The sequence below is a fragment of the Cherax quadricarinatus genome, unplaced genomic scaffold, assembly GCF_038502225.1.
Source record: "Cherax quadricarinatus isolate ZL_2023a unplaced genomic scaffold, ASM3850222v1 Contig1723, whole genome shotgun sequence".
Lineage (NCBI taxonomy): Eukaryota > Metazoa > Arthropoda > Malacostraca > Decapoda > Parastacidae > Cherax > Cherax quadricarinatus.
The window spans coordinates 9850-79825 of record NW_027196749.1 but is presented as its reverse complement, the minus strand read 5'-3'; the positions used below and the strand labels follow the sequence as shown (position 1 = coordinate 79825).

Here is a 69976-nt window from a genome sequence, read left to right as displayed (position 1 = left end):
CCCCTATTTTGAGCTCCATTTCCAGGTTCTTTTTATAGTAAAACCAATTAAAATCACCTCCATTTCTATAATATGTTTTCCATTCTATCAAATGAGACCAAGAAAACGAGAATACAATCATAAATACTATACGAAAATAGACAACAAAGTCGGCATTTTAATTAAAAAAATGGTCGGAGTTTTTTCTTCTCTTTATGCACTGCGTGCTTCAGGATTTTTTATATGGTGCACACTGACCACACAGACTCATTCTCTCACATGTGGGCCTACCAGCTTTCTCCTGCTTGATTTGAAGCCGCTAGAATTTATGAGTGTATATATGTCAGAAACAATGGCGCGTAAGACGTATATGTATGACCGAAACAGTCAAATGGTTAAAATTAATATTAAAGCTAAAAGTGCACAAGGCACAGGGTATAAGATTCAATGAGAAGTTTAATGCACTTGGTAGTAAAATAGTAAAATTAGGGGTTTTAAAAATACGAGTTGAGCAATAAATGTGAACACTATAAAGGGTAGTGGCCTGCAGTTGGTGGTTAGGAAGCCAGGCTGCGAGGTATAATATTTATGTTACTAGTGAATAATTGTACAAGGCAATTTCTGGAATGATTACACAAAAATGAGTGAAATCCTAAAAGAACAGTATGAGTCGGTGTTCAGCAACCCACTAAATGACAGCAAGGTAGAAAATGCAGAAATATTTTTCACTCCAAAAGAAGGCCGCGCATACCAACTAACTGACATTAGTATAAATCCCACAGTTTTCGAAAAAGAGATGGACAACATGCCCACCCACTCAGCACCTGGACCAGATTCATGGAATGCTCTGTTTATAAAGAAGTGCAAAGTACCACTAGCACGAGCCCTCAGTGTTCTTTGGAGAAAGAGCTTAGATCTAGGTGAAATACCGGAGGCCTTAAAGAGTGCAGACATAGCTCCTTTGCATAAGGGAGGTAGCAGAGCACTAGCTAAAAATTACAGACCAGTAGCCCTAACGTCTCACATCATAAAGATACCCAGATGTTGCACATGTGTCTTAATTTCATCTTGTCAGTATTGTATACCATTCTTGTACAACATAAAAATCTTTGAAAGAGTGATGAGATGGCCAATTACAAATTTCATGGAGCAGCACAACCAACGTAACCCAAACCAGCATGGTTTTAGAGCAGGATGATCATGCCTGTCACAGCTGCTAAACCATTATGACAGAATTACAGAGGCATTGGAAGACGACCAAAACGCAAATGTGATTTGTACAGATTTTGCAAAGGCGTTTGATAAATGCGATCATGGAGTGATAGCGCACAAAATGAAGGCCACAGGCATTATGGAGAAGGTAAGCAGATGGATTTTCGGGTTCCTAACACATAGAACACAAAAAGTAGTAGTGAACAGGGCAAGATCCAGCATCAGCGAGGTCAAAAGCTCAGTGCCCCAAGGCACTGTCCTGGCATCTCTGCTGTTTCTCATCCTCATAGCAGATTTAGACAAAAATGCCCAGCACACTTTTATATCATCATTTGCAGATGACACTAAAATAAGCATGAAAGTCACTACGGTAGAGGACACTGAAAAAGTACAGGAAGACATAAACAGGGTTTTCCAGTGGGCAGTGGAGAACAACATGACGTTCAGTGGTGATAAGTTCCAGTTGCTTAGGTATGGAAAGAATGAAGAACTCAAAAGGAACACTGTATACAATTTAACCCTTTGACTGTTTACATCGTATATATACGTCTTACGTGCCACTGTTTCTGATGTATTTATATGCGTAAATTCTAGCAGCTTCAAATCAAGCAGGAGAAAGCTGGTAGGCCCACATGTGAGAGAATGGGTCTGTGTGGTCAGTGTGCACCACATAAAAAAATCCTGCAGCATGCAGTGCATAATGAGGAAAAAAAAACTGACCGTTTTTTTGGATTAAAATGCCGACTTTGAGGTGTATTTTCGTGTATTATTTATGGTTGTATTCTTGTTTTCATGGTCTCAGGTGATAAAATGGAAAACATATTACACAAATAAAGATGATTTTCATTACTTTCATGATGAAAACGACCTTGAAACTGAGCTCCAAGTAGTGGAAATGTTCGATTTTTACCAATGTTCAGGAGTAAGCAAATTACACCACACGTCCAATACACGTCAACTGGGGAGTCTAATATTCTTTCACTAGTGCACTGATATTATTTATACCATTTTTACAATAATGCAGTAGTCTGCATAACAGTAAATTTTGTATTTTTTTGTATGAATAAAAAATCAAAATAGAAAGCAATAGTAATATAAGAGGGGCCTAGAGACATGACTAATGAACAGAGGATATGTTATTTTAGTGCCAAGAATGTCTACATTGTTTATTCTGGACCCTATTTTGAAATTGGCATCTTTTTTAATTTGCATGAAATTGGCCAAATTGCCAATTTCTGACCACTTTATTGGGTAGTTCAAATCGGTAAATGGGCAGTTTCTTGTACTCAACTGATAGAAAAAATGGAGTTCTAAAGAAATAGCTATGAGTTTGGTCAACTGGAACAACGGAATTGGCCAAAAACAGGGCTCAAAGTCGGGGATATTGCCGATGCGTATATGTTGCCGAGACCGCTAACTTCGCAGGAGCATAATTCCGTGAGTTTTCGACCAAATTTCGTACTTTTGGTGCCATTAACATCGGGAAAAGATTCTCTATCATTTCACAAGAAAAACAGGGTGGGTATTGAGAACTTTTTTTTTTCTTCAAATTGCAAAAATTTTGCGACATAGAATGACAGTTTCAGAAAGGGGCATTGCATGACAGTCAAAGGGTTAAAAGTGTATGGGTGCTGGTGTTTGTGGATGATTGTGGAGAGTTGTGCTGTGGCTCTACTGGGTTGAAGTGGATGATAGAGGTTCTAGTGCTGAAGTCAATGGTTGTACTGGAGTGTGCATAAATTCTGTAATGGATTTCTGTTTCTGTTTTACCCTGCAGTACATTATACAGCTGACATTAAAGCACCAGCTGCTTTAGATACTGTTTCAGACCACTGTCAGGGTCCTCATCAGTGAAAAAGTCTAACTTTAAGTCAGTAAATCAGTCAAGTCAGTAAGTCAGTCAAGTCAGTTAAGTCAGTCAGTCAAGTCAGTCAGTGAAGTCAGTCAAGACAGTCAGTGAAGTCACTCAAGTAAGTCAGTCAAGTAAGTTAGTCAAGTCAATCAGTCAGTAAGTCAGTCATTAAGTAAAGTTAGTAAGTCAGTCAGGTAAGTCTGTAAGTCAAGTCAGTCAGTTATTCATCACACAAACTCCTATATTTTCCTCATTCTTTTTAACTGTATAAACTAACGCTTCATTACAGTCAGGCAAACTCTTGTATAATACAGTGGAATCCCGAGTTTTGGCCGCCCTGAGTATCGGCCGCTTCGAGTTTCGACTGCTTTTTTCAGCTAAATTTTGTCCCGAGTTTCAGCCTGTGCCCTGTGTTTTGGCCAGCATACCAGACCTGTCCGCCTGCCTGCGCAGGTGTCACGAGCCAGTCTAACTTTGTTTATCCTTAAGTGAACATTACCCTGCGTGCTCATCCAAACATTTCAAAATAAATTAATTGTGTTTAGTGCTTGTTTATTGATTGTGACTGTGAAATAAGCCACCATGGGCCCAAAGAAACTTCCTAGTGGCAGCCCTTTGGTAAAGAAAATGAGAAACACCATAGATGTGAAGGAGATAGTTCAAAAATACGAGAGTGGCGTACGGGTAGGTGAGCTTGCCAGGATGTACAGCAAAAACAAATCAGCAATCACTTCTATTCTGGCAAAGAGAAAAGAACTCAAAGAAGCTGATGTTGCGAAAGGTGTTGACATGTTAACCAGAAATAGATTTGTGAAAATGCAAGGTAGTTGCATGCCAATCTTGTAAAGAAAATTCCTGGAACCAGTGCTGATGCTAGTGAATTTAAGACCAGCAGAGGCTGGTTTGACAGATTTAAGAAGTGTAGTGGCATACACAGTGTGTAAGGCATGGTGAGGCAGCTAGTTCAGACAAACATGTGGCTGAGAAATTCGTGACTGAATTAAGGGTACATAGAGGCTGAAAAATTGCAACCCCAACAAGTGTTCAGTTGTGATGAAACAGGCGCCTGGTTTGGAAGAAAATGCCAAAGAGGACCTACATTACTCAGGAGGAAAAGGCACTGCCAGGACACAATCCTGTGAAAGACAGGCTAACTCTTTTGTTCTGTGCTAATGCTAGTGGGGATTTCAGAGTGAAGCCTTTGCTGGTGTATCGCTCTGAAAATCCCAATGTTCAAGAAAAACAATGTCATAATGAACAAGTTGTGTGTCTTGTGGAAAGCAAATAATAAGGCATGGGTCACAAGGCAAATTTTCAAAGAGTGGGTCCATGAAGTGTTTGGCCCCAGTGTGAAAAAATACCTCCTGGAAAATAAATTGCCACTCAAGTGCCTCCTGGTACTGGACAATGCTCCTGCTCATCCTCCAAAATTGGTAGACCAATTGTCTGTGGAGTTAAGTTTTAAAAAAGTGAAGTTCTTGCCTCCTAACACCACTCCTCTCATCCAACCCATGGACCAGCAGGTCATTTCTAACTTCAGAAAACTCTACACCGAAGTAGTGTTTCAAAAGTGCTTTGAAGTGACCTCGGACACTGACTTGACCCTAAGAGAGTTCTGGAGGAATCACTTCAATATCCTCCACTGCATAAGCCTTATAGGTAAGGCTTGGCAGGGACTTCCAGGACTTTGAACTCTGCTTGGAGAAAATTGTGGCATTAACCCTTTGAGGGTTTCGGCCGTACTAGTACGGCTTACGACCCAGGGTTTTTGACGTACTAGTACGCCTAAATTCTAGCGCCCTCAAATCTAGTGGGAGAAAGCTGGTAGGCCTACATATGAAAGAATGGGTCTATGTGGTCAGTGTGCACAGTATAAAAAAAATCCTGCAGCACACAGTGCATAATGAGAAAAAAAAACTTTGACCGTGTTTTTGGAATAAAACAGCGACTTTGCACTGTATTTTCGTATGGTATTTATTGTTGTATTCTAGTTTTCTTGGTCTCATTTTATAGAATGGAAGACATATTACAGAAATTGAGATGATTTTGACTGGTTTTACAATGAAAAGTACCTTGAAATTGAGCTCAAAGTAGCAGAAATGTTCGATTTTTACCAAAGTTCAAAAGTAAACAAATCATGCCAAGCGTCCAATACACGTCAACTGGTGAGTCTAATATTCTTTCACAAGTGCGCCAATATTATTTATACCATTTTTTACACTAATGCAGTAGTCTGCATAACAGTAAATCTTCTATTTTTTGTGAGAATAAAAATTCAAAGTGGAAAGCAAAAGAATGTAAGAGGGGCCTTGAGACGTGACTAATGAACAGAGGAAATGTCATTTTAGTGCCAGGAATGTCTTTCTTGTTTATTCTGGACCCTATTTGGAAATTGGCATCTTTTGAAATTTGTGTGAAATTGGCAAAATTGCTAAATTCTGACCACTGTACTGGATAGTTGAAATTGGTAAATGGGTGGTTTCTTGCACTCATTCGATAGAAAAAATGGAGTTCTAGCGAAATATTCATGTTTTTTGTCGACTAGTACAGTGGAATTGGCCGAAAATAGGGCTCAAAGTGGGCAAAATCGCCGATGCATAAACATCGCCGAGACCACTAACTTCGCGAGAGCATAATTCCCTAAGTTTTCCATCAAATTTCATACTTTTGGTGTCGTTATGATCGGGAAAAGATTCTCTATCTTTTCATAAGAAAAAAATTATTATTTTTTTTTTGAAATTTGGCCGACCCTGAGAACGAGTCTCGGAGAGGCCCTGTCGACCCTCAAAGAGGGCCTGTCGACCCTCAAAGGGTTAAACTCTTTGGGGTTGCTTAGGATCCTCTCAGAGACTTTTCCCAGATCATAAAACTTACACCAAAAAAAAAAAATTATTTTTCTTATGAAAAGCTAGAGAATCTTTTTCCAGTCATAATGATACCAAAAGTATGAAATTTGATGGAAAACTTACGGAATTATGCTCTCGCGAAGTTACCGGTTTCGACGATGTTTACGCATTGGCGATTTTGCCCACTTTGAGCCCTATTTTCGGCCAATTCCAGTGTACTAGTTGACAAAAATCATAACTATTTCGCTAGAACTCCATTTTTTCTATCGAATGAGTACAAGAAACCACCCATTTACCGATTTCAACTATCCAATAAAGTGGTCAGAATTTAGCAATTTTGCCAATTTCACACAAATTTCAAAAGATGCCAATTTCCAAATAGGGTCCAGAATAAACAAGAAAGACATTCCTGGCACTAAAATAACATTTCCTCTGTTCATTAGTCACATCCCCAGGCCCCTCTTACATTTCTTTTGCTTTCCACTTTGAATTTTTATTCTCACAAAAAGTAGGTGATTTACTGTTATGCAGACTACTGCATTAGTGTAGAAATGGTATAAATAATATCAGCGCACTTGTGAAAGAATATTAGACTCACCAGTTGACGTGTATTGGACGCTTGGCATGATTTGTTTACTTTTGAACTTTGGTAAAAATCGAACATTTCTGCTACTTTGAGCTCAATTTCAAGGTACTTTTCATTGTAAAACCAGTCAAAATCATCTCAATTTCTGTAATATGTCTTCCATTCTATAAAATGAGACCAGGAAAACTAGAATACAACCATAAATACCATACGAAAATACAGTGCAAAGTCGCTGTTTTAATCCAAAAACACGGTCAAAGTTTTTTTTTTCTCATTACTCACTGTATGCTGCAGGATTTTTTTTATACTGCACACACTGACCACATAGACCCATTCTTTCATATGTAGGCCTACCAGCTTTCTCTCACTAGATTTGAGGGGACTATAATTTAGGCGTACTAGTACGTCAAGGACCCTGGCGCGTAAGCATATAACTGTGCATTGTATTGTTATTCATCATCTGGAACTGATTAATTTTATTTACATTATTTTTTATGTGATAAATTGGTTTGGTTGTTGACCATTTTGGTTGTTGAACCAACATCTGGAACGAATTAAGTTCAATGACTGTTTGGGCCCTGGCCACCTACTGTAGGTACTACACAATTCTGTTCATCCCTTTATTGTACAGTGGTCCCTCAATAATCATCCGGCCTGAAAGTCATCCATTTCGGAAATAGTCTCATTATTTCGTCTAAACATTGGCTCGCAAATGATCCGTTAACTCGCTAATCGTCCTTTGCCCGGGACGCGTACTCACGCTCTGAGCCGCCTGGGCCTGCCTTCCCAGCCAGTGTGCCATTGTTTGCCAGTGAGCGACGGTCCCCTCACATGCTCCTATGAAATATTTCATAATATTCCATTGATTTTAGTGCTTGCAAGTGCTAATTAAGCTACCATGGCTCCAAAAAAAGCTTCTAGTGCCAGCCCTTTGGTAAAGAATGTGAGAAACACATATAATTTATGAAAAAGTTTGTAGAAAAATACAAAGGTGGTGGTGGTAGAGTGGAAGCAGTTGTGATAGTGGTTGATGGTGGTAGTGATGGTGGTAGAAGGTAGTAGTGATGGTGGTAACATTTGTAATAGTGGTAGAAGGTCGTGGTGATGGTGGTAGAGGGTTCCTTCTTTAGTGATTCTGCGATTCTACCAACTCCTCCAATGTTGTTGGAGTTATATAGGGCTACAGAAAACATCGCCGCCTCAGCTGCTGCTTCACCACCATTATAGATGGCTTAGGCTCAGTGGCCCTTATATACCCAACAACAACACAACACAACACCTCTCGTGACATACGTAATGACTTATTTTATTCATTCTAGAGTATATTCCATGTTTCTATGTTATTAATATTGTTTATTATGTCATATTAGTTGAATTGGGATAGATAAATAAGCCATAGAGTTGATATTAGTGTCATATTCTCCAACAATAAACTTACCATCTCTCTTCCTTCTCTCCTCCTCCCTGAAAATAAATGGTATAAAATACCGACACAATGGAAACATAAACACATATGCAGTTTAATGTGATCCTTTATTGACAACGTTTCGCCCACACAGTGGGCTTTTTCAAGTCACAAACAGATCTACCTGGGGTGGAAGGTACGTGAGTATTTATAGTCAGGTTCAGAATGTTGAGGTCAGGTGGAGAATGCTGCATCTGATGATCTACCGGGTGGGGTTATAGAGTCTAAAATCTTGGGTAGCTTGGAAGGGGTATTGGATAAGTTGTGAGCAGACCTTCTGCAGTGTTCTATGTTCTTATGTGTGGGTGTCTGGAACGAATTAATTGGATTTACATTATTTCTTATGGGGAAAATTGATTCGAAAATCGTCTGTTTTGATAATAGTCCCACTTCCAGGAACGGATTTAGGACGATAATTGAGGGACCACTGTATACTGGTTTTGGTTCCTAACCTAACTTTGTGGTAGTGTGTTGGTGCTTGTGATAGATTGTTGGTGCTTGTGGTAGTGTGTTGGTGCTTGTGGTGGTGTGTTGGTGCTTGTGAGAGTGTGTTGGTGCTTGTGGTAGTGTGTTGGTGCTTGTGGTAGTGTGTTGGTGTTTGTGGTAGTGTGCTGGTGCTTGTGAGAGTGTGTTGGTACTTGGGGTAGTGTGTTGGTGCATGTGGTAGTGTGTTGGTGCATGTGGTAGTGTGTTGGTGCATGTGGTAGTGTGTTGGTGCATGTGGTAGTGTGTTGGTGCATGTGGTAGTGTGTTGGTGCATGTGGTAGTGTGTTGGTGCATGTGGTAGTGTGTTGGTGCTTGTGGTAGTGTGTTGGTGCTTGTGGTAGTGTGTTGGTGCTTGTGGTAGTGTGTTGGTGCTTGTGGTAGTGTGTTGGTGCTTGTGGTAGTGTGTTGGTGCTTGTGGTAGTGTGTTGGTGCTTGTGGTAGTGTGTTGGTGCTTGTGGTAGTGTGTTGGTGCTTGTGGTAGTGTGTTGGTGCTTGTGAGAGTGTGTTGGTGCTTGTGGTAGTGTGTTGGTGCTTGTGGTAGTGTGTTGGTGCTTGTGGTAGTGTGTTGGTGCTTGTGGTAGTGTGTTGGTGCTTGTGGTAGTTTGTTGGTGCTTGTGGTAGTGTATTAGTAAGTTCATTCAGGTATACCTGGAGTTTACCTGGAGAGAGTTTCGGGGGTCAACGCCCCCGCGGCCCGGTCTGTGACCAGGCCTCCTGGTGGATCAGCGCCTGATCAACCAGGCTGTTGCTGCTGGCTGCACGCAAACCAACGTACGAGCCACAGCCCGGCTGATCAGGAACTGACTTTAGGTGCTTGTCCAGTGCCAGCTTGAAGACTGCCAGGGGTCTGTTGGTAATCCCCCTTATGTGTGCTGGGAGGCAGTTGAACAGTCTCGGGCCCCTGACACTTATTGTATGGTCTCTTAACGTGCTAGTGACACCCCTGCTTTTCATTAGGGGGATGGTGCATCGTCTGCCAAGTCTTTTGCTTTCGTAGTGAGTGATTTTCGTGTGCAAGTTCGGTACTAGTCCCTCTAGGATTTTCCAGGTGTATATAATCATGTATCTCTCCCTCCTGCGTTCCAGGGAATACAGGTTTAGAAACCTCAAGCGCTCCCAGTAATTGAGGTGTTTTATCTCCGTTATGCGCGCCGTGAAAGTTCTCTGTACATTTTCTAGGTCGGCAATTTCACCTGCCTTGAAAGGTGCTGTTAGAGTGCAGCAATATTCCAGCCTAGATAGAACAAGTGACCTGAAGAGTGTCATCATGGGCTTGGCCTCCCTAGTTTTGAAGGTTCTCATTATCCATCCTGTCATTTTTCTAGCAGATGCGATTGATACAATGTTATGGTCCTTGAAGGTGAGATCCTCCGACATAATCACTCCCAGGTCTTTGACGTTGGTGTTTCGCTCTATTTTGTGGCCAGAATTTGTTTTGTACTCTGATGAAGATTTAATTTCCTCATGTTTACCATATCTGAGTAATTGAAATTTCTCATCGTTGAACTTCATATTGTTTTCTGCAGCCCACTGAAAGATTTGGTTGATGTCCGCCTGGAGCCTTGCAGTGTCTGCAATGGAAGACACTGTCATGCAGATTCGGGTGTCATCTGCAAAGGAAGACACGGTGCTGTGGCTGACATCCTTGTCTATGTCGGATATGAGGATGAGGAACAAGATGGGAGCTAGTACTGTGCCTTGTGGAACAGAGCTTTTCACCGTAGCTGCCTCGGACTTTACTCTGTTGACGACTACTCTCTGTGTTACATAGATTACCATACATAGCAGCATATGTGTAGAGAACCTATGATAACCCAAAAAGAACCTATGATAACCCAAAAAGAACCTATGATAACCCAAAAAGAACCTATGATAACCCAAAAAGAACCTATGGTAACCGAAAAAGTAAGACAAGTTGACTTATTTCCATTGGGATCCTTGTGATAATTTTTATTTATAATATAAAAGTTAAAAACAGGTAAATATCTTAAAAAAGATAACCCAAAAAGAACCTATGATAACCCAAAAAGAACCTATGATAACCCAAAAAGAACCTATGATAACCCAAAAAGAACCTATGATAACCCAAAAAGAACCTATGATAACCCAAAAAGAACCTATGATCACCCAAAAAGAACCTATGATAACCCAAAAAGAACCTATGATAACCTAAAAAGAGCCTATGATAACCCAAAAACAACCTATGATAACCCAAAAAGAACCTATGATAACCCAAAAAGAACCTATGGTAACCGAAAAAGTAAGACAAGTTGACTTATTTCCATTGGGATCCTTGTGATAATTTTTATTTATAATATAAAAGTTAAAAACAGGTAAATATCTTAAATATGTAAAAGCAGTTACAATAAAAGAAGATATATTAGGGCAGAAGTAAAATTAGTTACTTTCATGCATGAAAGAAATCACTCTCCTCCCTTTCTGTAGCCTTATTCATGAGGTACATTTTGGCTGTCTTCTTGAACTGGCTCATGTTATGACTGGCTTTGACATGTACAGGTAGCCTGTTCCACTCTTTTATTGCTGTACCATGGAACCCCGAGATTTGAACACATCGACTATCGAATGCTTCGAGTTTCGACCACTTTTTTTCACACTAATTTTGTCTCGAGTATCGAACGTGCCAGGTGTTTCGAACCATATACCAAACCTGTCTGCTTGCCCGAGCCTGCTTGCGTCCCCCACGCAGGCATCGTGAGCCAGTCTGGCTTTGTTTATGCTTGAGTGAACACTAACTTGCATGCTCATTTAAACATTTCACAATTAATTCATTGTGTTTGGTGCTTGTTTATTAAGTGTGACTGTGAAATAAGCTACCATGGTGGTGATGGTGGATGGTGGTGGTGGTGGATAGTATTGGTGGATGTTGGTGGTGATGGATGGTGGTGGATGGTGGTTGTGGTGGATGGTATTGGTGGATAGAGGTGGTGGTGGATGGTGGTGGATGGTGCCTTCTTCAGAGATTAAGGAGATTTGTGCAATATGGAATAGGGTGCAGGCATTTGCTGAAAAATATCACCCTGAGCAAGCTGAAACAAGCCATCTCTGCAGCAAGTTCATTGACAGAACCATTTTCCATTTTAGGGAAATCTTGAAGAAGAGAAGTAACCCCAGATAAGGACTTGTTATCTAAAGTCTCTATGGAAAAGGATTTCCCTTCCAGACAATAAGTGCTCCCTCACTCCTCACTATTTTCCAGGTGCCATCAACAATCTTCAAGAAAGGTAAGTAAAAATGTTATTTTATATGTTTATTTAAATGTTTATTTATCTATTACTAATTGTATTATGTATGTTTGTTGTGTGTATGTAAAACTGTAATTAATCTCTATACAGGAGGGCCCCAATTATACGGCTGGTTAGGTTCCAGGCTACCGCCGTAAAGCGGAAACCGCCGTAAAGTGGAACACCCTTTTTTTCCACGTACAAATGCATACAAACACTAGATAACAAGTTTACACTAACATATATTAAGTTAGCAATAGAACCAGGCATCAAAAAACAATAAAAAAGTACAATAGACACATAGTGCACTCATTACTTACCTTAAAATATTTATAGTCTTAATCTAGGGTGAGACAAGTAGTATTTATTGTAAGAAATCAAGTGTGGTATGTATGGTAGTCAGCCAGGCTACCATACCAGGCCACCCCACCCACACATACAATTCTATGATATTTAAGCATGATGAGAGTAAGACACATGTGCAACATCTGGGTATCTTTATTGTAGACGTTTCGCCATCCAGTGGCTTTATCAATACAAATTCTAGGACATAACTTGAAGACAGTAGAACTATATATTTAAGCATCCCAGAGCGATAAAATGTATATACAGTTCACTCTTACTTACTTACCTTAAAATATAGGGTGAGATGAGTAGTATTTATTGTAAAAAATCAAGTGTGGTATGTATGGTAGTCAGCCGGGCTACCATACCAGGCCAACCCACCTACACATAATATTCTATTACATTTAAGCATCCCAGAGCAATAAAATGTATATACAGTTCACTCATTACTTACCTTAAAATATTTGTAGTCTTAATGTAGGGTCAGGAGTAAGTAAATGAGATAAAACGAATAAATGAGAGAGAGAAAGAATGAGTGCATGAGAGAGGACAGGCGCAGAGTTATGTAAACAAACCAGGCGAAGGTAAGTTTTGTAAACAAAGTGTACACGTCTGGTTTGTGTACAAGTTACATTGTGTACAGGTTGTCTCTACATTGATACGGTAGAATAAATAAAGAAGAACACTCCCATTCTCATGTAACATCATTTTGAGAAGAAATGATGCTCTGAGTGAAGGCAATGGAAATAAGTCACTCTGACTTTTTTGGGTTATCCTAGGTTCTCTACACATATGTTGTTATGTATGATAATCTATGTAACTGTATTTGTGTATACCTGAATAAACTTACTTACATACATACGAAAGGAATAATTTTCTACAGTTACCCCCAGTAACACATTTTCTCTTATGTTAGATTAGAGAAAATGTTATTCTTGGCATCACTTGTACAAGTTATCTGGCTACCACATCTCATATTTATGTTTATTTATTCTATTGTGGGGTGTATTTATCATCTTTTTATGTTATGTATCGTGTTTATTATATAATTTTGAAAAAAATATCATGGATGGATTAATGAAAATGTGTATATTAACGTAATATACAACATTTAATGAGACTCGGTGATTATTATTATTATTATTTCTAATATTCAAATTCAAATTCAAATTCAAAGTTTATTCTCTATAAGGATTACAATGCTGAGTTTACAGAAATTTGGTTATTGTTTGGTTTACATGTAGTAAAATTGTGATTACAGAGTGTACCACTAGAACGCTTAGCATGGCTAGGCATTTCGGGCATACTTAGTTTTATTCTTAATTGTAAAATATTACAAATTATGAGGTAAGTTGGTATTATGGCTAAGTGACTAAATACTAGTTTGTGAGTTTAGCAATGTGAATGCTTTTGTTTTGGCACAGTATATAGTTTCAGTATTGGAGTATCACAGGATTCATTATTTTAAGACTGAGATTAATATTTCTGTTTATGGTCAAATGAGTGAGCGAGTGTAAGTGTGAACCACCAGGTGGTATTCGTGTAGTTAGTTGACGGGGTGTATCAGGGAGATAAGATGTTTTCTAATGGTAGTTTTGAAGGTGATGAATGTGTCTGCAGTTCTAGAGTTCTCAGGTAGGGTATTCCAGATTTTAGGGCCTTTGACATACATTGAATTTTTGTAAAGGTTTAGTCGGACACGGGGAATGTCGTAGAGATGTTTGTGTCTGGTGTTATGCCTGTGGGTTCTGTCACAACTATCAAGAAAGCGTTTTAGGTCAAGGTTGATATTAGAGTTTAAGGCCCTGTAGATATAGATTGCACAGTAGTAAGTGTGGATGTACTGAACTGGGAGTAAGTTTAGATCTTTGAAGAGTGGGGGGGTGTGCTGCCAGGGATGGGATTTAGTGATTATTCTTACTGCAGCTTTTTGTTGGGTTATTATTGGCTTTAGGTGTGTTGCTGCAGTTGATCCCCAAGCACAAATAGCATAGGTGAGGTATGGATAAATAAGTGAGTGGTATAGTGTGAGAAGGGCATTTTGCGGCACGTAGTATCGTATCTTGGAGAGGATCCCAACCGTTTTGGATACTTTTTTGGCTATATGCTGGATATGGGTGCTGAAATTCAGGTTGTTGTCAAGGTATAAGCCTAGGAATTTTCCCCCATTATTTCTGGTAATTAGAGTGTTGTCAATCTTAATGTTAATTTGTGCATCTCCTGCTCTGCTACCAAACATAATATAGTAAGTTTTGTCAGTGTTAAGCGTAAGTTTATTGGCTGTCATCCAAGTCGATATTTTAATCAGCTCCTCATTCACAATGGTGTTGAGGGTGGCAAGATTAGGGTGAGAGATGACATAAGTCGTGTCATCAGCAAAGAGAATGGGTTTCAGGTGTTGGGATACGTTTGGAAGGTCCTTGATGTATATGAGGAAGAGCAGGGGACCATGCTGATGCTGTGTCTTTAATGGTGACGTACTGATACCTATTAGTAATGTAAGATTTGAAATAAGCAAGCGCATGGCCTCTTATACCGTAGTGGTCAAGTTTGTGGAGTAGGATTTGGTGGTTTACTGTGTCAAAAGCTTTTCTTAGGTCAATAAAAATTCCTAGTGGATATTCCTTATTTTCCAATGCTGTGTAAAGCAGATCTAGCATTTTTATGATTGCATCATTAGTGCTTTTATTTTTCCTGAATCCAAACTGGCAGGGGTTGAGTATGTTTTGAGCCGTTATAAATGAATACAGTCTCCTGTGCACGAGTTTCTCAAAGATTTTGGATAGCAATGGTAAGTTAGATATTGGCCTATAGTTGTTTAAGTCTGTAGGGTCACCACCTTTATGTATTGGTGTAACCCTTGCCATCTTGAGTAGTTTCGGGAAGGTGCTAGTCTCTATTGACTTGTTAAAAAGTAATGAAATAGCATGCGAAAGGACATGGGCCGCTTGCTTGTACAGTAATGGTGGGACATGAGACAGATTCCCCGAGTTATTTTTAAGTGACTTTATGATCTCAATGACTTCCGTGGGCTCAGTTGGTGCAAGATAGAAGGAATTAGGGAAATTTCCATCTAGGTAGTCCCCGGCATGGGCATTGGTATGTGGGATTTTACTGGCGAGATTAGATCCTATGTTTGAGAAGAAGTCGTTTATCTTGTTAGCTGTGTCAGTGGGATGTAGTGGTGTTTCATTAGGTTTAGTTAGGACAATATTCTTGGTTTTTCTCAGTTTGTGGGTCCCTAGAATCTGAGAGAGTGTTTTCCAGGTCTTTTTTATATCTCCTCTAGTGTCTGTGAATCTACTGGAGTAGTATAGTTGTTTGGCTTTTTTTATTACTTTGGTGAGAGCTGATGAATGTGTATATTAACGTAATATACAACATTTAATGAGACTCGGTGATTATTATTATTATTATTAGCATTTCTAATATGGCGTCACTTGTGCAAGTCGTCTGCTACCAAATCTCATATTTATGTTTATTTATTCTATTGTGGGGTGTATTTATCATCTTTTTATGTTATGTATCGTGTTTATTATATAATTTTGAAAAAATATCATAGATGGATTAATGAAAATGTGTATTTAACGTAATATACGACATTTAAATGAGACTCAATGATTATTATTATCATTACTAATATGACATCTGGAGACATAAGACACTCTTACTGATTTTAATGTGTACCTGCATGCCAGCACAGTATGTAAGTTTATTTAAGTACAGGTATACATAAGTATAATTATCAGAGTATATATAAAATATGAAATAACTTTTAAAAACATTTGAAATTTTGGAGTTTCCAGACAAAATGGAGAGACTTAGTGCTTACTGAGCTCACGAAGAATGTAAACAAACAGGGTGGGGCGCGGTGACCGTATTAGAAAGTCAGGTGGGGGGAGCCGTATAGCGAGTTTTGGTCATAATTTGAAATGACCGTATTAGCGGAATGCCGTAAAGTGAAACGCCGTAAAGCGGGGCCCTGCTGTAATTAGTTTTTTGTGAATATTTTTGGGTTTCTGAAACGGATTAATTGTATTTACATTATTTCTTATGGGAAATGTTGCTTTGAGTTTCGAACGTTTCAACTTCAGAACTAGCTCCTGGAACGGATTAAGTTCGAAACTCGGGGTTCCACCATATAGAAAAATATCTTTGAAGTCTGACTACTGACTCTAGGTAATGCAAAGTTCTTCTCCTTTCCCCTAGTTCTATAATTGCACTGGTTCCCAGCCTTAACAAAATTAGCATTAAGATACTGGGGTCACTGGTTCTGAGTAATTTTATAAACGTAATTCAGTTTTAGTTGATTTACTCTGTCTTAAACATTTAGCATATCCAGTTGTAATTCATTCTGGCTTACAAGCTCTCTTGGACTCAGGTCCAGAATGAATCTCACCATTTTCTTTTGGGTGATTTGTAGCCTATCTTTCAGCTTTTTTTGTAAGGCAGAGTATCATTAAGAACAAGAGTAGTCAATAATACATTGTATGAGAGCTAGATATAGGGTCCTGTGAGCCTCAGGAGGTAGACACTGCCCTTGTCTGTAGAGGAACTTTAGTCTGGCATTTGCTTTTTATACTACACTGTTCCCTGTTAGTTTTCCTGACATGCTTGGGTTAAAGGGGATTCCCAGATATTTACTGAATTTACTGTATTAATAGGTTCCCCCATTACACTGGATATTAAAATTATTTACCCTTTTCAATTTATGTTTCGTGCCAAAGAGTATGGCTTCTGTCTTCCTGAGGTGTATACCTGGAGTATACCTGGAAAGAGTTTTGGGGGTCAATGCCCCCACGGCCCAGTCTGAGACCAGGCCTCGTGGGGCCTGATCAACCAGGCTGTTACTTCTGGCTGCACATAAACTGACGTATGAACCACAGCCTGGCTGGTCCAGCCTGGCCTGTCCAGCGCCTTCTTGAAGACAGACAGGGGTCTATTGGTAATCCCCCTTATGTATGCTGGGAGGCAGTTGAACAGTCTTGGGCCCCTGACACTTATTGTGTTGTCTCTCAGTGTGCTTGTGGTGCCTCTGCTTTTCATTAGAGGAATGTTGCATCTCCTGCCAAGTCTTTTGCTTTCATAGGGAGTGATTTTTGTGTGCAAGTTTGGTACAAATCCCTCTAGGATTTTCCAAGTGTATATTATCATGTATCTTTCTCACCTGCATTCCGGGGAATACAAATCAAGGGACTTCAGTTGTTCCCAGTAATTTAAGTGCTTTATCCTACTTATGTGTGCTGTGAAAGTTCTTTGTAAACTCTCCAGGTCAGCAATTTTGCCTGCTTTGAAGGGAGCAGTTAGTGTACAGCAGTATTCCAACCTAGAGAGCAGTATTCCAACCTAGAGAGAACAAGCAGTTTGAAGAGAATTACCATGGGTTTGGCATCCCTAGTTGTGAAAGTTCTCATTATCCATCCTATCATTTTTCTAGCAGATGTGGTAGATACAATGTTGTGGTCTTTGAAGGTGAGATCCTCTGACATTATCGCTCCTAGATCCTTCACGTTACTTTTTCACTCTATTGTATGGTTAGAACTTCATATTGTTTTGAGTGGCCTATTTGAAAATTTGGTTGATGTCCACTTGGAGTCTTTTGGTGTCTTTGATGGAGGACACTGTCATGGCAATTCGGGTGTCATCTGCAAAGGAAGACATGGAGCTATCTGTGGCTCACATCTCTGTCAGATATGAGGATGAGGAATAGAATGGGAGAGAGTACTGTGCCTTATGGAACATAGGACATAGGACATAGGAAAGTATTGGTTTGGAAATAGGGTAGTTGATGAGTGGAACAGTCTACCTAGTTGGGTTATTGAGGCTAGGACTTTGGGTAGTTTCAAATTTAGGTTGGATGAGTACATGAGTGAGAGGGGTTGGATTTGAGAGGGACTTGCACATCGGAGCTTGTTTCTTGGGTGGCATTGAAAATTGGGTTGGTCAAATGTTTGTTAGTGGGATGAATTGTAAAGGACCTGCCTAGTATGGGCCAACAGGCCTGCTGCAGTGTTCCTCCTTTCTTATGTTCTTATGTTCTTATGAGCTTTTCACCATGGCTGCCTGGGACTTTAGAACTCTTTGTGTTCTGTTTATCAGGAAGTTAGAAATCCATCTACCAACTTTTCCTGTTATTCCTTGATCACTCATTTTGTGTGCTATTACACCATGGTCACACTTGTCGAAAGCCTTAGCAAAGTCTATGTACACTACATCTGTATTTTGTTTATCCCAGTAGCTGGGACAGGCAGGAGTGACCTGCTCTAAACCCGTGTTGCCATGGGTTGTGTGAATGGTGGGTATCTTGGTGGTTGGTGATCTTGGTTCTCAGAACCCTCTCAAAGATTTTTATGATATAGGATGTTATTGCTGTTGGTCTGTAGTTCTTTGCAATTGCTTTACTGCCACCTTTGTGGAGTGGGGCTATGTCTGTTGTTTTTAGTGTGTGTGGGATGACCACTGTGTACATGCTCCCTCTCCATAAAATACTGAAGGCACATGATAGGGGCTTCTTGCAATTCTTGATGAAGACGGAGTTCCATGAGTCTGGGCCTGGGGTGGAGTGCATGGGCATGTCATTTATTGCCTTTTCAAAGTCTTGTGGAGTTAGGATAATATCCGAGATTTTTGAGATGACCAAATTTTGGGTGTCGTTCATAAAGAATTCATTTGGATTGGTGGCTCTTAGTCTGGGCAGTGGCTTGCTGAACACTCAGTCGTATTGGGACTTTAATATCTCACTCATTTCTTGGCTATCATTTGTGCATGTCTCATCCCGCCTAAGCAGGGGCCCAATGCTGGATGTTGTTTTTCCCTTAGATTTGGCATAAGAGAAGAAGTATTTTTTTTTTTTTTTTCAATTTCTTTTATGGCTTTTGTGTGCGAGGGGCTGGAACTTCCAGCAAGCCTGCACGAGCTTGTTAGATAGGAGCGAATGGAGACAAATGATTTTTAGGACTTGACATGCTGTTGGAGTGTGAGGAAGGTAACATTTATGAAGGAATTAAGCCTTTCAGGGTCCAAGGCCAAAATCTGAAGGGGTGTCCCAGTGTCCAAGAAATTTTGAAAAAAAAAGATTATTTTTTCTTACAGAATTAAAGATAATATTTTTGTGAAGGTAATAAAACAAAAAAAAAATTCTTATCAGTACTTACCGAGATAAAGTGGCGGGAAGTTGACCCAAAATGACCGGGTGGCGGCAACATTAGTGACTTCCGCAAAACTGCATTTTTTTATTTTACGTTTTTTTATACTTTTTTCTTTTCTATTTTTTTTTATTTTTCTAATAACATTTGTGGCCTGTGAGACCAGTATAATGTATATTGTATAAGTGTACACTCATTGTATTCAACACAACTGCACTAATTTGTTTATCATTATATTGCTTACAAAACTTGTTTACAAGTTTATTGTAAACAAAATGATGAAAATATTAGTGCGGTTATTGTGTTGAATACAATGGTACCATATAGTACCATATGGTACAATGGTGCCATAGAGTGCAATGGCACCATATGGTACAGTGGTACCATATGGTATAATGGCACCATATGATGCAATGGTACCATATGGTAGAATATGGTACAATGGCACCATTTGGTGCTATGGTACCATATGATACAATGGTACCATATGGTGCAATGGTACCCAGTGGTCCCATATGGTGCAGTAGTGCCATATGGTACATTGTACCATATAGTACATATTGTACCATATGGTACAAAGTACCATATGGTACAATGATACCATATGGTTCATTGTTGGTGCTGTTGTATTCATCACAATAAACACACTAATATTTTCATCATTATTTCATTTACAATAGTTGTTTACAACAAAAATATGCAAAAATGTTGTATATTAGTAATGTTCTATTATATATTTACAAGTGTACAGCCACTCGACATGTTCCTTGGAAACTGCTGAGTCAGTGACTTGTGTTGCCACTCAGTCTTGGTTGGTGCCTTGTGGCATCAACATCTCCAACTGACCATAAAGTATATGGTATCATATGTTACAGGGTACTGTATGGTACATTGCACTGTATGGTATAGGGTACCATACAGTACAGGATACCATATGGTGCAGGGTACCATATGGTGCAGGGTACCATATGGTGCAGGGTACCATATGGTTCAGGACACCATATTGTACAGATACAGGGATCCCTATGGAAATAAGTCACCCTGACTTTTTTTTGGGTTATCCTAGTATTTTATACATATCCTGCTATGTATGATAATCTATGTAACTGTATTTGTGTACACTTGAATAAACTTACTCAAGCACATGTGGCATCATAAGTTTATTTAGGTATACACAAATAAAGTTACATAGAATATCATACATAGCAGCATATGTTTGGAGAACCTAGGATAACCAAAAAAAGTCAGACTTATATCCATTAGGGTCCCTGTACCCTGTACCATATGGTACAAAGTACCATATGGTATAATGTACCATATGGTACAGTGTGCTATATGGTACATTGTACCATATGGTACTGTTATACCATATGGTACTGTTGTACCATATGATACCATTGTATGACATGGCACCATTGTACCATATGTGTAGACAGCCTGTACTGTCTGCACAGACAGCCTATGCTGACTGCCAGCTTAGTTCATATTTTGCACCACTAAGGTGCTGCCCAGAGGGCAGCACCTCACAGCAGCCTAGCAGCAAGACACAAGGCCTACTAGCTCTCTCCCTCATGGGCATGGCCCTACCCGGGCCATGGGCACAGCACACAGACTTCTGTGTACCCACTGACGACATTTGCAAAGCAAGAAGAACCCTCCGCAGCTCTATCAGTGACTCCTCGCCACTGCCACACCAAACAAACTCATTATAAATGGTGGGAAGCGGTGGTCACAGCAGTTGTGTTTGCGCGGAGAGAGGATGGAAGAGGGATGAAGTCATCTTCACTTTATCACCCTATACAAGAAGCATCCGTCTCTCATCGAGTTAGCCTTATGTCATGTCTGCACGTTTCAGTTTCCAGACACAGGTACAAGCAGGGTCTAGCCGAAATTTGCCGAATTTCTTCAAGAATTGTGACCCCATGCTACAGCGTCCCATGCTGTTTCTCAAGTCATGTGTTCAGCATCACTTGTATCCTCTGTTGTTGCTGTTCAGCTCAGCACAGCTTCAGCAAACCAGAGGTGAGTTTGTGGTGATTTCTGCGTCCAGTGTGAGTTTCTCCATGTGTTTAAGGAGAGAAGAGGAGGAAGTGGTCGTTCCTTGCCTCGCCCACGCTCGCCCTGCTGCACACTCACACCTCACCAGCCTACCATACACCACCATGCCATCACTCCCTCTGTTGTGTTTTCTGCTGTTTTCCGTGTGAATTCATTGCCAGAGCTGTGTATCCAAGTGCCCGAGGCCACTCGAAGCCAGGTGGATCAGCAAGCCATGTGGATCAGCAGGCCATGTAGATCACTAAGCCATGTGGATCAGCAAGCCACATGGATCAGCAAGCCACATGGATCAGCAAGCTACATGGATTAGCAAGCCACATGGATCAGCAAGCCACGTAGATCAGCAAGCCACTTGGATCAGCAAGCCACGCAGATCAGCAAACCACGTGGATCAGCAAGCCATGTGGATCAGCATGCCACGTAGCTCACGACACCACGTGGATCCTGACGCCACGTGGGGTGTGGACGAAGCCACGTGAGTTACTGATGCTGCTGGCCGACTTCATTACATCACAATGTCTGCCTGATGTCACCTCAAGATGTCTGCTGACATCACGCCTGACATCACTTGATGTCACATAGAGTGTTCTAGTAATTATTTCAGTATTGTCGAGAAGATATATGTCATGTGTTAATTAATTCCTCTCAGTCAGTGTTCTCACATGTTAGTGTATGGCTTAGTGTCAGTTTTGTGCACAGAAAAGCATCATTTGCTAGTTAAGCCATGTTGTACCGCATGTACCGCGGGTGTGTGTAAAGTTTTCCGTGTGTCCAATGTGGTCTGAGCCAGACCCCTGTGTAGCACCACTGTGTCAAGTCACCCGGTGTGACCAGTGCGTTTGACAGCAGATATTACTCAGCCTCTGAGCGTTCGAGCCGTCTTGTACAGAAAGCTCTTATGCTCATCGCTCGTGATATTCTGCAGAATTGTACTTGCTACGATTCCCATCGAGATTTGTTTCACTTCACCTCCAGACCTTCAGAGTGCAGTTATATGTAGAGAAACAAGTCTGGGGATGCTTAGACTAACCTCTGCTGTAACTCCAACTGCCGAGAGAATGACACTCGTCAAGCCGCAGTTAGCCCTGTCGGCAGGCGCTGTGTCAGCCTCGTGTCACAAGCTTCAGTGAGCTCCTGCACAAAGAAGATGTCACTTTGACTGCTAGCTCGCTCACTGCAGTCTGGTGTATGATGTTACGGTTCCCAGATGTTTCACCCAGTCGTCTCTGCCACGACTCACTTCACGTCTTACTCCACACTCGCCGGCAGTGACAGCCCAGCGACAGTACCAGTCTGAGTTGCTTGCCAGAAGTCCTGCCCAGTTGCCGAGTTTTGACAATGCCTCACTCGAGGGCACCAGCATGTTGTGCCCCAGGTTGAGTGAAACCTGCAGTGACTCCTACGATGTCTGCTTCACTGTTCAAGAGGAGACCGTAACCTGTTATGTCACAGCTCAGCCACAGCGATGTCTCCTGTGTTGCAGTATCTGTCCAGACAGAGGAAGGCGTGCAGTGATGCCCTTCGACGCTCATTGCCTTTGACCACGATGTTTAGCACACCCCACATGTTTTTTTTCTTCCCTCCCTGTAGGAAGTTTTTTTCCCATGTTCATATGTATATATACATGTTTTTTATTTTGTGTTCTGTGCCCTGTTCCTACGAGAGAGAGACTGAGTTTTTTTTTTACCGCCAGACATGTTCGGGACGACCATGTGGCAGGTGGCCGAGTGTATGTAGACAGCCTGTACTGTCTGCACAGACAGCCTATGCTGACTGCCAGCTTAATTCATATTTTGCGCCACTAAGGTGCTGCCCTCTGGGCCTGCCCAGGTCTGTGGGATGCTGGGCCCATACTCTCCTACTCTCACAGCGGCCTAGCAGCAAGACACAAGGCCTACTAGTTCCTTCCTCTCATGGGCATGGCCCTACCCAGGCCATGGGCACAACACACAAGCCTGTGTACCCACCACTACATTATAAATAAAGTAAAGAAGCCTTCGAAGACGTATCATTTACTCCCCTCTACCAGCATCACCAAACAAACTCGTTATATATGGTACCAATGTACCATATGGTACCAATGTACCATATGGTACCAATGTACCATATGGTACCAATGTACCATATGGTACAATGGTGCCATATGGTTCAAAACCATAGAATTCCTCTTCAGATCCACTTCCATCAGTCTTAGAACTGTAAGTTGTGAAGAGGAGAGTCAGAATTCACCAGGAGAGTGAGTGGGGAGTGAGAGCTTCCTTGCCGCCAGGCACGATGAACAAAGCTACTTAAGCGGCGTTCCCACAATGCCATGCAGGCATCCAGATTTTTTCTATAGTGTGCACACTGACCACCCAGACCCATTCTCTCAGATGTAGGCCTACCAGCCTTCTTGCGCTAAATTTGACGCTGCTGGAATTTTAGTGTAGGTCTACGGTTTGGACCCTTAACATAAGGCCGTAAATCTACGGCACGGACCCTGAAAGGGTTAAGGGAAACTAGCAGGCCAGACTTGATTCTTGGAGATGGGTAGTACAGTGCCGGCACTCTGAAGGAGGGTGTTCATGTTGTTGTTTTATAACTGTAGTGTAAGCATGCCTCTGGCAAGATAGTGATGGAGTGAATGATGATGAAAGTTTTTCATTTTCTGGTCACCCTGCCTTGGTAGGAAACAGCTGATGTGTTAATAAAAAAATATAAATAAGATAAATACAAAAGAGAGGTAGCTAAATGAAAAAAGTAGTCTACAGTGGAACCTCAAAAATCGAACTTAATCCGTTCCAGGAGCTAGTTCTAAATTCGAAAAGTCTGAAATTCGAAGCAATATTTCCCATAAGAAATAATGGAAATACAATTAATCCGTTCCAGAAACCCAAAAATATTCACACAAAAAATACATTTTATAGAGATTAATTACAGTTTTACATACAACAAATACTATAGTTTTTAATTATGTATAGTAATACATATAAAATAACATTTTTACTTACCTTTATTGAAGATTGGTGATGGCATCTGGAAGATAGGGAGGAGGAGAGAGGGAGTTGGGGTTAGTGTTTGGAAGGAGAATCCCCCTCCATGAGGACTTCAGGTAAAGCCCTCTCTGGGGTTACTTCCCTTCTCTGTCTTTTAATGCCACTAGGACCAGCTTGAGAGTCACTGGACCCCTGTCTCACAAAATAACTGTCCACAGTCCTCTGTTTCTGGCGCCTCTTTAACATTTCCCTAAAATGGGACATGGTTCTGTCACTGAACTTGTTGCAAAGATGGCTTGTTTCAGCTTGCTCAGGGTGGTACTTCTGCACAAACATTTGGACATCATTCCACTTGGCACAAATCTCCTTAATCTTTGAAGAAGGCACCTCATCCACTCCCTATATTAACACCTTTCGCAACATCAGCTTCCTTGATTTGTTCTTTCTTTGACAGGATAGAACCGATGGTCGACTTGTTTTTCCCATACATCCTGGCAAGCTCAACAAGTCTCACACCACTCTCATACTTCTGTATTATTTCCTTCTTCACATCTATGGTGTTTCTCACTTTCTTTACCACAGGGGTACCACTAGCAAGTTTCTTTGGGCCCATGGCAGCTTATTTCACAGTCCCACAAGCACTAAACACAACGAAATAATCGTAAAATGCGTGAATGAGAGCGCAGGTTAGTGTTCACTCAAGCATAAACAAAGCTAGACTGCTCAGGCGCCTGTGCAGGGACACGGACAGAGCGGGCCGGTAGACAGGTCCCGTACCCGGCGGTCCGAAAATAGGGGCGCGTTCGATAATAGGGACACAGTTTGTCCGAAAAAATGGTCCTATTTTCAAAACGCTCAATATGTGATACGTTCGATTTTTGAGGTTCCACTGTATCTTCATTCCAGAAGGCTGTTTGAGTGCCGTTACCAAACAGATTTATTCCCATAAGGAATAGTGTAAATTAGGTTAGTGAGCAGGATCGCAGATGAACAAGGAGGCTTTAAGAAAGGTAGAAGATGTGTAGACCAGGTATTTACAGTGGTCCCTCGCTTTTCGTAGTTCTCGGTAATCGTAAATTTCGCCAATCATAGGGGTATTTTCGTATAAACATGGACTCGCTTTTCATAGGTTGACTCGCAAATAGTAGTTCGTCCGGGACGCGTACGCACAGTGTGAGCCGGGGCGGCCTCCCTACCCAGCCAGTCTGGCATTGTTTACCAGTGAGTGAAGGTCCCCTCAAGTGCTCCTACGAAATATTTCATAATATTCCACTCATTTTAGTGCTTGCAATTACTAAATAAGCTACCATGGCTCCAAAGAAAGCTCCTAGTGCCAAGCCTGTGGTAAAGAAGGTGAGAAATATGTACAGTGACAAAGTCTTGGGCCATTTTAGGGAAATGTTAAAGAGACGCCAGAAACAGAGCTTTCTCCACAGTTACTTTGCGAGACAGGACTAGAGTGACTCTCAAGGTGGTCCTAGTGGCATTAAGAAACAGAGAAGAGAAGCAACCCCAGAGAAGCAATTGGTACCTGAGGTGTTGCTGGAAGGGGATTCCCCTTCCAAACTGTAAACAATCCAATCTCTCTCCTCCTCCAGTCTCCCATACACTAAGAAGAATCTCCAATAAAGGTAAGTGTTATGCTGTTAATGTTTCATTCATCATTTCCCATTGTATTGTTTATGTACTATATGTATATTTCATGTAAAAAATTTTTTTGTTTTAATACTTCTGGGTGTCAGGAACGGATTAATTGTATTTACATTATTTCTTATGGGGAAAATTGATTCGCAAATCGTAAATTTCGTTTATAGTAATGGCTCCAGGAATGGATTAATTACGAAAAACGAGGGACCACTGTATATTTAAGCATACAGTTGAACAATATTGAGATAAGGATAAAGAAGTTTTTGTTCCATTTATGAATTTGGATAAGGCATATAATAGGGGAACAATGTGACAGATGTTGCAGATGAATGAAATAGGCAGTAGGTTACTGAAAGCAGTTACAGTAGTGTGCATATTAAGTGGGACAGTGATGACATAAGACATTTATTTGGAAAATCAATGTTTATTTGAAAAATACACAACAATGATATAGCAGATAATTGATTTAAAAAGAGATATAACTACCCTTTGCTTTTATAAGCATTGCTACATGCTTTGGCATAGACTTGACCAATTTTGAACACATATTGGCAAATTCTTTGTCACGGTACCAGGCCCTAATAACACCAGTAATTAGCTCCTCTACAGTTGAACAGTCATATTTCTCGATCCTGCGTTTGGTTATTGCCAATAAATTGTCAATTAGGTTGAGGTCAGAAGAGTTTCTACGCCAATTTAGAATGCTTAGCCCACTTTCGTCGAAGTATGTCAGCAGTTTTGTGGAAATGTGGCATGGAGAAAGATCCTCCTGGAAAATGCCTTCTCCATCAGGAAAGTCTCTATCCTCAATAAGAAGCAAATGAGTTGCCAGGATTGCTTTATATTTGTCACCTGTTCATCGTTCCCTCAGCAATAACAAGCCATCCACAGCCTTTAGCAGGAAATTTTCCAAAAACATCTTAGGTGGGTGTTTTGGTATTTGTTGAATGTGTCTATTCCAAAGAGGTTTGCATTTGCTTTGTTTCACTACCACTGATCTGTACCCATGTTCTTCAGAATACACCTCATGTGAAAATATAACCTTTCTCCATTCATCTGTCATCCATCTCTTATGATCGAATGCCCACTGCAGCCGTCTTTTTCTTCATAGCAGCAGTAAATAATTGTTTCTTTACCAGCTTTCTGGCTGTTCTGCTAACGTTAAGGAGCCTTTGTCGAACACTTGAAGAATCAAAATTCATGTCAGTCGAATCCAAATTTTTCTGTAGATCTTTGCTAGTTTTCTTGGGATCCTTCAAGCAGTTTCTCATGATAACCTTGTCACCTTGCATTTTCTTCCAAATCTTCCTCAATGCAACACTCTATACAGTGGAACCTCAAAAATCGAACGTATCACATATCGAACGTTTCGAAAATAAGACCATTTTTTCGGACAAACTGTGTCCCTATTATCGAACGCAGGTGTGTTGTGGAAAGGTGTGGTATTGCCCCTATTTTTGGACCGCCGAGTACGGGACCTGTCCGCTGGCCCGCTCTGTCCGCGTCCCCGCGCAGGCGCCGTGAGCAGTCTAGCTTTGTTTATGCTTGAGTGAACACTAACCTGCGATCTCATTCACACATTTTACGATTATTTAATTGTGTTTAGTGCTTGTGGGGCTGTGAAATAAGCTGCCATGGGCCCAAAGAAACTTGCTAGTGGTACCCCTGTGGTAAAGAAAGTGAGAAACACCATAGATGTGAAGAAGGAAATAATACAGAAGTATGAGATTGGAGTGAGACTTGTTGAGCTTGCCAGGATGTACAGAGGACTGTGGACAGTTATTTTGTGAGACAGAAACAGACGACTGTGGACAGTTATTTTGTGAGACAGAAACAGACGACTGTGGACAGTTATTTTGTGAGACAGAAACAGACTGTGGAGTTATTTTGTGAAACACAGACGATTATGGACAGTTATTTTGTGAGACAGAAACAGACGACTGTGGACAGTTATTTTATGAGACAGAAACAGACGGTGGACAAACAGACGATGTGGAGGGTGAGACAGAAACAGACGACTGTGGATAGTTATTTTGTGAGACAGAAACAATGACTCTGGGGTCAAGCTGGTCCTAGTGGCATTAAAATACAGAGAAGGGAAGCAACCCCAGAGAGGGCTTTGATACCGGAAGTCCTCATGGAGGGGGATTCTCCTTCCAAACAATAACCCCAACTCCCTCTCTCCTCCTCCCTATCTTCCAGATGCCATCACCAATCTTCAATAAAGGTAAGTAAAAATGTTATTTTATATTACTATACATAATTAAAGACTATAGCATTTGTTGTGTGTATGTAAAACTGTAATTAATCTCTCTAAAATGTATTTTTTTTTTTTGTTCCACTGTAATATTTTTGGGTTTCTGGAACGGATTAATTGTATTTCCATTATTTCTTATGGGAAATATTGCTTCGAATTTCAGACTTTTCGAATTTAGAACTAGCTCCTGGAACGGATTAAGTTGGAGAGCATATAAATTTGAAATTTGAGGTTCCACTGTAAATTTAAACTCAAGGTTAATTATCCCTTTGAGGGTCTGTGCCATAGTTCCGTGGCTTTGAAGCCAGTGTCAGTGCCATAGTTCTACTTGATGAGTTCAGTTCACTCAGATAAGCTGTGAGCAGTAAATTTGGGCCTAGGTATGAGAGAATAGGTCGATGCAGTAAGTGTGCACCACATAAAACAAATCCTGCAGCATGCAGGATATAATGAGAAAAAACTGGCACTGTGTTTTTGGTTTAAAACAACAACTTTGTGGTGTATTTTTGTGTGGTTTTTATGGTTGTATTCTCGGTTTCTTGGTCTCATTTGATAGATTGGAAAATATAATACAGAAATAGTGATGATTTCCATGGGTTTTAGGAATGGAAATTGCTTGGAATTGAATTCAAAGTAGTAGAAATGTTCAATTTTTGGCAATGTTCAAGACTAAACAAATCATGTCATGCATCCAATACACATCAACTGGTGGGTCTGATGTGTGTTCACAAATGTGCTGATATTATTTATACAATTATTACAGTAGTGCATAAGAGTAAATCTTCTATTTTTTGTGTGAATAAAAATTCTTTCTGTGAATCAAAAATCAAAATGGAATATATGTGTAAAGCCTGGAAACATAACTAATGAACAAAGGAAATGTTATTTTAGTGCCAGGAATGCCTTCTTTGTTTATTCTGGACCCTATTTTGAAATTGGCATATATTTATTTATTTAATAATTTGAACATACAGAGGTACAAAAAAAATACAGGTAAGAGCAGTATGCCAAATTACCAATTTCTGGTCACTTTATTGTGTAGTTGAAATAGTTGATTGGGTGATTTCTTGTGCCCCATCGATAAAAGGGAACACATATAGGACTCAAAATGAGCAAAATTGCCAATGCGAAAGCATAATTTCATGCTTTATGTTTTATTTTCAGAAAAAGATTCTGTACCATTTTGTAAGATTTTTTTTTTTGTAACAGTCAGATAGACCTGTGGACAGTTTTCAGATTGGGGTCTGAACCCTCAAAGGTTTAGCAATTGTGTCATTACGATTTCATGAGTTATGTTAACGGCTTTGAGGGGACTTGAGCTAGAGTTCATCACGGCCACGCTAGCTGGAGATTTGTCTGTAAAAACTTGCATTTGTGGTCACAGTGGTGCCTATGCTAACCTTCCTATGGTGTAGAAATATACCTAGTTGGATGAATCTTATTGTGGCTAGAAGACAAAAAGAATGCAGATGTAATATATACAGACTTTGCAAAAGCCTTCGACAAGTGTGACCATGGCGTAATAGCGCACAAAATGCGTGCTAAAGGAATAACAGGAAAAGTCGGTCGATGGATCTATAATTTCCTCACTAACAGAACACAGAGAGTAGTCGTCAACAGAGTAAAGTCCGAGGCAGCTACGGTGAAAAGCTCTGTTCCACAAGGCACAGTACTCGCTCCCATCTTGTTCCTCATCCTCATATCCGACATAGACAAGGATGTCAGCCACAGCACCGTGTCTTCCTTTGCAGATGACACCCGAATCTGCATGACAGTGTCTTCCATTGCAGACACTGCAAGGCTCCAGGCGGACATCAACCAAATCTTTCAGTGGGCTGCAGAAAACAATATGAAGTTCAACGATGAGAAATTTCAATTACTCAGATATGGTAAACACGAGGAAATTAAATCTTCATCAGAGTACAAAACAAATTCTGGCCACGAAATAGAGTGAAACACCAACGTCAAAGACCTGGGAGTGATCATGTCGGAGGATCTCGCCTTCAAGGACCATAACATTGTATCAATCGCATCTGCTAGAAAAATGACAGGATGGATAATGAGAACCTTCAAAACTAGGGAGGCCAAGCCCATGATGACATTCTTCAGGTCACTTGTTCTATCTAGGCTGGAATATTGCTGCACACTAACAGCACCTTTCAAGGCAGGTGAAATTGCTGACCTAGAAAATGTACAGAGAACCTTCACGGCGCGCATAATGGAGATAAAACACCTCAATTACTGGGAGCGCTTGAGGTTCCTAAAACTGTATTCCCTGGAACGCAGGCGGGAGAGATACATGATTATATACACCTGGAAAATCCTAGAGGGACTAGTACCGAACTTGGACACGAAAATCACTCACTACGAAAGCAAAAGACTTGGCAGACAATGCAACATCCCCCCAATGAAAAGCAGGGGTGTCACTAGCATGTTAAGAGACCATACAATAAGTGTCAGGGGCCCGAGACTGTTCAACTGCCTCCCAGCATACATAAGGGGGATTACCAACTGTGAAGGCTTACTCAGCCCTGTAATAACTTCAGACAGTATTACCAAGGCTGGCTCCTCCTCAGGAAAATTAATGAATAGAAAAAGAAATAATAACAGACAAACATAAACACTTTATTATATAGAAAATATAAAACACTTAAATATGAAATATTAATCCTACATTAAAGAAAATGAAAAATGAAAAATATAAATGATAACTGAATTCAACGCTAATATATATAGGGGTGTCTGGTGTTGGTGACACTGTGTTGTTGAAATCGTAGCCGTTGCTGATGATGGGGGGGGGTCGCAGGTGTTGGTTACGACCCACTGGCTAGTTCTTCACAGTATAGCCTTGAGTATTATATCCCGATGACAGGAAAGCAGGTTCTTTACCGCTGCAATGATGAGGGGTTTCGTCCTGCAATTTCATACAGGTGCACAGGTAATTAAATCCAAAAAGGGGAAGTCTCAGGACGTTAGTCCATCTCCACCAGTTCTTCTCGTTGATTGACAGGTGACCCTCTCTGTCATCCAAGAGTAGTGCTGGGAGCTGTGAGTCTACCTGGAGACCTGGAGAGAGTTCCGGGGGTCAACGCCCCCGCGGCCCGATCTGTGACCAGGCCTCCTGATTACTGTTTGGACCAGAGCCCCACATGTCACCTTTCGGGGGGGGGGGGCAGGAGGAGGGGAAGGGATAGCGGTAGCTAGACTGACCCTACCTTAACAAGCAGCCGGCAGTCCCATATTAACCCTTTGAGGGTTTCGGACGTACTAGTACGTCTTACGCGCAGGGTTTTTTGACGTACTAGTACGCACAAATTCTAGCGCCATCAAATCTCGCGGGAAAAGGCTGGTAGGCCTACATGTGAGAGAATACGTCTGTGTGGTCGGTGTGCGCGGTAGAAAAAAAATCTGGGACTCAGTGGTGCATTATGGGAACGCCATCTTAGTAAACAATATCCACCATGCCTCGCGGTAAGAAGCTCCTCACTCCTCGGCGAATTGGGACACTTTTGTTCCCCAGTGACAGTTCTAATACAGATGGAAGTGCCAGTGAAGATGAGTTTCAAGGTTTTGGTGAGGTTTTGACCGAAACTAATGACCATAATATCGGTAATAGTGAGGAAAACCCAGACGACCCTCAGCCTTCCACCTCTGGTGCTGGGCCGTCTTGTTCACGTTCAGTTGTACCAGAATCCAAGAGGAAACTTCTATTTTCCCAAATCCCAGACTCAGATGAGAGCATGGGTGATGATAGTGATAGTGAATATGAACTACAAGCTCTTCAAACTAGTTCCAGTAGTGATAGTGAAGTGCAATATTCCCCAGTGAAGCGTCAGTATATACGACGATATATGCGCTCTGGTAGTGTGCCATATGCTATTCCAAGGGGAAGGAGTGCATCTCGGAGTACATCCCGTGGCTGTACAACAGGAACAGACAGTGAAAATGACGATGATACTGTTGCAATTGGGATGGAAAATGTGCGTGGTGGTAGTGGTGCCGGCGGTGAGGCACCAGCAGTGGGCCATGCTGCCACCCACGCTGCCACCCACGCCGCTGCCTCAGCTGATCTACAACAAAGGCCACCATCCCCCACCCACCCACTACACCAGCTTCCACAACCACAACCTCCACAACCACCTGTCATTGTCCAGTACCCACCAGCAGACTGCACCTGGGATTGGCAGGAAGCTGTCAATTTTGTTCCAAATACCCACCAGTTTGATGACAGCCAAAGTGGAATACGGCCATCTTGTACACTTGGGAACAATGCCACTGAACTGGAATGTTTCGAGTTATTCTTTGACGAACCACTGATGAAAAGTATTGTCATGGAAAGCAACACATACTACGAGTACACCATGGCAAACACATTACTTTCACCAAAATCACGTCTACACCAGTGGAAGGAGGCAACTGTGGCTGAGATGTATCTTTTCTTTGCCACAATAATGCTTATGCCACATGTGTATAAGCACAAAGTGAAATCATACTGGTCAACAGACCGCCTGATTGCAACCCCAGGTTTCAGTGATATAATGCCAGTGAATCGATTTGTGCTAATGTTACGTATGCTTCACTTCTCAGACAAAACCAGGCCTGACAGAACTGACAGGTTATATAAGATTAGGAATGTGTTTGTGTATCTGAAACAGAAATTCAGTACGCATTTTTATCCCTTCAGGAAGCTTGTAATTGACGAGTCTTTGATTCTGTTCAAAGGAAGACTCTCTTTCAAGCAGTACATACCAAGCAAGAGGAAACGCTTTGGTATAAAGTTGTTTGTGCTTTGTGATTGTTACAGTGGTCTGGTATTGGATATTATTGTGTACACTGGAAGTTATACATTGCAAAATACCAGGAAGTTATTGGGCATCTCAGGTGATGTGGTTAGAACAATGATAGAACCATACCTTGGTAAGGGGCATATATTATATACAGATAACTGGTACACAAGCCCCTCACTCAGTGATTTTTTGCGAGTGAACATGACAGATGTGTGTGGCACAGTGCGTGCAAATCGGAAACATATGCCCAGGTTTGACGCTGGCACTCGTAGAGGTGAGGTGCAGGCGTTTGCTGCCAATGACATCATGGCATTTCGGTGGCATGACAAACGAGATGTCACACTGTTGTCATCAGTTCACCCTAATGAAATGGCAGACAGTGGCAGGCAGCATAGAGAGAGCAATGAACCCATTCTAAAACCTGCAGCTGTGATTGATTACACCTTCAACATGCGTTCAGTGGACAAATGTGACATGCAGATTGGGTTTGCTGATTGTGTTCGCAAGAGTTATAAGTGGTACATCAAACTGTTTTTCCATCTTCTGGACATTTCCATGCTCAATGCTTATAATATGTATAAGATGAGGACCAGAAACAAACCACAGTACGGCGAATTCTGTTTGTCTGTCATCAGACAAATAGTATTCAAGTACCAAGGAACAGCACCTGCAATTGACCGCCCACCAAATTATCAACAACTACCTGCTCGTCTGAAGCATGGTGATCACTTCCTGGTAAAACTGCCTGCTACTGCTTTCAAGAAGAAGGCTCAGAAGAGGTGTTATGTCTGTTCACATACAAAAAAACGCCCACAACAACGCAGAGACACTCGTTTTGTGTGTGAGGAATGTAAAACACCACTGTGCATGACACCGTGTTTCAAAGAGTTCCACAGGCTGCAGAACTTCTAGAAACATTCCCTGTGACTGTATATGTGTATATAAAATATAGAAAAATAGTAATAAACAACATTTCATATTGTTTGTTTGTGTAAATATTTTCTGTAAACAAAATAATGACAACAGTGTTTATGCCCTTATTGTGTAGTATTGAAAAAGAAATAACTTACAAAATACTGATCATGTTGGCCTCAGAGGCCATAAAAGTTACTCAGAAAAAGAAAAATTGAAAAATAATTGAAAATAGTACATAAAAAAGTAAATAGAAAAATACCGGGTGACGGCAGTCGGCGATGTTACCAGATGTTGTTCAATTTTGGCAAACTTCACACCTCCATATCTCGGTAAGTATTGACGGTAAAATTTTTTTGTTTAGCCTATAATGTTTAGAAAAAAAAACTCTATTTTTTCATAAGAAAAAATAATTTTTTTTTTTTTTTGAAATTTGGCCGACCCTGAGAACGAGTTTCGGAGAGGGCCTGTCGACCCTCAAAGGGTTAACACATTGAAGTAGTTCATGTCTCTTATGGTCATCTTATGGTTGTGCCCGAGTGGTCAAGAGTCACCAAGTCATGTAGTTCTTCATCATAGTCTGAGTTAGAGGTGTCAATTACGCACACTTTACATTCTTCAGTTGTCTTATCAAGTTCGTGTGGAAAAACTAAGTCAAAGTTATTAAGGCAGTTAACCGAATTTCTTCGGTAATATTTCTTAAGGATGTTGATATGATAAAGCTTAGGTTTCCCCTTGACTTCTATGAGGTAGTCAACTTTCCCACAAATTTTTAATACTTTATATGAACCTTTCCATGCTACTAATAATTTATTTGACTTTATAGGCAAAAGTACCAGAACTTCATCCCCTACTTTAAAACTTCTCCTCTGACTTTTGGAATCAAAATACGTTTTGTACTGGTCCATTGACAAGTTTAAGTTTTTCGAAACTATGTCAGAAGTCTCCTCAAGTTTGGATCTAAGGTCAAGGAGAAACTGGTAAGAAGACTGAACCTCAGCATTTACCTCCTCATTAGTTCATAAGTCATGAAGGATGGACAATGGGCCTCTGGCCTGTCTACCATAGAGAAGTTCAAAAGGTGAAAACCCCAAAGAGTCACTGGGAACTTCCCTCATGGCAAACAAAGCACAGGGTAGGTAACGATGCCACTCCTTAGGTTTAAGGGAGCAAAGTTTCCTTAAAATGGACTTGAGAATCGAATGCTGGCGCTCAATCCTCCCATTACAGCTGGGATGATAGGGTGTGGTGAAGAGAGGCTTCACTCCCAGAAGTTGGTATAGATGTTGCATTAAGTCAGATGTGAATTGTGTCCCACAGTCAGACAAAATTTCTCTAGGGATGCCCACTCTGGAGAAGATGGACAAAAGGGCTTCAGCCACCTCTGTAGTGGTTATGGTCTTTAAGGGTATGGCTTCAGGGAAACTCGAAGCATAATCAACTAATGTTAATATATATCTATGTCCCCCAGATGAAAGTGGAGATAAAGGACCAACGATGTCAATAGCTACTCTTTCAAACGGTACCGTAAAGATAGGCATTTTGACCATAGGTACTCGCCTGGTACCTCTGGAGGATGACAGTTGGCAAACTTTTCATGATCTACAATAGGTAGTGACATCTGAGGACATTTTTGGCCAAAAATAGGTTTCCCTAATTTTATTTAAGGTTTTACGATGCGAGAAATGTCCGGCCACTGGCAGGTCATGAGCCATTTTAAGAACAGTCTCTCTGCATTGACTTGGAACAACTAAGATGGAATAGTCTATCTCATCTGAATTTAATTTGAATACTGACTTGTACAAGATACCTTTTATATATTCAAATTTATATGAAAAGTTTTTTCTTTGGATCACTTGATTTTGTTTAGCGGCATTATGGCAATTCTGAAGACAAGGGCAATTACGTTGTAAATTGACAAAAGAGTCCTTTGATATATCTAAAGGCATGAAGTCAGGGGAAATCAAAGGATGGACAGTAGGAGAAGCCTGGGCTTTGGTCTGAGCCCTAGTCAAGACATTTATAGTATCGGAGGTGATATCTTCACTTTCATCTAACAAGTGAACCGGTGTTCCTACTACCTCGCTTTCGAGAGTATCATCACTGGTTTTTAATCCCACATGAATCTCACAAGACATTGTCTCATCTGAACTTTCGAGGGACTTCTCTGACTCTACAGAAAGAGGATCTGAAACACCTATGTCCATCTTTGGTGATGAAAGGTCAACCTCAGAAGGAAGAATGGCACCTTTTACATTACCTATTAGTACGGAGCAAGAAGTGATGGGAGCTAGTACGGCTTCAGACCAACCTGTGAACCATTTAGACCTAATGTAACAACGGATGGTAGGAAAAGTGTCCGTACGGCCCAAGTAGTCTGAAAGTATAGCAGAGGAATGAGTTTCTTTAAGGTTAGGGAACAGCTTATCAGAAATGACTATACATGTGCATCCAGTGTCTCGTAAAATGGTAGATACATTAAGTCCATTAACTGTTCCTGAACAGAAGGGTGCTTGGTCATTACAGTCTTTAAAACATCTTCCAACTTTTTGGACCTTCTTAGAAGGACAATCTGGACGTTTATGTCCCTCAACACCACACAAATGACAAACAGGAATAAAAGAAGTCATTTTACTTTCCATTAGAGGCTTTGATTTCTTAAGGTCTGATGAACCCTTGCCCTTAGGGTTCTATCCCTTTAGGTCTTTATAGGAATTGTGAGCCTCTGCATACAGGTCAGCAGCCTCAGCAACTTCCTCAGCTTTAATCAAGTTACGTTCTCTGATGAATGTTCATATCTGATGGGGAAGAGCTGTCAGGAACTGGTCAGCAACCATGAAGTCTCTAAGAGATTCATAACTGTGATCAATTCCTGAAAACTTTATCCAAAAGTCGAACAAACGAAAGAGTGTTACCTGTAACTGCTGAAAATTCTGGCCAGGCTGTAAGGTGGCATACCTGAAATCTTTCCTGTAAGAATTAGCGGTTTTTTGATATGCTTTAAGGATTGCCTTCTTCAGTAGGTTATAATTACATATATCCTGCGACGAAGTTGCATAGATATTCAAGGCTGTACCAGAAAATAACATTCCTAACCTGGTAGCCCAGGTGTCAGTAGGCCATTCACAGAGGGTAGCGGTATTTTCAAACCTGATAATGTATGAAGTTATGTCTTCCCCCTCTGTGAAGGGAGGTAAATTAGGTGTTGGAATATGTGCACTGACTGCACGTTGTTCCATTACTCCTTACTCTAATTGTTGTTGTGCAAGAGTTAACTTTTTATTCTCTAATTCAAGGCGAGATTTTTCGAGCTCGCGATCCTTTTCTCTCTCTATTAACTCAAGTTCTCTAGCTTTTTCCTCACGTTCTCTAGCTTTTTTCTCAACTTCTCTATCCTTTGCTCTTTCCTGAAGTTCTCTTATTTTAGCCTGTTCCTCACGTATTTTAGCCTGTTCCTCACGTTCTCTAGCTCTTTCTTCACGATCAAGTCTATCACACTCCTTTTTGTCTTCTCTTTCTCTTTCTAACTGTCTTTCTTGGATTTCTCTCTCAATTCTCTCTCTCTCCTTTTTCTCCTGTCTTTCAAGGTTCTCTTTCTCCTTTTTCTCTTCTCTTTTGATTCTCTCTCTCTCCTTTTTCTCTTCTCTTTCGATTCTCTCTCTCTCCTTTTCTTCTTCTCTTTCCCTTTCTGTCTCTCTTCTCTCTCAATTCTCTCTCTTTCAAGTCTTTCCTGGATCTTAGCACTAATGAAAGATTCTAAATTTTTCCCTGTTATTCCTAACTTACTTCCAGCATTCATCCAAAACTGGTATTCCTCCATGCTTACAAGAACTTAAACTATCAGGGGAAATGAAACGGGTATTAAAGAAAATGGAGGGTTCAATTCCTGCTCCGTTCAAACTGTGAATAAACTAGAGGGCTCGATCCCTGCTTCAATTAAACAATATGTATTAATTAAAACGAAGGGTTTTTAACCCTTTCAGGGTCCGTCCCGTAGATCTACGGCTTTACGTTCAGGGTCCAAACCGTAGATCTACGCCATGAGCTCAGCTCACTCTGATAAACTGTGAGTGGTACATTTGGGCCTAGATATGAGAGAATACATCTATGTGGTATGTGTGCACCACATAAAACAGATCCTGCAGCACACTGTGTATAATGAGAGAAAAAAAATGAAATCATGATTTTTCGATTAAAACAGCAACTTTGCAGTGTTTTTTCGTATGTTTTTTATAGTTGTATTTGCGATTTCTTGGTCTCATTTGATAGAATGGAAGACATATTACAGAAATAGAGATGATTTTGATTGGTTTTAGCACTGGAAATGGCTTGAAACTGAGCTCAAAGTAGCAGAAATGTTAAATTTTTGCCGATGTTCAAGAGTAAACAAACGACCTCACACGTCTAATACACGTCAGCTGGTGGGTCTAATATACATTCACAAATATGGTGATGATATTTATACAATTATTACAGTATTGCATAACAGTAAATCTTCTATTTTTTGGTGTGAATAAAAATTCATTATGTGAATAAAAAATCAAAATGGAATTTATTTGTAAAGCCTCAAAACATAACTAATGAACAGAGGAAATGTTAGTTTAGTGCCAGGAATGCCTACATTGTTTATTCTGGACCCTATTTTGAAATTGGAATATTTTGAACTTTGTGTTAAATTGGCCAAATTAACAATTTCCGATCACTTTATTTTGTAGTTGAAACAGTTGACTTGGCGATTTCTTGTGCTCAATCGATAGAATAGAAGTAATACTAGTGAAATAGCTAAGAATTTGGTTGACTGGAATAATGTAATTGGCCTAAAATGGGAGTCAAAGTCGGCAAAATCGCCGATTCGTAAATATCGCTGACACATCAAAATTCGCGAGAGCATAATTTCGTCAATTTTCCACCAAATTTCGTACTTTTTGTTTTATTACCTTCACAAAAAGATTCTCTACATTTCATAAGAAAAAATAACAAATTTTTTTTTTTTAAAATTCTTGGACACTGGTGCGTGACTCCAGATTTGGGCCTTGGACCCTGAAAGGGTTAAATATTCATAAGAAAAAATAACACTTCCAGGGAAAATTTTTTTTTTTTAACCCTTTCAACCCTTTCAGGGTCCAAGGCCAAAATCTGAAGTCACGCACCAGTGTCCAAGAAATTTTGAAAAAAAAAAAAATTATTTTTTCTTACAGAATTAAAGAGCATATTTTTGTGAAGGTAATAAAACAAAAAAAATTAGAATCTGATCAGTACTTACCGAGATACAGTGCCAAGAAGTTTGTAGAAAATGATGTGGTGGCGGCAACATCGACGAATTCCACATACGCGTATTATATTATTTTGTTGTTTTAGTTGTTTTTTCTTTTCTTTTCCAATTTTTTTCTATTCCTACTAACATTTGGGGCCTGAGAGACCAATACTGTATATAATTGATATATATATAAATCACTGTATTGAACACAATAACCGCACTAAAGTTATTATCATATTATTGTTTACCACTGTTGTTTATTACAATAAACATGCACAAATATTGTATAATACTAATGTTCTATCATATATTTACATATTTACAATCACTGGACATGGTTTTAGAACTGCTGGAGCTTGTGGAACTCCTTGAAACAAGGCACCATGCACAGAGGCACCTTACATTCCTCACACATAAACCGAGTGTCTTTGCGTCTTTGTTGCCGTCGTTTTGTTTGTGCACAGACAATGCATCTCTTCTGAGCAAATTTCTTTTGAGTTGAAGGAAGCTGTATTATGAAATGATCACCTTCTCTCCTCAAACGCTTGGGTATATTGTGATGAATTCGAGGACCATGTTGTATTGCAGGTGTTGTTACCTGGTACTTCATTATGAGTTGTCTGACAACAGACAAACAAAATTCACCATACGGTGGTCTGTTACCAGTCTTTATTTGGTACATATTATATGCATTCAGCATTGAAATGTCCATGAGATGGAAGAAAAGTTTCATGTACCACTTGTAACTCTTACGAACACAGTCAACAAAACCAATCTGCATGTCACACTTGTCAACCAAGCGCATGTTTTGTGTATAATCAATCACTGTCACTGGTTTTCGAATACGTTCATTAGTCACTCGATCAACTTTGCCACTGTCTTGCATTTCATTACGGTGAATGGTTGTCAACAATGTGACATCTCGTTTGTCATGCCACCGTAATGCCATGATGTCATTGGCAGTAAACACCTGCACGTCATCACCACGAACACCTGCGTTGAGCCTGGGCATATGTTTACGATTAGAACGCACTGTGCCACACACATCTGTCTTGTTCACTCGCATGAAATCACTGAGTAATGGGCTTGTGTACCAGTTATCGGTATATAATGTATGGCCCTTACCAAGATAAGGTGCCATCATGTTTCTCACTACGTCACCTGATATACCCAATAACATCTTGGTATCTTTCAATGTTTTACTACCCGTGTATACAACAATATCCAACACCAGGCCACTGTCACAATCACAGAGTACAAACAATTTTATACCAAAGCGGTTCCTCTTGCTCGGTATATACTGCTTGAATGACAGTCTACCTTTGAACAAAATCAAAGACTCGTCAATTACAAGATTCTTGAATGGATAAAAGTATATCCTGAACTTTTGTTTGAGATACATGAAAACATTTCTAATCTTGTATAACCTGTCACTTCTGTCAGGCCTGGTTTTGTCAGAGAAGTGCAACATACGTAACAGTAAGATAAACCTGTTCACTGGTATTATTTCACTGAAGGATGGGGTACAAATTAGCCGATCTGTGGACCAGTATGCTTTTATATTATGCTTATAGACGTGAGGCATAAGCATTATTGTTGCAAAAAGCAAATACATTTCTGCAACAGTCGTCTCTTTCCACCTGTGTAGTCTTGACTGTGGTGATAAGATCGTATTTGCCATGGTGTACTGAAAATACTTATTACTTTCCCTGACAATAATTTCCATCAATGGCTGGTCAAAGAATAATTCAAAGAATTCCAGTTCATTGGCCGTGGTTCCAAGGGGACAGGTAGGTAGAATTCCACTTTGAGAGTCATCAAAGTGGTGAGGGCTGGGAACAAAATTGGGATTTTGCTGCCAATCCCAGATACGGTTTGCTGGTGGATACTGGACATCATAGGCTGGTTGTACGGGTGGTTGTGGCGGGCTGGTGGGTGACGCTCCGCTTTGTCCTTGAACTGACGAGTCAGCAGCGTGGGTCCCCGCGTGGCACAGCGAGTCACGCATGGCGGTGCCACTACCACCACCAGCCCCACTAACACCATCCACTGATGTCTGTGGCCCATCCATGCCAAGTGTAGCCACATCATCCTCACTATCACTACCTAAAACGGGTGTAGGGCCACGGGATGTACTCCGGGATGTACTCCGGGATGTACCCCCCCTGGGCACAGCATAGGGTACACTACCCGAGCGCATGCGGCGGCGAACATACCGACGCTTCACTGGTGAATATGTTTCCTCACTATCACTACTCGAATGATCGTCGAGCGCAATAAAATCACAATCCACGTCAGAATCATCGTCATTACTGAAGTCAGAGGCCAGGCCACGGGAAAATATTAGTTTTCTCTTACGTTTAGGAACACCCGACCGTGAGTCACGAGTGCCCACACCAGAGGTAGAAGGTCGAGGATCGTCGGGGTTTTCTGCACTATTATCGATATCCTGGTCATTATTTTCGGTCACTAACTTATCAAAGCCGTAGAATTCGTCTTCATTTCCACTTCCATCAGTGTCAGAACTATCAGACAGGAAGAGGAGAGTCCCAATTTTCCGGGGAGTGAGAGCTGACTTGCGACGAGGCATGGTGAACAAGGGTGACTGAGCCGGCGTTCCCACAATGCTATGCAGGCGCCTAGATTTTTTGTTTATGGCGCACACCCACGGCGCAGACCCATTCTCTCATATGTAGGCCTATGAGCGCTTTCGCGCTAAATTTGACGGCGCTAGAATTTTGGCGTAGATCTACGGTTTGGACACTCACCGACCAGCCGTAGATCTACGGGACGGACCCTGAAAGGGTTAAACCTGACCAGCTGGGCTGTGGCTCGTACGTTGGTTTGCGTGCAGCCAGCAGCAACAGCCTGGTTGATCAGGAGGCCTGGTCACAGACCGGGCCACGGAGGCGTTGACCCCTGGAAATCTCTCCAGGTAATCTCCAGGTCTCCAGCTGGTCCAGTGGCTAACACTATGGTCTGGAGTTTTGAGACTCGGAGCGCGGGTTCTATCCCCGCCCGTGGTATGGTTTCTTCCCATAAAAGTGATCAATTCTTATGCCAAAATCAAGGCAGCTGTATCCCCAGCAGTTCAGAATAACTAGGTACACCTACCATCCGACTTACGACTAAGCTTGGTTCCGACCAACCTGTCGTAAGTCAAAATGGATGTAAGTCGAATCTTTCACAACATACTGGGTAGGGCCTAATGTCAAACTTTTCCTATATAAACTAGCTACATAGTACTGTAATGTAATGCACAATCATTCTTTCATTCTTTTTACCATAATTTACTTCTATTGTTGTACAGTGGACCCCCAACATTCGATAAATCCGACATTCGATGCATTTTAACGCAAAAATTTCACCTCAACATTCGACGGAAAACCCGACATTCGATACGATTCGTACGAGACATGTCCATGTGTGGCCTGAACTGCACCGTGTGTGCCAGTGTTTACAAGCCAGCCAGTGTGCATGCATCTAAGGATACATTTGGTACATTCCATATTATCACTGTTTTTGGTGCTTGTTTCTGCAAAGTAAGTGACCATGGGCCCCAAGAAAGCTTCTAGTGCCAACCCTTCGAGAAAAAAGGCGCTAATGACTATTGAAATGAAGAAAGAGATAATTGCAAAGTAAGAAAGTGGAGTGCGTGTGTCGGAGTGCATGATGATTTGGTAAAGAAATTGCCTGCAACTAGTGGTGATGTGAGTGGTTGGTTTGAAAGATTTAAGAATCGTAGTGGCATACACAGTGTGGTAAGGCATGGTGAGGCTGCCAGTTCAAGTCCTATTTTTTTTTTTTTTTTTATCACACTGGCCGATTCCCACCAAGGCAGGGTGGCCCGAAAAAGAAAAACTTTCACCATCATTCACTCCATCACTGTCTTGCCAGAAGGGTGCTTTACACTACAGTTTTTAAACTGCAACATTAACACCCCTCCTTCAGAGTGCAGGCACTGTACTTCCCATCTCCAGGACTCAAGTCCGGCCTGCCGGTTTCCCTGAATCCCTTCATAAATGTTACTTTGCTCACACTCCAACAGCACGTCAAGTATTAAAAACCATTTGTCTCCATTCACTCCTATCAAACACGCTCACGCATGCCTGCTGGAAGTCCAAGCCCCTCGCACACAAAACCTCCTTTACCCCCTCCCTCCAACCCTTCCTAGGCTGACCCCTACCCCGCCTTCCTTCCACTACAGACTGATACACTCTTGAAGTCATTCTGTTTCGCTCCATTCTCTCTACATGTCCGAACCACCTCAACAACCCTTCCTCAGCCCTCTGGACAACAGTTTTGGTAATCCCGCACCTCCTCCTAACTTCCAAACTACGAATTCTCTGCATTATATTCACACCACACATTGCCCTCAGACATGACATCTCCACTGCCTCCAGCCTTCTCCTCACTGCAACATTCATCACCCACGCTTCACACCCATATAAGAGCGTTGGTAAAACTATACTCTCATACATTCCCCTCTTTGCCTCCAAGGACAAAGTTCTTTGTCTCCACAGACTCCTAAGTGCACCACTCACTCTTTTTCCCTCATCAATTCTATGATTCACCTCATCTTTCATAGACCCATCCGCTGACACGTCCACTCCCAAATATCTGAATACGTTCACCTCCTCCATACTCTCTCCCTCCAATCTGATATTCAATCTTTCATCACCTAATCTTTTTGTTATCCTCATAACCTTACTCTTTCCTGTATTCACCTTTAATTTTCTTCTTTTGCACACCCTACCAAATTCATCCACCAATCTCTGCAGCTTCTCTTCAGAATCTCCCAAAAGCACAGTGTCATCAGCAAAGAGCAGCTGTGACAACTCCCACTTTGTGTGTGATTCTTTATCTTTTAACTCCACGCCTCTTGCCAAGACCCTCGCATTTACTTCTCTTACAACCCCATCTATAAATATATTAAACAACCACGGTGACATCACACATCCTTGTCTAAGGCCTACTTTTACTGGGAAAAAATTTCCCTCTTTCCTACATACTCTAACTTGAGCCTCACTATCCTCGTAAAAACTCTTCACTGCTTTCAGTAACCTACCTCCTACACCATACACTTGCAACATCTGCCACATTGCCCCCCTATCCACCCTGTCATACGCCTTTTCCAAATCCATAAATGCCACAAAGACCTCTTTAGCCTTATCTAAATACTGTTCACTTATATGTTTCACTGTAAACACCTGGTCCACACACCCCCTACCTTTCCTAAAGCCTCCTTGTTCATCTGCTATCCTATTCTCCGTCTTACTCTTAATTCTTTCAATTATAACTCTACCATACACTTTACCAGGTACACTCAACAGACTTATCCCCCTATAATTTTTGCACTCTCTTTTATCCCCTTTGCCTTTATACAAAGGAACTATGCATGCTCTCTGCCAATCACTAGGTACCTTACCCTCTTCCATACATTTATTAAATAATTGCACCAACCACTCCAAAACTATATCCCACAGCCTTCCACCTCTGGTGCTGGGCCATCTTGTTCACGTTCAGTTATACCAGAATCAAAGAGGAAACTCCTATTTTCCAAAATCCCAGACTCAGATGTGAGCATTGGTGATGATAGTGATAGTGATTATGAACTACAAGCTCTTCAAACTTGTTCCAAGAATGGAGGAGGAGGAGGAGGCAGAGGAGGAGGAGGCAGAGGAGGAGGAGGCAAGAGGAGGAGGAGGCAAGAGGAGGAGGAGGCAAGAGGAGGAGGAGGCAGAGGAGGAGGAGGAGGAGGAGGAGGAAGAAGAGGAGGAGGAAGAAGAAGAATACGTAATGATAACAATAATACATAATAATAATAATACATAATAATAATAATACATAATAATAATAATACATAATAATAATACATAATAATAATAATAGGTAATAATAATGATATGTAATAACAAATGTTCACCCATGACAGTAACAAGATAAGGGGAGATAACATCTGATAAGTGCTGACGTTTGATGAGGGTAAATGAGGGTAGAGCTGATGCCAAAAGATGAGATAAACATCGCCCTCCCTTTGTTTTTGCTGGTATACTAACATTTCTGTCTGTCTATTTGCCTGTCTGTCAAGCTCCCTGTCTATCCATCTAGCTCTGTCTCAGAGAGCCACAAGACTGCGTCATCACTTTTACTCACATCTTCAAGCAGAGTATAGCACTTTGTCTGGGTTTCTTGGGTTATCCTAGGTAATTTATACTATGTATACTTGTATTTATGTGTACCTGTGAGACAGAGATAAAAAGACAGATAGAATGAGGGAGAAAGATAATTAGATAGAATGGAGGAAGGGAAGCAGCATCCGACCCCATTGTTTTGACAGGCGGGAGGGGGAGTGAGTAATGAGACAATATGTCATTTTGACAGCTGCCGACTCCTGGTAATTTACACTATGGAGGAGGAGAAGGAGAAGGAGGAAGAGTAGGGGGAAGAGGAAGAAGAGGAGGAGGAGGAAGAGGAGGAGAAGGAAGAGGAAGAGTAGGAGGAAGAGGAATAGTAGGAGGAAGATTAGGGGGAAGAGGAGGAAGAGGAAGAAGAGGAGGAGGAGGAGGAAGAGTAGGAGGAAGAGGAAGAAGAGGAGGAGGAGGAAGAGGAGGAAGAGGAAGAGTAGGAGGAAGAGGAAGAGTATGAGGAAGAGTAGGGGGAAGAGGAGGAAGAGGAAGAAGAGGAGGAGGGTGGAACACTAGTACACTGGTACTGGTACACTAACATTTCTGTCTGTCTATTTGTCTGTCTGTCAAGCTCCCTGTCTATCTGTCTATCCGTCTAGCTCTCTGTCTCAGAGAGCCACAAGACTGTGTCATCACTTTTACTCACATCTTCAAGCAGAGTATAGCACTTTGTCTGGATTTCTTGGGTTATCCTAGGTAATTTATACTATGTATACTTGTATTTATGTGTACCTGTGAGACAGAGATAGACAGACAGATAGAAAGAGAGAGACAGATTGAAAGAGATAGAATGAGGGAGAAAGATAAAACACCATTGTGTATGATACCATGTTTCAGAGTGCCACAAGCTGCAGAACTAATAGGAATATGTTCAGTGACTGTATATTGGCATATATATTATAGAACAATAATAATAAACAATGTTTTGTATTGTTTGTTTTTGTAAACAAGTTTTGTAAACAATATATTGATAATTATGTTTGTGTGCTTATTGTGTTGTATACAACGAGTGTATATATGTACATTGCACCTTACTTTGGTCTCATAGGCCACATAAGTTATGTGAAAAAATAAAATAGTGAAAAAAACAACAAACCTTCAAATACAAGTAAACTAAAGTTTACCGGGTGAGCGGCAGTCGCCGCTGTTGCCATACGCGGCTCATTTTCTGCAAACTTCATGCATCCATATCTCCATAAGTATTGATGGTAAATTTTTTTTGTTTATCCTATAATGTTTAGAAAAAAGAACTCTATTTTTTCATAAGAAAAAATAATTTTTTTTTTTTTTTGAAATTTGGCCGACCCTGAGAACGAGTTTCGGAGAGGGCCTGTCGACCCTCAAAGGGTTAAAGGTAAGTGTCAATTATTCTATTGTTATTAATCTGTTGTTATTGTAATTATTCTATAGCATTAAACTCAATATTTCATGTGGTAATTTTTTTTTTTCATACTTTTGCGTGTCTTGCACGGATTAATTTGATTTCCATTATTTCTTATGGGGAAAATTAATTCAACTTCCGATATTTTCGACATTCGATAGCTCTCAAGAACGGATTAGTATCGAACGTAGAGGGTCCACTGTATTTTAATTATTTATGTACTGTATATAATGTGATATACCGTCCCCCAAACTTAGATAGGGACCAAGGGAAACTACTATGGGAGGAAATTGTTAAGGCCACAAGGCACTATAATGTAGTAATTCTAGGAGACTTTAACTTTAGTCATGTTGATTGGAATTTCTTGACTGGGAATTTAGAATCATACAACTTCTTAGAAGTATTTCAGGATTGTTTTTTTAAGCAGTTTGTGACAGAACCTACAAGGGGAAATAACCTGCTTGACTTAGTTATGGCAAACAATGAATCCCTTGTTAATAATTTAGAAATTTCAGAGGAACTGGGTGCTAGCGACCACAAATCAATTACATTTAGCATTGAATGGAAGTACGATAGTAGCGATAACTCAGTAACAGTCCCAGATTTTCGCTTAGCAGATTACGATGGGCTTAGAGAACACTTATCTGTTGACTGGGGTAACGAAGTGAGATATCAATATGACAGTTTTCTGAACACTATACATGCTGCTCAAAGAGCGTTTATCCCATATAAAGAAATTAGATCAAATAGAAATGACCCAAAATGGACGAATAATAGGCTCAATTACACAGGAAGACACTAACAATATTCCAGTAATTAATTTTTACAGTGGGCTAGAAGAAGATAAATTATGTAACATCACAGTCACTAGTGAGATGGTTGTGAAGCAGATAGACAGACTGAAGCAAAATAAGTCGCCGGGTCCTGATGAGGTTTTTTCAAGGGTTCTTAAGGAATGCAAAATGGAACTCTGTGAACCATTAACTAATATTTTTAATTTATCTCTTCAAACAGGTGTAGTGTCTGATATGTGGAAGATGGCTAATGTAATTCCTATTTTTAAAACAGGGGACAAGTCGTTACCGTCAAATTACCGCCCAATAAGCCTGACCTCAATTGTAGGCAAATTACTAGAGTCAATTATAGCTGAGATTATAAGAAGCCATCTCGATAAGCATAGCTTGATTAATGATACTCAGCATGGATTCACAAGAGGCCGGTCTTGTCTAACTAATTTATTAACTTTCTTCAGTAAAGCTTTTGAGGCTGTTGACCACGATAAAGAATTTGATATTATTTACTTAGATTTTAGTAAGGCTTTTGATAGAGTTCCGCACCATAGACTGTTAAAGAAAGTGGCAGCTCATGGCATTGGGGGAAAAGTGCTCTCGTGGATCGAGTCATGGCTCACTGACAGGAAGCAGAGAGTGTCCATAAATGGGGTTAAATCCGAGTGGGGATCTGTAACAAGTGGCGTTCCACAGGGATCAGTCTTGGGCCCGTTGTTGTTTATAATATATATCAATGATCTTGATGAGGGAATTACTAGTGATATGAGCAAATTCGCCGATGACACAAAGATAGGTAGGATAATTGATTCAAACGTAGATGTTATGGAACTTCAGGAGGATTTAAACAAACTCTATTCTTGGTCAGAAAAGTGGCAGATGCAGTTCAATGTAGATAAATGCAAGGTTCTGAAGCTTGGGAGTGCCCATAACCCTAGTACTTATAAGTTAAATGATGTAGAACTTAGCCATACAGATTGCGAAAAGGACTTGGGGGTTATGGTGAGCAGCAACCTTAAACCAAGACAGCAATGCCTAAGCGTACGTAATAAGGCAAATAGATTACTGGGATTTATATCAAGAAGTGTAAGCAACAGAAGTCCAGAGGTCATACTGCAGCTTTATACATCATTAGTAAGGCCTCACCTAGATTATGCAGCTCAGTTCTGGTCTCCATATTACAGAATGGACATAAATTCGTTAGAAAACATTCAGCGTAGGATGACTAAATTAATACATAGCATTAGAAATCTTCCTTATGAAGAAAGATTGAAGACTCTTAAGTTACATTCACTTGTTAGACGAAGAATGAGGGGAGACCTGATCGAAGTGTATAAGTGGAAGATAGGTATTAATAAAGGGGATATTAATAAGGTCTTGAGGATGTCTCTCCAAGAGAGAACCCGCAGTAATGGATTTAAATTAGATAAGTTTAGATTTAGAAAGGACATAGGAAAGTATTGGTTTGGAAATAGGGTAGTTGATGAGTGGAACAGTCTACCTAGTTGGGTTATTGAGGCTGGGACTTTGGGTAGTTTCAAATTTAGGTTGGATAAGTACATGAGTGGGAGGGGTTGGATTTGAGTGGGACTTTCACATCAGAGCTTATTTCTTGGGTGGCATTGAAAATTGGGTTGGGCAAATGTTTTGTTAGTGGGATGAATTGTAAAGGACCTGCCTAGTATGGGCCAACAGGCCTCCTGCAGTGTTCCTCCTTTCTTATGTTCTTATGTTCTTATATATACAAAGGTTTGCAACAAGGTTAGTTCCAGAGCTAAGGGGAATGTCCTATGAAGAAAGATTAAGGGAAATCGGCCTGACGACACTGGAGGACAGGAGGGTCAGGGGAGACATGATAACGACATATAAAATACTGCGTGGAATAGACAAGGTGGACAAGGACAGGATGTTCCAGGGAGGGGACACAGAAACAAGAGGCCACAATTGGAAGTTGAAGACACAAATGAGTCAGAGAGATAGTATTTCTTCAGTCATAGAGTTGTAAGGCAGTGGAATAGCCTAGAAAATGACGTAGTGGAGGCAGGAACCATACACAGTTTTAAGACGAGGTTTGATAAAGCTCATGGAGCGGGGAGAGAGAGGGCCTAGTAGCAACCGGTGAAGAGGCGGGGCCAGGAGCTAGGACTCGACCCCTGCAACCACAAATAGGTGAGTACAAATAGGTGAGTACACACACACACACACACACACACACACACACACACACACACACACAAGAGAAAGTACAAAGGTTTGCAACAAGGCTAGTCCCAGAGCTCAAGGGAATGTCGTACGAGGAAAGGTTAAGGGAAATCGGACTGACGACACTGGAGGACAGAAGGGTCAGGGGAGACATGATAACGACATACAAGATACTGCGGGGAATAGACAAGGTGGACAGAGATAGGATGTTCCAGAGAGGGGACACAGGGACAAGGGGTCACAACTGGAAGCTGAAGACTCAGACGAGTCACAGGGACGTTAGGAAGTATTTCTTCAGTCATAGAGTTGTCAGCAAGTGGAATAGCCTAGCAAGTGAAGTAGTGGAGGCAGGAACCATACATAGTTTTAAGAAGAGGTATGACAAAGCTCAGGAAGCAGAGAGAGAGAGGATCCAGTAGCGATCAGTGAAGAGGCGGGGCCAGGAGCCGAGTCTCGACCCCTGCAACCAAAATTAGGTGAGTACAATTAGGTGAGTACAAGAACACACACACTTGGCAGACGATGCAACATCCCCCCAATGAAAAGCAGGGGTGTCACTAGCACGTTAAGAGACCATACAATAAGTGTCAGGGGCCCGAGACTGTTCAACTGCCTCCCAGCACACATAAGGGGGATTACCAACAGACCCCTGGCAGTCTTCAAGCTGGCACTGGACAAGCACCTAAAGTCGGTTCCTGACCAGCCGGGCTGTGGCTCGTACGTTGGTTTGCGTGCAGCCAGCAGCAACAGCCTGATTGATCAGGCTCTGATCCACCAGGAGGCCTGGTCACAGCGGGTCATGGGGGGCGTTGACCCCTGGAACTCTCTCCAGGTAAACTCCAGGTAGACAGAAAGACACAGGTAGACATAAAGACAGATACACAGGTAGACAAACAGACACACAGAGATACACAGATATACAGGCAGACAGATACAGACAGGTTTATGTGCAACAGTGAAAAATAGAGAGTTTGAGAGTAAGAGCTTTTCTTGCCACAATCTCCAGTGCAAGATTCAGACTTCATCTTAGGGGCCATGGTGAAATTTACTGTCCAGTTAGTACAGTTAATACAGTATGATGCTGCTGATAGGGCAGGGTAACTCAAACTGATGCTGCCTGCATGACTCATTGCCGCCACGAGTATTGTCAAATATTGTACAGTGGTGTGCATCAGCCGGCCCAGCCCAGCTGCCAGGTGCACGGTCGTAAGTCGAGTGGACGTATGTCGAGCAGGTCGTAAGTCGGATGGTAGGTGTATTTCAAATAATTCATTTCCACTAGAGGTACCCCTAGGGTTCCTCTGGTGGGTTCCATAACCCCCATAACAACCTCTAACGCTAATAATCACTTATTCTTTGACCTTTGCAGATCATCATCAGAACAGAAAATTGCTCTTGCCGTACCAGCGCCCAGTTTAATGAAATTGATGATGGCGGAAGATCATCTGTAGAAATAGTGTCTGTCAGCAGTGTCACAAATAGTGTCAGCAGTGTCACAAATAGTGTCAGCAGTGTCACAAAGTGTCAGCAGTGTCACAAAAAGTGTCAGCAGTGTCACAAATAGTGTCAGCAGTGTCACAGATAGTGTCAGCAGTGTCACAAATAGTGTCAGCAGTGTCACAAATAGTGTCAGCAGTGTCACAAATAGTGTCAGCAGTGTCACAAATACATCAAAAATGTTAATATTTTGTTTCATCAAGTTCACCTCACTATTTTGATAATTACATCCAATTACATCTTCACCGTCAACAACCAGCAGACACAGTTACATCTTCACCATCAACAACCAGCAGACACAATTACATCTTCACCATCAACAACCAGCAGACACAATTACATCTTCACCGTCAACAACCAGCAGACACAGTTACATCTTCACCGTCAACAACCAGCAGACACAGTTACATCTTCACCATCAACAACCAGCAGACACAATTACATCTTCACCATCAACAACCAGCAGACACAATTACATCTTCACCGTCAACAACCAGCAGACACAATTACATCTTCACCGTCAACAACCAGCAGACACAATTACATCTTCACCGTCAACAACCAGCAGACACAACTTCATTTACTGACATACTGTACATACATTGATATGTTACTGTACATGCACTGTTGACATCCATACCCTCAGCAAGTGTACTTATATTGTACTGTTCATGTACTGTTAACATCTACACTCAACAACTTGTACTTATATTGCACTCTACATACATTACCATTTAAAAGCTATTTAACTGATATACAGATGTTTAGTTTAAGACTTTTCCATTACTTTTATAAAACATTTGTTGCGGTTATTCAGATGTAATGACAACTGAAATTGTCATGTCATGTACCAAATTTTTCACAGTCCAATGTACACGACTATTTAGGAATATGTATTGACGATTGGTAGGATATCGTAATGTATCATCTGTATTTTCTTTCCTTCAAACATTGACTCTGGGCAAGATATTATTATGTATCAACTACAGTGGACCCCCGCTTAACGATCACCTCCAAATGCGACCAATTATGTAAGTGTATTTATGTAAGTGCGTTTGTACGTGTATGTTTGGGGGTCTGAAATGGACTAATCTACTTCACAATATTCCTTGTGGGAAAAAATTCGGTCAGTACTGGCACCTGAACATACTACTGGAATGAAAAAAGTCCGTTAACCGGTGGTCCACTGTACTTTCTTCACATATTTTATCTTCACACAGTCTTTTCATCTTACTCATAATCAGGTAGATGCCTCCATTAACATAATTATTTTATTAATGACATTTTCCTGAGTATACTTTGTATTCCATATTCCTTTATCTTAGAGTATGCTTGTACACAGTTAATAATGTATTCATGTTGATGCTGTGTGCTGTATATACTCATGTTAATACTATTAGTAATGTATATACTCATGTTAATACTACTAGTAATGTATATACTCATGTTAATACTGTGTACTGCTTTTAATCATAATAAAAATTGGATTTCCTAAGAAAGAAAATGTTATAACAAAAATATGAAATAATAAATTACAACTTTGTATTATGTTTATGTTCCACAACACTACTTAAGATCAAATATAATTTGATCAAATATCAAATATAGTCAGATATAATTTGATCTTGCATCAAGTGTCTTTGCACACTCATTTTATCACCAGTGTATATTAGGAAATAATATTTGTATATATTTTAATACTTCTAAATATATATAAGATAATACCTTCAATAAATAAGAAATGTACAATATATATTGTTAGTGTCTAAGTGATCTTTCTCAAAAATATTCTTTAGTTAAATTTCAGAATACATGTAATATTGAGTTCAAAGAGCAGAAAAAATACATGTATTCTTCGACTAAATGACTTTCAAAATGAATAACATTATGCAAAAACTGAGAGTTTCTTCAGTGCAGAAAACTCACAAGTGCTCAGAGTGTCAAAAAGATTTTTCTCAAAAACCAAATTTAATGCGACACATGAGAGTTCACACACAAGAAAAGCCTTATCGATGTTCAAAGTGTTTAAAAGACTTTTCCCAAAAATCTAATCTAATTCAGCACATGAGAGTTCACACATCTGAAAAATCATATCAGTGTTCAGAATGTCTGAAAGATTTTTCTCAAAAGCCAAATCTATTACGACACATGAAAGTTCATACCCAAGAAAAACCTTATCAATGTTTAAAGTGTTTAAAAGACTTTTCCCAAAAATCAAATCTTATACGACACATGAGAGTTCATACACAAGAAAAACCATATCATTGTTCAGAGTGTCTCAAAAACTTCTCACGGAACTCGTATCTAATAAATCACATGAGAGTTCACACACAAGAAAAACCTTATCAGTGTACTGAGTGTGTAAAACGCTTTTCACAAAACACACATCTAATAGAACACATGAGAGTCCATAGACAAGAAAAACCATATCAGTGTTCTGAGTGTCTAAAGAGCTTTTCACAAAAATCGTATCTGATTCAACACATGAGAGTTCATACACAAGAAAAACCATATCACTGCTCAGAATGTCTAAAAGATTTTTCGCAAAAAATACATCTAATTAAACACATGAGAATTCATACACAAGAAAAACCATATCACTGTTCAGAATGTCTAAAAGGTTTTTCACAGAAATCATATTTAATTCAACACTTGAGAGTTCATACAAAAGAAAAGCCATATAAGTGTTCAAAGTGTCTAAAAGATTTTTCACGAAGGTCGCACCTTATAAGACACATGAGTGTTCATGCTTAAGAAAAACTATATCTGTGTTCAGGGTGTCTAAGAAACTCTTGTATAAAGTGTATCTCAGTACAGTTCAAGAGAGTTTGTACACAAGGAAAATCATGGTAGTGTTCAGAGTGTCAAAGAGACTTTTCACTTAGATAAATTCTTAAATAACATGTGAGTTTATTCATTTGCAATTCTCCTACAAGAAGGGTTGCTTTGAGAATGGTTCTGTGCTCTTGATCTAAAGAACTGGAGCTAATCTTCCTTTCCTTGGATACACCCTGATTACCTTCCACCCATCCCCTTTTCGAGATGATGTACGACTCCTACGGGTTTAGCTCTTCCCTGTGAATTTAATAAATCAGTTGAGGACAAGTATCTCCACCAGGTGCTAAATTAACCAGGCTGTGATGAATATATGGGTCAGCAGGCCACCAACAGCAAAAGCCTAGTTGACCAGGCAAGCATTCAACAAGCCTGGCCCAATAAAATAACTCAAAACTCATCAAAGGTATATCCATTCAAAGGGAGGGGGTGGCTCCCTTGGTGTGGTGAAGGGGTTCTTGTTCCCTTTGTATTGACTTGAAATACCCCTACCCCTTCTGTTACAAAATGCGATATCTATAAAGTATAGGCATCTCCAGAGAGTAATAGAAGGTCAACGTATTGATCCCCCTCTAGCATCTAACTTGTCTCTGTTTTTTTTTTTTTACAGTTTGTTAGAAAGTATTCTGGTCCAGTTATCCTTTAAAATTATGCTTTTGGATTGCAGCTGATAGGACACTAACTAAAGAAATCAAAATTGAGATGTTGATTAACAAAGTTGTCTAGGTGGACAAAATCAAAGTACGTACATTGGACCCACACACACCTGCCAGGGTAGTTCCCCACATACCAGACAGGGTACTTCCCCATACACCAGCCAGGGTACTTCCCCACACACACTTGACAACTCTACTCCTGTTGTGGAATCTTTTGTGGCTTTGGGAAGTCCATGGGGTTGGATGTGAGTGGCCAGGATGTGGAAGAGTTGGTGGACGACCACAGGGAAGAGCTAACCACTGAAGAGCTGCAAGACCTTCATCTGGAACAGCAACAGATTGCACCTGGCAAAATTGCTTCAGAGGAGGAGAAAGAGAGAGGGGAGAATGTGCCTTCTTCAACGTTTAAGGACATTTGTGGAAAATGGAGTAAGGTGCAAAGTTTTGTGGAGAAATATCACCCTAACAAAGCTGTTGCAAGCCGTGTCTGCCACATGTTCAATGACAATGCTGGTCCTAGTGCCAGTAAAAGACAAAGAAGGGAAGTAACCTCAGAGAGGGCTTTGATACCTCAAGTCCTTATGGAGGGGGATTCCCCTTCCAAACAGTAAACTCTCCTCCCTCTCCCCTCACCTTCTTCAATACGCCAACAAGAGTCTTCAATAAAGGTAAGTAATGTTTATATTTATTTGGTAGTAGGTTGGTAGACAGCAACCACCCAGCGAAGTACTACCATCCTGCCAGATGATTGTGAAACATAAACCTGTAACTGTTTTACATGATGGTAGGATTGCTGGTGCCTTTTTCTGTCTCATAAACACGCTAGATAACAGGGATATCTTGCTACTCCTACTTACACTTTGGTCACACTTCACAGACACGCACATGCATATACATGTATATATACACACATCTAGGTTTTTCTCCTTTTTCTAAATAGCTCTTGTTCTAATTTCTTCTATTGTCCATGGGCAAGTGGAAAAGATCTTTCCTCCGTAAGCCATGCGTGTCGTATGAATTATTATTATTATAATCAAAAAGAAGCGCTAAGCCACAAGGGCTATACAGCGCTGCAGGGTAGGAAAGGAAGTGAGGGTATTGGGCGGCAGAAGGGGGGAGGGGCGATCTGTAGGTTACAAAAAACAGCGGGGCAGGGGATAGTGCAGGGGAGAGGGTAGCAAGAGATTGAGGTAGAAAGGGCTGAAGGTATCATCAGAGTTTGTGAAGTAAGTCAGTTGTTGTCAAAAAGTCAATGAGAGAGTCCGGATGAAAGGTGGGTCCATCAGCGAGAAGGGAAGGTAAAGAGAGAGCAGCGAAGCGAAGACGACGTTGGAGGTAAATTCTGCGTCTCGTTAATAAAGTGGGCAGTCTAACAGAATGTGGCTGACCGATAATGGAACCTGACAATTCTCACAGAGAGGAGCAGGGCGCCTCTCCATGAGATATTCATGATTAAGACGAGTATGGCCAATGCGGAGATGGGAGAGAGTAGTCTCCCAACCTCGGCACTGGTGACAAGAAGACGGCCAGTAACCTATACTCGGTTTAATAGATTGAAGTTTGTTACCGAGTAGAGTAGACCAACGTTGTTGCCAACGGGTGTGAAGGTGGGTAGCTATTGCAGCAAAATAGTCCGTAAATGGAACACCTCTATATGAAACTGGTAGGTCATGTACTGCTGACCGCGCAGCAGTGTCTGCCTGTTCATTGCCCTGTACGTCAACATGACCAGGGACCCAACAAAAAACAATATCTTTATGCTTGGTAGAGATGCGGCGTAGCCAAAGTTGGATACGGAGGACTAAGGGGTGAGGTGTATCAAATTTCTGTATAGCCTGTAAAGCACTAAGGGAGTCTGAGACAACCACAAATGATGACACAGGCATAGATGCAATACGGATAAGTGCTGCAAGAATGGCATACAATTCAGCAGTAAAGATACTAGCCGAAGATAGTAAATGCCCTCGTACGATGCTGTCCGGAAACACTGCTGCGAATCCTACGCCGTCAGAAGACTTAGAGCCATCTGTGTACACTGCAATGGCATGAGAATGAGAGTGGAAGTGGTCAAGAAAAAGAGAGCGGGAAGCTACCGTAGACAGTTGGGCTTTCGAGCAAGGGAGTGAGAAAGAACAGACTCGAACAGCTGGAACTTCCCAGGGGGGTAGGGAAAAGTGAGATGCTACATGAACATAGAAAGGTGGAAATTGAAGAGAAGACAAGAGCGAATGTAGGCGAAGAGAGAAGGGACGGAGCAAACAGGGGTGGCGAACAAATAAAGAATGTCTACTAATATCGGTGACCATTCTATAAATGGAAGGATTGCGGAGATCATGAGAGCGTACATAGTAGTGAAGGCAATGGGCATCACGGCGATCGGATAAGGATGGAACGTTCGCTTCTGCATAGAGGCTCTCAACAGGGGAAGAGCGAAAAGCACCAAGGCATAAACGTAATCCTTGGTGATGAATAGGGTTGAGGCTAGATAGAGTAGCAGGAGAGGCAGCTGAATAGATCTGGTCACCATAGTCAAGTTTCGATAAAATGAGGGTGGAATGTAGGCGAAGGAGAGTTCGACGATCAGCTCCCCATGAAAGATGAGCAAGGGTTTTAAGAAGGTTCAGCCGGCTGTGACAAGTTGTCTTCAGAGAGGTAATGTGAGGTTTCCAGGATAACCTACGGTCAAAGAGGAGGCCTAGAAACCTGACTGTATCACGTTCAGGGATACGGGTGCCATAGAGGTACAAAGGATTGTTGTGCTCAGAACACATCGTTGGGGGACACCTTCAGCTTGGATAAAGTCCAGGGAGAGCACATTATTAACCCGAACACGGAAATGTCTGTCAGTTAAAAAGTTCTTAAGGAAGGATGGTAGATTGCCTCGAAGGCCTAAGGAGTGGGCTTGGGCCAAAATATTTAACCTCCAAGTTGTGTCATATGCCTTCTCAAGGTCAAAAAATATGGCAATAACTGAGTGGTTATTCGCAAAGGCATTACGAGCATACGTATCCAAGCGTAGTAAGGGGTCTATGGTAGAACGGCCCTTACGAAAGCCATGTTGACGAGTGGAGAGACTGTTGTGCGTCTCTAAATACCACACTAAACATCTATTTACCAGGCGTTCCATCACTTTGCAAACTGCACTGGTAAGAGCAATGGGATGATAGTGGGAGGCTTCATGTCCCGTAGTACCCGGTTTGCGGAAAGGGAGAACAATGGCAGATTTCCACAGCTGTGGAAGAACTCCTTATGACCAAATAAGATTGAAAAGGCGTAATAGGACTGCAAGGGCTGACTGATGTAAATGTTGTAGCATACGAATATGAATGTCGTCGGGCCCAGATGCCAATGATCGGCAAGCTGAGAGTGTTGCCTCCAGTTCCTGAAGTGTAAAAGGCACATTGTACTCTTCTTTTCTGAGAGAAGAAAAGTCCAAGGATGCAAACTCTCTGGCAGACTTTGAGGAAAGAAACGAGGGGCATAGGTGGAGCCCCTGGGAAATACGGACCAGATGAGTGCCAATTTCAATGGCAACGTCAAGAGAGTTTGCTATATCAACATCTGCGACCTGCAGAACAGGAGCCGGATCAGGAGAGTATTTACCACTCAATTTTCTCACTTTTTTCCAGATTGCACTCATAGAGGAAGCAGAGGTGATGGTGAAAACAATCTAGCCAGCAAGTGTGTTTAGCATCACGGATGACACGGCAAGCGAATGCACGCTTCTGCTTAAAATCAAGAAGTCTCACATTGATTCAGTTGTACTGGTACCTGCCCCATGCAGTGCATTTCAAATGTACTAAACGAGCACAAGCAGGAGACCACCAAGGCACGCACTTCTGAGAGTGCCTGCCTGAGGTTTGGGGTATAGAATAAGAAGCTGTTTACCTGGAGTTTACCTGGAGAGAGTTCCGGGGGTCAATGCCCCCGCGGCCCGGTCTGTGACCAGGCCTCCTGGTGGATCAGAGCCTGATCAACCAGGCTGTTGCTGCTGGCTGCACGCAAACCAATGTACGAGCCACAGCCCGGCTGATCAGGAACTGACTTTAGGTGCTTGTCCAGTGCCAGCTTGTAGACTGCCAGGGGTCTGTTGGTAATCCCCCTTATGTGTCCTGGGAGGCAGTTGAACAGTCTTGGGCCCCTGACACTTATTGTATGGTCTCTTAACGTGCTAGTGACACCCCTGCTTTTCATTGGGGGGATGTTGCATCGTCTGCCAAGTCTTTTGCTTTCGTAGTGAGTGATTTTCGTGTGCAAGTTCGGTACTAGTCCCTCTAGGATTTTCCAGGTGTATATAATCATGTATCTCCCTCCTGCGTTCCAGGGAATACAGGTTTAGGAACCTCAAGCGCTCCCAGTAATTGAGGTGTTTTATCTCCGTTATGCGCGCCGTGAAAGTTCTCTGTACATTTTCTAGGTCGGCAATTTCACCTGCCTTGAAAGGTGCTGTTAGTGTGCAGCAATATTCCAGCCTAGATAGAACAAGTGACCTGAAGAGTGTCATCATGGGCTTGGCCTCCCTAGTTTTGAAGGTTCTCATTATCCATCCTGTCATTTTTCTAGCAGATGCGATTGATACAATGTTATGGTCCTTGAAGGTGAGATCCTCCGACATGATCACTCCCAGGTCTTTGATGAAGATTTAATTTCCTCATGTTTACCATATCTGAGTAATTGAAATTTCTCATCGTTGAACTTCATATTGTTTTCTGCAGCCCACTGAAAGATTTGGTTGATGTCCGCCTGGAGCCTTGCAGTGTCTGCAATGGAAGACACTGTCATGCAGATTCGGGTGTCATCTGCAAAGGAAGACACGGTGCTGTGGCTGACATCCTTGTCTATGTCGGATATGAGGATGAGGAACAAGATGGGAGCGAGTACTGTGCCTTGTGGAACAGAGCTTTTCACCGTAGCTGCCTCGGACTTTACTCTGTTGACGACTACTCTCTGTGTTCTGTTAGTGAGGAAATTATAGATCCATCGACCGACTTTTCCTGTTATTCCTTTAGCACGCATTTTGTGCGCTATTACGCCATGGTCACACTTGTCGAAGGCTTTTGCAAAGTCTGTATATATTACATCTGCATTCTTTTTGTCTTCTAGTGCATTTAGGACCTTGTCGTAGTGATCCAATAGTTGAGACAGACAGGAGCGACCTGTTCTAAACCCATGTTGCCCTGGGTTGTGTAACTGATGGGTTTCTAGATGGGTGGTGGTCTTGCTTCTTAGGACCCTTTCAAAGATTTTTATGATATGGGATGTTAGTGCTATTGGTCTGTAGTTCTTTGCTGTTGCTTTACTGCCCCCTTTGTGGAGTGGGGCTATGTCTGTTGTTTTTAGTAACTGTGGGACGACCCCCGTGTCCATGCTCCCTCTCCATAGGATGGAAAAGGCTCGTGATAGGGGCTTCTTGCAGTTCTTGATGAACGCAGGGTTCCATGAGTCGGGCCCTGGGGCAGAGTGTATGGGCATGTCATTTATCGCCTGTTCGAAGTCAGTTGGCATCAGGATAACATCGGATAGGCTTGTGTTAATCAAATTTTGTGGCTCTCTCATAAAAAATTCATTTTGATCTTCGACTCTCAGTCTGGTTAGCGGCTTGCTAAAAACTGAGTCATATTGGGACTTGAGTAGCTCACTCATTTCCTTGCTGTCATCTGTGTAGGACCCATCTTGTTTAAGTAGGGGCCCAATACTGGACGTTGTTCTTGATTTTGACTTGGCATAGGAGAAGAAATACTTTGGGTTTCTTTCGATTTCATTTATGGCTTTTAGTTCTTCCCGCGATTCCTGACTCCTAAAGGATTCTTTTAGCTTAAGGTCGATGCTTGCTATTTCTCTGACCAGTGTCTCCCTACGCATTTCAGATATATTGACCTCTTTTAGCCGCTCTGTTATTCTTTTCCGTCGCCTGTAAAGGGAGCGCCTTACAGTAAGACAAAACCTCCACCTTTTTCTCGTAGATTCTGGCCAGTGTCTTGGGAGATCGTGGGTGGGTTTTAACTGTGGGCCCGGTGTGCAACAGAGAGAGCATGCCCAGTAAGTACCAGTGTCTCAGAGCCGTCTGAAGCTAGGGTCTGAGTCTGCATAGTTATACTAGGGGATACATACCCTCTTGGATATAGGAATTTCTGAGGTGCAGGCAGGACACTAATTACGATTGAATATTGCAGGAATTAATGCTCCCGGTTGCACGTGGTTTCTGAGGGGGAGTCCAAAGGGGCTAAGGCTAGCCTAGGGAAGTGAAGATCAGGATATATGCTGCAACACCAAGTAAGTTAGTCCTTTATACGTGCATGCAGGCGAGGTTTCTTGCAATACCAATCATTTGTGAAAATCTGTCCTATAAGCCACTTGTGAGGCTGAGGTACCCACCTCAGAGCTCGGTGTCAACAGAGTTTGCCAGGGTAGGCGACTCACTTGGCGGCAGTTCACACAAATTTTCACAGAGGGGTTAGAAAAGTCAACGTGCGCTGGCATCTGAAGACGTTCAAGCAGCGAAGGAACGGAGCGTTGCGAAGAATGAAGTTGTGGAGATGGAGGAGAGGGAAGAGAAGGAACAGGAGGAGGAACAGTGTCCATTGAAGGTTTAGTCTCTGCAATATATTCTGAAATGGCTTCAAGTGTTTCTGAATTCAAAGATGTATGGGAGACAACATTGGAGATAGAAGGAGGGTGAGTAAAGATTGGGACAGTAATGGACTGTACCAAAGTAGGGGGGGATGAAAGAGTGTAGGGAACTGGAGAAGAAGTGTGGGAGAGGACAGAAGAGGGAGAAACTTGGGAGGGGATGGGGGTGGAAGGCATAGTATGAGGAGGAGGGTGAACCTCCGCACTTGTAATAGAGCCAGTGAGAGGGGAAGAACTAGGCACAGAGACTGGAAAGGTAAAATGCAGAGGTGGAAGAAGGGAAGGGGGGCAAAGAAGATTTGAGCAATGGAGATTATTTTGGACTTCTGAGAAGTAAAGAGGTGATTGGTAGAAGGTGGTGTACAAGGTCTTGTCGATACCGGCCTCTTCAAGGGGGGCTCCTTGGCGTGGTGAAGAGGCTCTTGGTCTGAGGAATTAGACCTGTAGGTCTTCTTCCTCAGACCGAACCTAATTACCCCACAATCTCCCCTCCCCTATCCCATCCTCCCCATCCTCCCCTTTTTCCTTTCCTCCTCCTCCTCCCCACCCCTCCCTTTTGCCCTTCCTCTTTTTGGCCTTTGGGATTTCTCCTACAGGCGCGCTAGTTCCGAGGTAGGGGAAAGGATACCGGGGTCCATCCCATTCCGTTGAGGTTCTTGGTGGTGGCGTAGTTTGCCATGGAATCTGGATCGCCTGGGGATGTCCCGATCCCTCTCCGGTATCCCGGAGTAGGTTTGGGTGTCTTTCGGGCGACTGGTGTATCTCTGGAAGCCACCTTTCGGATTCCGGGGGTGGTGGCCGAAGGAGGTATGCTTTGTGGCGGATATCCGGCCGCCCTCTCTTTTGTCCACTGAGGTAGCTCGGCAGATGTGAGGTTGCTATCCCGGATTGTTAGTTTACTAGCATGATGGGTAGGGTATGGCACGGGTTCCATGCTGCATCTGCGCTACTTGCGGTGCTGAGGTCCTCTTGGGCGCGGAGGGAGATTTCTGGCCCTTTCATTCCTCCTAGGAACTATCCCTCCCCGGTCCCCCCTTTTTTTATTCATTTTTTATTTTTATTTTCTTCTTTCTTTTTTTTTCTTAAAAACAAAAAGAAAGAAGTAACCTAACCATGGCAGCCCTAGTCCATGAACCTCCTACCCCTGGGCCCCTTCTTGATACCGCACCCCGTTCTGACCCTGCCTCGTCTTTGGACCACTCTTCAGACACCCCTCATGCCTCTGTACCTCTTGCCGGTGCTGTTTCCTCACCCACTTCAGGTACTGAGGCCTCGACTGACTCCTTTGATTTATCGGACCTTCGCTCTCCTCTGACTATGCTTCCGGCCTCTCCCTCTATGGTGCGGCAATTTTCAAATTGCCGACCCGTTCCACGTTGGACCAACTCTGGTCCCATGCCTAAACGACAATGACAATTACCTGCTGATGATACTTCTCCACCTTCTCGTTCTTCTCAGAAACGATCGACACGTCCTTCACTACCTTTCCACGCTCAGTTTCAGACTGAACAATGGACTAAATTCTTCACTTTATGACCGACTTCCTCTACTGCCTATCTTTCTGACCACAGTATTGGCAAGGCACTCCTACGCCATGTTGGTAAAGATATTTCTTTTCATGCTCTTAAGAGCGGTATGCGCATCATCACCATACAGAATGCTACCCAGGCTTATGAGCTCTCTCGTCTTTCCCATATCGATACTGTTCCTGTCACTCTTGAAAAACATCATTCCCTCAATTCTTGTAGTGGTACTGTCATTCTGCCCCATACCATAGTTCAACAAAATTTCCAGACATGTGGCACTGACATTCTTGAACAGCTGGAACTCCAAGATCTCCCAATCCTCAAGTAGACACTTACGTTCTTCCTGCCCGCGGGCGGAGATGATACCCTAGCAATGTGGCTCATTTAACTTTTGACAGCCGAGAACTCCCATCCTCAGTTTATATAGCAGGACATCAGTTACAAGTTCGAAAGGTGATCCCTACACCACAACAGTGTAGAAATTGCTGGCGATTTGGCCATCCAGCGAAATATTGCAGATCTATCGCCGAATGCCCAGTCTGTGGTGCCGATGACCATTCTAATACGTCTCGCAATCGATCTCCCTCTTGCCTTAACTGTCATGAGGCTCACCCTTCGTACTCTCGCCGTTGTCAAGTCTATTTAAACGAGCGGGAAATCCGTTACCTCAAAGAGACAGAAGGTCTCCCTTATGCCATGGCAGTTTCTCATCTCCGCCTCCAAGGGAGACTCCCACGTGTTTCTTATTCCCGTGTTTCAAAACGTCCCCCCACTTCTGGTATCCCATCTTCTACACCCACCTCTGTGGTTACCTCTCCCATAGTCACTCCTGTATCTAATCCTTTTGCTGTCCTCGGCTCAGACGTCCCTACTTCAATGCCTCAGCCTGATCTCGCTTCTTCGTGTTCTCTCTCACAAGCCTCAGTATCGACGAGACCTCGTACGACACCTCCTCCCAATCGTCCCTCTACTTCTCAAAAGTCAAAAAAAGGTCCGTTAACACCTCCTACCCATCTTCCACCTCCTCATTTTACCCTCCCTGTCTCTGCCCCTGGTTCTCCCCCTCTCATTGGCTCAGTTACATGTGTAGAGGTTCACCCTCCTCCTCGTACTGTATCTTCCTCCCCTGTTCCCTCCCAAGTTTCTTCCTCTTCTGCCACCTCCCAGGTTTCTGCCTCTTCTGTCCCCTGCCACGCTTCTCCAGTTCCCTCCACCCTTTCGCTCCCCCCTACCTTGGTACAGTCCAGTACAGTTCCAATCTTTACTCATCCTCCCCCTACCATTTCCAATATTGTCTCCCATATGACGTCTCTGAATTCCGAAACACTTGAAGCAATCTCTGAATATATTGCAGAGACGAAACCATCAATGGACACTGATCCACCTTCCGCTCTTTCTCCTCTGCTCCATCTGCGCAACTCCTTTCTTCACAGTGCACCGTTCCTTCGCTGCTTGAACGTTTTCCACTGCCTCCGCATGTGGACTTTTCTAACCCCTCTAGTCCGTAGGAACCCTCACCTGCGGATTTCAAGTATCTTTATCATTGCCAATCATGGCCTATTTACAGTGGAATATACGCGGCCTCAGGGGTAATCGGGGTGAGCTTCAGATGTTACTCTCCCAGTTTGCCCCTGTTGGTGTTTGCTTACAGGAACCAAAATTACACTCTGCTGTTATTTCTCCCATCTCAGGCTATAATTTATTGTATTCTTCAGACCCTTTTCCTGATGGGACCTTTAATGAAAGTGCCCTTCTTCTATGCACTGATATTCCGTACCATCAGCTATTTGTTCATACTTTGCTGCATTACACAGCAGCCCGTATCCACTTACATAGGTGGTATACGCTCTGTTCTTTATATCTCTCTCCTTCTCGGGCATTATCTATTCTGGATATTGCCTTTCTTGTTTCATCATTACCGCCACCGATTCTGTTACTTGGTGATTTTAATGCCCACCATTTCCTCTGGGGGGGTCTCACTGTGATTCCCGTGGAATTCAGTTAGAGGCTTTTCTTACCACCCACCCCCTCCATGTTTTAAATACAGGTACTCACACCCATTTTGATCCTCGGACTCATACTCTCTCTTGCATCGATCTCTCAGTCTGCTCTTCCTCCGCCGCATTAGACTTCACTTGGTCTGTTCTCCCGGACTTACATGACAGTGATCATTTCCCAATCATTCTTACTTCCCCTTCATATTCGCCACCTCTTCGCACCCCACGCTGGCAATTTGATCGGGCAAATTGGAACCTTTAGTCACACCTAACTGTTTTTAAAAAGGTTCCTTCTTCGTCCTCCATCGATGAGCTTTTACACCTCTTCTCGTCCTCCGTTTTCACCACAGCTTCTCATTCTCTACCCCAAACTTTGGGCAGGCATTCTCAGAAATGCATGCCTTGGTGGTCTCCTGCTTGTGCTCGTGCAGTACGTTTGAAACGCGCTGCATGGGGCAGGTATCGGTACAATAGAACAACAGAGAGACTCCTTGATTTTATACAGAAGTGTGCGATCACTCGCCGTGTCATCCGTGACGCTAAACGCACTTGCTGGCGAGATTATGTCTCCACCATCACCTCTGCTTCCTCTATGAGTGCAGTCTGGAAAAAAGTACGAAAACTGAGTGGTAAATATTCTCCTGACCCGGCTCCTGTTCTGCGGGTTGCCGGTGTTGATATAGCAAACCCACTAGATGTTGCCAATGAAATTGGCAATCATCTGGTCCGTATTTCTCAGGGACTCCATCTATGCCCCTCATTTCTTTCCTCAAAGTCTGCCAGAGAGTTAGCACCCTTGGACTTTTCTTCTCTCAGAGAAGAACAGTATAATGTGCCTTTTACACTTCAAGAACTGGAGGCAACACTCTCAGCTTGTCGATCATCGGCAGCTGGGCCCGACGACATTCATATTCGTATGCTACAACATTTACATCAGTCAGCCCTTGCAGTCCTATTATGCCTTTACAATCTTATTTGGTCACAAGGAGTTCTTCCACAGCTGTGGAAATCCGCCATTGTTCTCCCTTTCCGCAAACCAGGCACTACGGGACATGAAACCTCCCACTATCATCCCATTGCTCTTACCAGTGCAGTTTGCAAAGTAATGGAACGCCTAGTAAATAGACGCTTAGTGTGGTATTTAGAGACACACAACAGTCTCTCCACTCGTCAATATGGCTTTCATAAGGGACGTTCTACCATAGACCCCTTACTACGCTTGGATACGTATGTTCGTAATGCCTTTGCGAATAACCACTCAGTTATTGCCATATTTTTTGACCTTGAGAAGGCATATGACACAACTTGGAGGTATAATATTTTAGCCCAAGCCCACTCCTTAGGCCTTCGAGGCAATCTACCATCCTTCCTTAAGAACTTTTTAACTGACAGGCATTTCCGTGTTCGGGTTAATAATGTGCTCTCCCCGGACTTTATCCAAGCTGAAGGTGTCCCCCAGGGATGTGTTCTGAGCACAACACTTTTTCTCCTTGCTATTAATGATTTGGCCTCTAGTCTTCCATCAAATATTTGGTCATCACTCTATGTTGATGACTTCGCTATTGCCTGTGCAGGCGCTGACTGTCACCTCATTACAGTTTCTCTCCAACATGCAGTCGACCGTGTTTCCAATTGGGCCACCACACGTGGGTTTAAATTTTCCAGCACTAAAACCCACCAAATTACTTTCACTAGACGCTCTGTCATCTCCAATCATCCTTTGTACCTCTATGGCTCCCGTATCCCTGAACATGATACAGTCAAGTTTCTGGGCCTCCTCTTTGATCGTAGGTTATCCTGGAAACCTCACATTACCTCTCTGAAGGCAACTTGTCACAGCCGGCTGAACCTTCTTAAAACCCTTTCTCATCTTTCATGGGGAGCTGATCGTCGAACCCTCCTTCGCCTACATTCCACCCTTATTTTATCGAAACTTGATTATGGTGACCAGATCTATTCAGCGGCATCTCCTGCTACTCTCTCTAGCCTTAACCCCATTCATCACCAAGGATTACGTTTATGCCTTGGTGCTTTTCGCTCTTCCCCTGTCGAGAGCCTCTATGCAGAAGCGAACGTTCCATCCTTATCCGATCGCCGTGATGCCCATTGCCTGCGCTACTATGTACGCTCTCATGATCTCCGCAATCCTTCCATTTATAGAATGGTCACTGATATTAGTAGACATTCTTTATTTGTTCGCCGCCCCTGTTTACTCCATCCCTTCTCTCTTCGCCTTCATTCGCTCTTGTCTTCTCTTCAACTACCACCTTTCTATGTACATGTAGCATCTCACTTTTCCCTACCCCCCTGGGAAGTTCCAGCTGTTCGAGTCTGTTCTTTCTCCCTCCCTTGCTCGAAAGCCCAACTGTCTACGGTCGCTTCCCGCTCTCTTTTTCTTGACCACTTTCACTCTCATTCTCATGCCATTGCTGTGTACACAGATGGCTCTAAGTCTTCTGACGGCGTAGGATTCGCAGCAGTGTTTCCGGACAGCATCGTACAAGGGCATTTACTATCTTCGGCTAGTATTTTTACTGCTGAATTATATGCCATCCTTACAGCACTTATCCGTATTGCATCTATGCCTGTGTCATCATTTGTGGTTGTCTCAGACTCCCTTAGTGCTTTACAGGCTATACAAAAATTTGATACACCTCACCCCTTAGTCCTCCGTATCCAACTTTGGCTACGCCGCATCTTTACCAAGCATAAAGATATTGTTTTTTGTTGGGTCCCTGGTCATGTTGACGTACAGGGCAATGAACAGGCAGACACTGCTGCGCGGTCAGCAGTACATGACCTACCAGTTTCTTATAGAGGTATTCCATTTACGGACTATTTTGCTGCAATATCTTCCCACCTTCACACCCGTTGGCAACAACGTTGGTCTACTATGCTCGGCAACAAACTTCAATCTATTAAACCGAGTATAGGTTACTGGCCGTCTTCTTATCACCAGTGTCGAGGTTGGGAGACTACTCTCTCCCGTCTTCGCATTGGCCATACTCGTCTTACTCATGGATATCTCATGGAGAGGCGTCTTGCTCCTCTCTGTGAGAATTGCCAAGCTCCATTATCAGTCAGCCACATTCTGTTGGACTGCCCACTTTATCAACGAGCACGCAGAATTTACCTCTGTCGTCGTCTTCGCTCTGCTGCTCTCTCTTTACCTTCCCTTCTCGCTGATGGACCCACCTTTCATCCGGACTCTCTCATTGACTTTTTGACAACAACTGACTTACTTCACAAATTCTGATACCTTCAGCCCTTTCTACTTCAATCTCTTGCTACCCTCTACCCCCGTACTATCCCCTGCCCCGCTGTTTTCTGTAACCTACTGATCATCCCTCCTCCCTTCTGCCATCCAATACCCTCGCTTCCTTCCCTACCCTGCAGCGCTGTATAGCCCTTGTGGCTTAGCGCTTCTTTTTGATTATAATAATAATAATAATTGGGACCCCAGAAGTGGGGGGGACGTTTTGAAACACGAGAATAAGAAACACAGGGTAGTCTCCCTTGGAGGCGGAGATGAGAAACTGCCATAGCATAAGGGAGACCTTCTGCCTCTATGAGGCAACGGATTTCACGCTCATTTAAGTAGACCTGACAACGGCGAGAGTACGAAGGGTGAGCCTCATGACAAGGCAAGAGGGAGGTCGACTGCAAGACGTATTAGAATGGTCATCGGCACCACAGACCGGGCATTCAGGTATAGACCTGCAATATTTCGCTGGGTGACCAAACTGCCAGCAATTTCCACACTGTTGCGGTGTAGGGGTCACCTTTCAAACTTGTAACCAATGTCCTGCTACATAAACAGAGGATGGGAGTTCACGGCTGTCAAAAGTTAATCGAGCCACATTGCAAGGGTATCACCTCTGCCCGCGGGCAGGAAGGACATTAGTGTCTACCTTGAGGATTGGGAGATCTTGGAGTTCCAGCTATTCGAGAATGTCATTGCCACATGTCTGAAAATTCTGTTGGACTATGGTATGGGGCAGAATGACAGTACCACTACAAGAATTGAGGGAATGGTGTTTTTTGATAGTGACTGGAATAGTATCGATATGCGAAAGAAGAGAAAGATCATGAGCTTGGGTAGCATTCTGAACAGTGATGATGCAAGTACTGATCTTAGGAGCATAAAAGGAAATATCTCTACCAACATGTCGTAGGAGCACCTTGCCAATACTATGGTCAGAAAGATAGGCACTAGAGGAAGTCGGTCGTAAAGTAAAGAATTTAGTCCATTGTGCATTCCTAAACCGAGCGTGGAAAGGGAGTGCATGACGGGTTGATCGTTTCTGAGAAGAATGAGAAGGTGGTGAAGTATCATCATCAGGCAATTGTCGTTGGCATTTAGGAGTGGGACCAGAGCTGGTCCAATGTGAAACTGGCTGGCGATTCAAAAATTGCCGCATCGTAGAGGGAGAGGCCGGAAGCATAGTCAAAGATATCCAGGTATCCAGGTAAAGGAGAGCGGAGGGCCCTGGTACCTGAAGCGAGTGAGGAAACAGCACCAGTAAGAGGTACAGGGGCATCAGGGGTGTCTGAAGAGTGGTCAAAAAATGAGGCAGGGTCAGAATGGAGTGCGGTATCAAGAAGGGGCCCCGGGGTAGGAGGTTCATGGATTGGGATCTCCATGGTTAGGTTCTTGTCTTTTTTTTTGTTTTTAAGAAAAAAAAAGAAAAGAAAAGAAAAAAAAAGGAATAAAAAAGGGGGGGGAGTGAGGAGAAATAGTTCCTAGGAGGAATGAAAGGGCCGGAAATCTCCCTCCGTGCCCAAAAGGACCTCAGAACCGCAAGTAGCGCAGATGCAGCATGGAACCCGTGCCATATCCTACCCTTCATGCCGGTAAACCAGCAATCCAGGATAGCAACCTCACATCTGCCGAGCTACTTCGGTGGACAAAAGAGAGGGCAGCCGGATATCTGCCACAAAGCATACCTCCTTCTTAACCCGTAAACGGTCCAAACGTATATATATTCGTTCACTACCCCAGTGCCCAGAATATTTTGAAAAATAAAAAAAGTTTTTTTTTATTGAAAAAAAAGAGCACATTTTTCTAAGTGTTATAGGATAAAAAAAAATTAGAGTCAGTACTTACCGAGATATGAGGCCGCAAAGTTGGCACTTGGGGATCACCTGGCGGCAACATGGAGTGCTACCACTTGCAGAAGTGTTGCCGATATACCTTTTTTTCTATTTTTCATATTATTTTATAT

General features: G+C 42.1%; 1 protein-coding gene across 1 annotated transcript; it reads left to right on the top strand.

The window, feature by feature from the left end:
- The first annotated feature begins 11430 nt into the window (after positions 1–11430).
- Positions 11431–54010, top strand: LOC138851705 (zinc finger protein 271-like). The gene is made up of 2 exons (XM_070081112.1): positions 11431–11668; positions 50980–54010. Exon 2 carries the CDS (start codon positions 52971–52973, stop codon positions 53859–53861), a length of 891 nt encoding a protein of 296 aa, XP_069937213.1. The 5' UTR covers positions 11431–11668; positions 50980–52970; the 3' UTR covers positions 53862–54010.
- Positions 54011–69976: the final 15966 nt, after the last annotated feature.

Bases quoted from the DNA above. Each gene is read 5' to 3' on its own strand.
- LOC138851705 (XM_070081112.1), top strand. From the start codon at position 52,971: ATGACTTTCAAAATGAATAACATTATGCAAAAACTGAGAGTTTCTTCA.